The sequence below is a fragment of the Battus philenor genome, unplaced genomic scaffold (genome assembly GCF_028537555.1).
Source record: "Battus philenor isolate CCGP_79_NKW_IND1 unplaced genomic scaffold, ilBatPhil1.0.hap1 SCAF_5, whole genome shotgun sequence".
Lineage (NCBI taxonomy): Eukaryota > Metazoa > Arthropoda > Insecta > Lepidoptera > Papilionidae > Battus > Battus philenor.
In genome coordinates, this window is record NW_027181715.1 from 9,865,780 (window position 1) to 9,934,363 (window position 68,584).

General features: G+C 31.9%; 7 protein-coding genes across 8 annotated transcripts; 4 read left to right on the forward strand and 3 right to left on the reverse strand.

Moving 5' to 3' along the window:
* Nucleotides 1–694: 694 nt before the first annotated feature.
* On the forward strand, nucleotides 695–1,896 carry LOC137929886 (uncharacterized). The gene is made up of 3 exons (XM_068773015.1): nucleotides 695–994; nucleotides 1,058–1,325; nucleotides 1,589–1,896. The coding sequence occupies exons 1-3, from the start codon at nucleotides 695–697 to the stop codon at nucleotides 1,894–1,896; spliced, it is 876 nt and encodes a 291-aa protein (XP_068629116.1).
* A 3,236-nt stretch (nucleotides 1,897–5,132) lies between these two features.
* Nucleotides 5,133–11,792, forward strand: LOC137929720 (uncharacterized). The gene is made up of 3 exons (XM_068772788.1): nucleotides 5,133–5,680; nucleotides 10,625–10,793; nucleotides 11,233–11,792. The coding sequence occupies exons 1-3, from the start codon at nucleotides 5,177–5,179 to the stop codon at nucleotides 11,550–11,552; spliced, it is 993 nt and encodes a 330-aa protein (XP_068628889.1). The 5' UTR covers nucleotides 5,133–5,176; the 3' UTR covers nucleotides 11,553–11,792.
* Nucleotides 11,793–13,988: 2,196 nt separating this feature from the next.
* LOC137929887 (ommochrome-binding protein-like) lies at nucleotides 13,989–14,819 on the reverse strand. Its single transcript, XM_068773016.1, has one exon. The coding sequence runs from the start codon at nucleotides 14,817–14,819 to the stop codon at nucleotides 13,989–13,991; it is 831 nt and encodes a 276-aa protein (XP_068629117.1).
* Nucleotides 14,820–16,517: 1,698 nt separating this feature from the next.
* On the reverse strand, nucleotides 16,518–30,217 carry LOC137929518 (MFS-type transporter SLC18B1-like). Of its 2 annotated transcripts, none has more exons than XM_068772505.1 (12): nucleotides 29,782–30,217; nucleotides 28,290–28,530; nucleotides 26,210–26,283; nucleotides 24,778–24,994; nucleotides 24,183–24,273; nucleotides 23,700–23,934; nucleotides 22,114–22,212; nucleotides 21,065–21,160; nucleotides 20,785–20,956; nucleotides 20,122–20,314; nucleotides 17,969–18,519; nucleotides 16,518–16,708 (listed from the first exon to the last, which is right to left on the reverse strand). In XM_068772505.1, exons 1-12 carry the CDS (start codon nucleotides 30,075–30,077, stop codon nucleotides 16,628–16,630), a joined length of 2,346 nt encoding a protein of 781 aa, XP_068628606.1. In that variant the 5' UTR covers nucleotides 30,078–30,217; the 3' UTR covers nucleotides 16,518–16,627. The 2 variants fall into 2 exon arrangements, with proteins under 2 accessions (XP_068628606.1, XP_068628607.1); XM_068772506.1 differs by having other exon boundaries at nucleotides 28,290–28,514; nucleotides 29,782–29,843.
* A 2,297-nt stretch (nucleotides 30,218–32,514) lies between these two features.
* On the reverse strand, nucleotides 32,515–40,213 carry eIF2A (eukaryotic translation initiation factor 2A). The gene is made up of 12 exons (XM_068772254.1): nucleotides 40,087–40,213; nucleotides 39,874–40,015; nucleotides 39,586–39,721; nucleotides 38,821–38,900; nucleotides 38,354–38,532; nucleotides 38,113–38,267; nucleotides 37,619–37,703; nucleotides 37,371–37,544; nucleotides 35,878–36,055; nucleotides 35,114–35,367; nucleotides 33,920–34,104; nucleotides 32,515–33,530 (listed from the first exon to the last, which is right to left on the reverse strand). The coding sequence occupies exons 1-12, from the start codon at nucleotides 40,109–40,111 to the stop codon at nucleotides 33,405–33,407; spliced, it is 1,719 nt and encodes a 572-aa protein (XP_068628355.1). The 5' UTR covers nucleotides 40,112–40,213; the 3' UTR covers nucleotides 32,515–33,404.
* Nucleotides 40,214–40,493: 280 nt separating this feature from the next.
* LOC137929688 (armadillo repeat-containing protein 7) lies at nucleotides 40,494–42,005 on the forward strand. The gene is made up of 3 exons (XM_068772748.1): nucleotides 40,494–40,701; nucleotides 41,161–41,331; nucleotides 41,588–42,005. The coding sequence occupies exons 1-3, from the start codon at nucleotides 40,593–40,595 to the stop codon at nucleotides 41,836–41,838; spliced, it is 531 nt and encodes a 176-aa protein (XP_068628849.1). The 5' UTR covers nucleotides 40,494–40,592; the 3' UTR covers nucleotides 41,839–42,005.
* Nucleotides 42,006–49,958: 7,953 nt separating this feature from the next.
* On the forward strand, nucleotides 49,959–52,496 carry Fcp3C (Follicle cell protein 3C). The gene is made up of 3 exons (XM_068773017.1): nucleotides 49,959–50,099; nucleotides 51,399–51,575; nucleotides 52,273–52,496. The coding sequence occupies exons 1-3, from the start codon at nucleotides 49,959–49,961 to the stop codon at nucleotides 52,444–52,446; spliced, it is 492 nt and encodes a 163-aa protein (XP_068629118.1). The 3' UTR covers nucleotides 52,447–52,496.
* Nucleotides 52,497–68,584: the final 16,088 nt, after the last annotated feature.

A 68,584-nucleotide genomic window follows, 5' to 3' on the forward strand; every position in this document is an offset into this window, starting at 1 on the left:
AGTTGATAAACAATAATTGTATTGAATTTTTCAGCGCACGAGAAATGTTAGTTGATAACGAACACGATACATGATATCCTTTCAACCATGATAATGTATATACGGAATAAGGTACATGCATATATAGTTAGCCTATATAATAAAATTAACTTTAACATTTTCGCTTGCATCGGAAAAAAACTGTTTTAATTCATAAAAATTAAGGTAAAAAAAAACATATCCATAACAATAGAACGATGTTTATAATTTACGTATTTTCATTTTTATAGTGGGAGATCATAAGAGGGATAGTTCGATGACCTGATGGCTAGTGATACAATACCAAAAGGGCGGAATTAAAGAATCTTACAATATAATAATCTTCCAGTGTGTTTACGCTAGTCGTCTTGAGACACGAAATAGTACATCTTATTTACGTTCATATTTTCTGATGCATTTTCACACCAAAAACGGTGAAGTACTCGTATTTAGAGTAAATATTAAACAGTGGTATGAAATGTTTAATTCGAATTGTTTCTCATAGTCACCGGGTGGTATATACAAATAAAAGTAAAACAGGTAAAAGTTTTAACATATTACCTTTGTAAAGTTAAGATAAAACTCTTTAGTCTGACTTATTAAAGTGATATTATCATGTGAATCATCAGGACTCCATGCTTAAAAACAACATCCATTAATTTGCCAATTGAATCGGATGAATCAACACACGGACTCCCGTATTCTCTGCGCAGTTCTGAGCCTCATCATGTGCGCCGCGCTACTGTTTTCTATTATCACAACGCTAACAACGATTCGTTCTTCCCAGGGTCTATGTGGAGACAGTATTCGTTGGTCGCATCATTTTAACGTAGATGATGTGTTTGGATTATGGTACGGGGTCGGCTACGCGCAGCATACGCCTGACATGACTAATAAACCTAATGAAATAGGTTGCGTATCTCTCTACATTACTGATGTTACGCACGAGGTCCGCGATGATTGGCTTAACTGGCCTGTGAGTATGGATCTAGCAAATTATCACACCTTAGGGTCGCGGTTTATTCATCTGTTTTTTTAGGTCGTTCGGAAAAATTATACGAGTGAAAAGTGGAGATCTTACAAAAGCAATCCATGGGCAGGCGATTCTTTGTCGGGCTCGTGGCTAGATATACGCATAAAAAGAGACACAGGAAGGAATGTTGACGTTGAAAGACGTGTAAGAGTAATGTGGGATGAAGATGGACAAACCATGGAACAGACGTATCTTTACTCTTCAGGGGATCCAGGTCTTTGGGTCGCAGAAAAGCTCCGTCCTTGGGAAAGAGAAATGCGGGCCAGAGGTATAGGTAACTACTATCTTACTTCTGTAAAGTTAAATAAATATATGATTCATCGATGATTGCAATCAATGCCATTGCTTTATATAAGGTCATTGGTTATTGGTGTAAAAGCTTTAAAGGCATATAGCTCATTTAGTGTTAGTTAAGGTAGTTTATTATTTACATATCTCGGCAGTCTGGAGCACTAAAAATCTGTGGTAGTTTCGTAACAAATATTTTATATATCCACACATATTGCTTTATAATGTATTAATATATTTTTATTTCAGATGTATGGTATGCTGACGATCCACCTCGACATCCTGAAGTGATACGAGTGTTAAAAGCTAATGCGCACTCACTCTTAATCAACCACTGCTCTGAAATTGGCAATGGTGGCATCTTTACTTTAATACTAAGAAGATCTATTACAAATTTGCAGCGATGGGAGTGGTACAAATATCAACAAGAGTTTTACAAATACGATTTACCTAAATTATATCGATACGCCACTGTTTGTTCTGGTTGTTTACAACGCGCATCAATTGCATTTATATTTATATCTAATATTATATTGTACCTTGTAAATTCAACTTAATAATTATATTGAACGGATTCACATAATTTGTCTATTTATAATGAACGACATAATAACGTACTCAAGTAACTAAAATTTTTTAACATTAGAATAAAACATTTGTTAATTATTTTTGTAATAAATAACATTTACTTGAAATGAGTTTTAATTTAAGCCCGTCGTATTTTAATAAATATCATTTTTGATGAAGTCGAACTGAGTAAAAGTCTTAAAGAATTAAAATATTTCATAAAAAAATATTTTCTTAATGGGAATTGTTTGTAATATTTGATAATGTAAAACTTATTTATTTTGTATTAAAATATAACAATGTAGATAATATACAACGTATAATGTACAAACATTAGAAGTACCTTACGTACAACATTAGATTTTTAAAAAATCTCAAAAAAAGATTAAAAAATAGTATTTCTAGTTTGTTTTTTGTCTTTTAAACTTTTAACTTTTATGACGAGTTATTTCTGTTAACTATTTAAAATTCATGCTTAAGAAATGTAATTAATTGTGTTTCTTTAGTTTTACACACAGGATAAACAAACATTCTAAAAACTTCCGTTGTCTTCGTGTTTCATAGCTCACAAAAGAGCGCGTACGTTTGAAAAGTTTTAATATTAATAGTTAAGCTTGTGAAAATTTTGAAGATGTCTTATTAAACATGTCAAATAAAGTCTATATATGTATAGTACATTAATTAAATAAGATTATCTCGAGTCGTTTTGTGACACATCTGCATCCAGCACAATTTGGTGGGTAATTTGTATGTTAAAAAAAACCACTTTCGTATATAATATTCCTTTTTATTGTTTACCAATACGCTTAACTATTAGAACTAAGAAATTCATCGAAATATTGAATTTTTGTAATTAACGATAAGTTATGTTTTCCCACGACAGCAAAATAAAAGGACACGCAGGACAGACGCAATACGGTTTTCTACGTTTTAAATTAAATTGTTTTCGAGGATGTGGTTGACAAGTGGCCTCTGATCTCCGACCAACTGGTCGAGGGCGAGGTCGAGCATTATTACGATAAGCAGGAAGTCCTTTCTCAGGCAAATTACACCAATTATAAGACATAAAAGTAGACTAGAGTAGTTAACTAATTTAGTAAAGTACACGGTAATTTGCTATACAGTGATAATTATAGTAGGTTCTTCTCTATCAATCATTAATTAACTACGACAAGACTTACGGCATTCCTAATACCTCTTATACTAGGAATACAGAACATCAAGAAAACGTAAAAGTAGTAAAGCCAACATTTATGCTGTTACTAACATCGTAATACTTTGAGTTAGATTCTTACGTAATATACAAATCTTGTGAAATAAAGGCAATATAGGTACAACGGATATAGAACTTGACATCGCCGGGCTTAAAGAATTCTTTAAAAGCTTGATTATCTAGGTTCAAGCAGAGAAATAGTCATATATTTGTAAGTGGATTCCGCAACAGTACTTTACCTTTATTTAATTGTGGCAACCTTAAACTTTTTGGGCGAAATTTTATTTATTATATTATCAGCATAATTTTAACTGCAGGACGTCCTCTTCTGGACATAGATATCCAATAGGACTGGCTAAAAGAAGACTCATCCAGCGTTCCCCAACAGCCAAATGTCACATAGTGGCCATCAAAATTTTTGGCTATTTATCATTGCATAAGGCAATTTAATTTATAAATCTAAAATGATGAGCATAGGTTGCGGATTCGACTTCCATTCAATACACGTTCACTGTTTGACTTATTAGTGTTAAAAACACCATAGCTTATATACGACCAATAAACTCGCTGAAAGAAAACCGACATTTGGTCCCACACGAACCTGAAAGTAAAGTTTTTTTTTTTTTAAGTAAGTTAGTTAAGTTTATCTGATTTTGGGACAGAGTATTTATATTTTTTAAATAATTCTTTTCACCTACTTTTTATTACTTTGCTCTTCTTTTCTTCGTCATATGATTTAACTTTTCTCTTCTTTCATTCTATAATTCTCTAGCATTCTTCTATAGACTAATTTCATTTCATACATTGCGTCTCTTTCCTTACCTAACCCAATGCTATCCAGCAATTCTAAATTACCCTATGTGATAGCAGAATAGGTTTTTTGGGCAATAAACGGTGGGGAAACTCAATTAATGTAAACAATTTGATACATAATACACACTTCTAGAATAGTTTTCCGTACAAGGCACAAAGTAAATTAAAACATTTCACCCTTCGTATAGATTTCATATATCATTATAATAAATATATTGTATAACCAAATTATAGAGGTCCAGAGCCTTGAAGAGTACGAAATACTAAGTAACAAATAATAAATAATTTATTGTTTTTCGAAATATTCATCTTGACAACCTATGCATCGGTGCATTCTGTAAAACTATTCTCATAAACAGTGGGTACGTTCCTGTTTGGAGGTCTCTTCCTTTGTGTTTTCAAACTTTTTTCCATATCAGAAAATAGGAACATCACAACGATTAGTCCGTACTAAAACGTCCATGTTTGAATCGTTAAATTAGCTGTGAATAGTTGTACGAGATGAAGGTTCATCGCCAAATGTTCATCTCCTCATACTTATTGTGCCTTTTTTGCTGACTGAGATTGCTACGAAAATTTAAAAAAATCATACACATAACATAGATTTAAAAATGTTTACATGCTAAATTCATTACGACACAGAATCGTGATTTATAAAGCTGACGTCAATTAAAAAAATAAACGATCGAATGATGTACCGGTATATTTGGGTATATATATAATAGATCAGGACAGTACTACATTTAGGTTTAGTTATTTTAAAAACGTAAATTTTGCGATTGTAAAAATCTGTATAATAAGACTGAACCCCGTTCTTGCGAGGAAAGTAGTAACTCTTTATCTCCCTTTATTTGATTACTATCTAAATAAATGTAATTTGATATAATTAATTTATAGTAATAGGTAGATATACAGTAAATTTGCGACTTATAAATAAATAAAACGACATAATGCACTTACCATTCCCTTTAATAAATTACTGGTTATGTTAGGGTTATTTTAATTAGTCATAATATTGCAATAACTTCGAAATTTAAAACAGTGATACAACCAGATTTATCTGCATTTTAAAAGTTAAAACAAATGACTTATAGCCTTTGACACGGGGGCTTGCTTATTACAATTGGGACTAATTAGTTTACATCCCACTCTCATACACTCAGAAGCAGTTGCACATCACTAGCCGCTACGTAACTAACACGCAACAGCTCATTCATTCAGAAAATTTACGAAAATACGAAGAAATGTATGGAATAGCCGCCATTTTGTCTACAATCTTGACGCTCGCAAATTGTGCAAGTTATCAAAGATATGATGAAACTACTAGGTATTCCAGCTATACTACTGTAGCTAATTTATATAATCAATATCCATATAAAAGTGGTAGCTATGGGAGCGACATTGCGACGTTTCCCGATGCAACAAGATATCCTAATCCTTATAATTCGGGTTATACCACTTCTAGATACAATAGTTACAATACCGGATCAAACGTTTATATGCAACCAGGGTACACTACCCCGCAGTATGGAACTGGTTATGGACAAGGTTTTACGTCATATGAATCACCGTTCATGAAAAATATCAGAGATTATTGCGTGAACCGATCTCCGCAAACCGGCATCTGGGTGGACAGCCTGACTGGAATGTGGTACGGGGTGGAATTTATTCAACATTTAGCAGGGGATTCGAGAGTTGATTACGTCAGAACGTGCATTGTTATTCACATTTCGGAGCCGCATGATCGGGTAAGTTTTTTTTTTACACATGTGACTAGTGTGAGTTCCAATTTTTCTACTCACTCACCTTTCTGCGAAAAATATTAGTACATAAATTTATTACATGTAAGGCCTTTCAAAGGAGAAAAAAAAATGTTAAAGAATGATTTTATTATCAATTTCGTATAAAGCGAAAACTATGATTTTTCTTAGTTAGATTATTTTTCTTTTGATTGATATTATGTACTAGCGATGTGTAATTATCCCAAAAGAAAATAAGGAAATTAAAAAAGACATCTAGCTAATCGTAATTAGTTAGCAATTTTTTTTAACATTATTAGTTTTTCGTATATTTATAAGCTATGACATATTATAAACCAACAATTATTTTTTAAAATAACTCTTTGTAATTTAGAACATGTCTAAAAATAAATTTGGCCATTTTTATACTACTATGAGACCTAATGTTTGAAAATACCTAACCTAATGCTTTATTTAAGGAACGTCCTCTTAACTCATTTTTGGTGGAATTTGGCAAAACTCGTTCTTAGCTAACTTTTATTTAGTATAAGAAATATTTGTACCAAATTTTATTTCTCTTAACCGTATGGTTAAGGAAATATCGTGATGAGCGACTCTATGGATGGAAATCTCTTATAAATATAGATACATAGATATACATTAGGAATACATTGAAACTATTTTTTGTATAAGCCTACTTCAGACCAAGAACATAGCTTAAACTGAGTTTGATTTGAAATTGTCATTCAAATGTTTTGTTTATAATTATTTATTATACCCGTGTGTTAATACCGAAGCTCTTATGTTCAACATAATAAATAAATATGAATTAGAATGATTATACATAAAATAGTGTACCACTAACAAATCGATTGTTTTACGGCTTATTAGATTATTACGCAGTGTTTTACGCTGTCGTCATATAGTCATGAGATAAAAAACAAAAGTACATTTTGTGATAATTATATGACTAATATTTATTTTTAGGCATTTAAAATAACAAAACTAATTCTGGGTAAATGTGCGCGTATTTGTTATCAATATAAAGTTATGTTGCAAAAAAAAATTCCTTGAAAATTGTGATCATAATTTCTCAGGTTATAAAAAACATGTATGGTAAAATAATACATGGAATCCTAGTTCAACACTTATAAGAAATGAGAGAGCAGTTTAAAAAGAATGGTGTATCTAAAGTTCATACTGTAGTTCTCCACAGTTCTCGGCCTCCAGCAAACATGTTCTAACAATGACAATTAGTGATCTTCATTCACTACTTGATCATTGCGACAATACTCGACACAATTTCCATAGAGATACAAACATTTACAAGTGTCATATCATTCTTAGACTTAATTATTACGTGACATATTTATACACCGTTTATGTTAAAGGAGTCCATCGGTGCGTTTTTAAATAATTTATGTCGATTTTTTACTACTTCACACACATAGCTTTAAATTCGAAATCGTCGTATGAATCTTGTACAAACAATTATATTACATTCCCGCATGTAAACACCGAAGATCTTATATATAATGAACGTGAAAACTGAAAACTGTGAACGGATAAATAAATTTACTTTTTTAGGTCCAAAAATTATAAACTGTCTAACATATAAATATAAAAAGACGTTATGTTGTTGGTGGTAAATAATCAATATCATTTATATTTCTTAGTTTATCGTCCGTGTTATTGCTATTTACTTTCGACAAGAGGCCGGGAGGTTAATCTAAGTGGTTACCACGTCTGTATCTACGTCGTGATGTGCAATAATTATTATTGTATATATACAGAATGATTATAAATACTAAAAAAAACTTTTAAGACATATTTCCGAAAAATGAGCATTTATGAAAAAGGAAATTAATTAATATTATGTTATTCATTATTTTCGAAATGATGCGTATGAAATATTCATGATGAAGAATGATTAAAAATAAATAATACAATTTAAAAGTAGTGGAATATTTAGTTAAGACGTGATTATTCTAAATACTCATTACTTTTCCGGGTAATATCAATGAAAGTTAGCTTGTCTCATTTTTCCTTCGGTGGGAATTCTAAGCTTACCTATGACAAAGGTCAAATGTGATAACATCGCTCCTCGAGTGACTAAGGAACGCGCCGCATCCAATCGGTTGTCAGTCGGTAGCAATCGTTTACGCTCCTTGTTTTTGCACGCGCAACGTCCAAAAAATCGAATTGGTATTGAAATATTAAATTAAAATAGACTCGTTTGAAATAAGTGCAAAGTTACTCATGGTTTAAAAAGAAAATGGAAGTTTCAAAGTGGGCTGCTTTACATTTTACATGGTTTTTACTTTTGATTTTGGATGTAAACGCTATAGATGTTTCTAATTCCACAAACAATAATATAACAGTTTCATGCGAAAGAGTGCATGAATATGACGATTTGGATACAAGGACGGTTATGGGAAAATGGAAGGTGGCTGAGCTTTATATGCATTTGAGTAAAGAGGGAATTAATATATATAAAAGCTGTCCCGTGATAACAATATGGGAAACAGACGAGTTTCCAAGGTCTACTTTTGGGGTACGTTACTTATTTTTTTTAAAGTTACTTATTATTGTTATAAATTCTCTTCGACTATAAGTTCTTAGTGAAATAATATAATGACTTATTATTATTATCATTTTTAAACATTTACAAAATAACTAATTGCCATCTGCTCCGACCTTAACGTAAAAAATATTAAATGAATTTGCTGCGGGACAATTTGTGACGCAATTTAAATAGAAACATCGAGAATGTTGTGGGATTGCTTCAATTGGACAATGTAGATACAATGTTAAAATCACTATGTCACTGTAAACATAATATACAAAATAATGAATATAATAATGTAATATAATTGCGAAGCAACTATGAATGAAAGAACTAAAAAAAATTGTTTATTGAGCCAAACTACTCTCACTGCCTTTGTAAAATAAGTTTTACCCATTTATTTTTACGAGACAAAACATTATCTGATTTAAATTTATTATATTATTTATTTTTTATTTTATAAATAATTATCTATAAAATAAAAGGTTGTTTAATGCAATGTTACGGTCAACAGATATTGTTTTTCTTCAATAAAAGCCTTTTGTAAAAAGAGAATAGATACAACGATATCTTATAAAAAATTTATTACTTAATGTGATTATAGTACACATAAAACGAATGATTTCTTTATCATTGTTTACGCCTCGTAACTTAAAATATCCGAGTAATATGTTACCTCAATTTAATTTACAATATTGCGAGTACAGACCGTGGAAGTCGTTATCGAACTGGGATCCCCGATTATTGCATTATCCGGACCTAACATCCTTTCGCAAATCCCCGTTTCCTTTACATCGTGTGTTAATAGATGTACTCTATATTGAGGGCATTACCATTAACAAGTGTAGCAAAGCATGTAGATGACAATAATGATATAAATTTGTTTAAAATATGCTGTTTTCGTTGTGATCGGAACTTTGCAGTCACACAATCACTGTATGAAAAGTAGATATTTAGCAGATATTTTAAGTCTCCGACATTATTTAGAACATTGGCAAGTTGAAGTAACTGAGCAGACCCCATAGTGCGCAGACCAGATGGGCGCTGGGGCCCTAAGGTTTAGGATTGGAGAACGACTAGCGCAACGTAGAACGTCCATCTAATCGCTGAACAGGCGATTTTGTTATGGTCGTCGAAAGATGCTAGGTGGGGGCCGGTGCTAACCGGTACTATTCGACTGATGCTGGTGGGCTATGTTCAGCTGTAACCGTCCTTTGGTGATGATGATGAAGATTCACAATGCAAAACGTTATTTTGTAAAAAAACGACCAGCGATTATTAGTATACGGGCGTCATCTGATAGCTCATATAAATAGTCTTTCCTCACCTCCTAATTTCAAAACATGTCCCAATATAAAATATATTTCTCTTATATGGTAGCATTTTCGGTATAATTAATGTTATTGCAACTGTATACGGAAAAATGTGAAAAAAGATAATTTGTGATAATTACAACATTATAAAAACTTAAGATTTCTTTGCATGGACAGTAATTTCAGTTTATTTTTCAACACTCTTTTTGTAAATAGAAATATACACAAACTACCGTAGAAGTCCTCATTCGAGATCTACGAATTATTCACAAATCACTTAGAGAATTTTTTTTAGGTAATTAAAAAAATTTCAGCCTCTTAATCACCGACGTTAACCTTTACGGGTCAGCAGTCCTACCTACGTAACTTACAAGTTGAGTCATAGGTGATATTATAATAGTTAGGTCAATCTGCTTGACCCACTTAATCTAGATGGATTCTGTGCTGTCCCAAATGTACAGGGTCTTTAAATACTTTATATTTTAGTTACCATGGCTATTTTTCGTTATATTAATAACAAAAGACTGCCATGCCGAGTCCTTCTAATACAGTGTACACATGTGACCCATGTATGGGAAATGTTAACTAACTATTAAAAATCTTATCAGCAATTACAACATGATTGCTAAATAAATATTTAGCACGGCTAACACTGATTACTAATTAGCTGATATTACTGACTTACGTAAACGAATTATTGAAAATGTCAAATTACTTTTGCGTTTATATGCTTTTATGTTATCACAAAAGTATAACATTTATAACATATTCGTTGTTACAGTAACATGATTATACGATAAAAAATTCTGTTAGTTTTCTGCTTGATGTATGAAGTTCTTGGAAATATGTAACATAATTTTAAATTGTTTATCGTTTTTTTCTTGAAAACAGTGTGCTAGAAAAATATTAAATCGAAAAACGCAATTTATTACAAAATTGCATTTAGAAATATATTAATTTTAAAAGAAAAGTTATCCATTTTAATGTCGATTTAATAATTTTTTTTAGTAAGTACTGTCTGACAATTTTTTACAATGCTTATTTTGTCTCAAGTGAAAACTGTTTTGTTTCCAGCCGTCTACAGAGAACCAGTTGTTCCACGTACAACATATCAACGCCAAATTTCGCCAGGAGTTCAGGCACCTGCGCTTACTTTGGGACGAAGCCGGTCAGACCATCGAGTACGCGCTGTATTTTCGTAATGACTCTGCTGGTTATTGGCAGGTCTACTCTGGGCAAAATGGTACAGTTATTAGTCTTTATTATTAGCTTTTCGGACATTTAAAATTAAAAGTACTCTCTATCTTTTACCCTGTCGAAACGTCCTATTTCTCTAGAAGTTAGCCCTCCTAATTCTAAGTCTATTTTGATTATGCTTCCTTAGAATTAAGTAAATGCTATATAGGCTGATGTTTTGTGGCTGATTGCTAACTGAAACCAAACTCATTGCGGATGATTAGTAACCGTTGTACTACTTTATAAGGTGCATATCGTTCGCTAATATTCCAAGTACAGTCCCCAGCGAACTCTACTTCGAATAAGCCGAAGTAGTCTATCAAAAAACATCTCTTGCTATAGGCCGCCTTGAGACGCATTATATAAGACTATAACTGCCCCATGAAAAATAAAGTTCAAATTTATATCACATTATATATTTTTTTTTAATTTTACTAAATTTCTAGGTACAATACCGAGCCGTCCAACTTACCAGCAGTTCAGCGGTACCGTACAAGTATTAAAGGCCGTGAACGATCATTTGCTTTTAAATTTCTGTCAAGAAGGCACAAGTACGGTGCCGGCACAGCTGTACTCCGTGCTGTTTTCTCGCGATCCCGGCACCATGCCACGCTGGCAGATCGACTCTGTTCACACTTTATTGCAGAACAAAAAACTCTCGGTAGCTTCCCGAAGAATGGTGTGCGGTAATGGAGGCAATAGACCGTACAGCATGATGTTCTCAATCTTGTCGTGCATAGTTGCGTATTCTATCAGTTTCGCATAATTTCTTCAAAATCCTTATTCTAAACATAATAAGTTATAAAAAATTAAAAGTATTATAAATTCTATATTTCAGCCATAATTTGTATTAATTAAATACACCCTGAGACGCGTCCATCAAACATTAAAACTCTTTAAAATGTCTTTTTCTGAGCCTCACAAAAATTTCAAGGAATTAAATTCCATGTTAATCATAATTTTTAAATCGAAGCCTTCTTAATTATGCCAGAAATGCATTTGAAAATCCGTCCTTTAAATATGAAAAAAATTAGTTTCTTACATTTAAATGTTGTTTTATTTCCTATTGAATTATACTTAATGTGCAATATGGCTGTATAAAAATTCTTTTTATTTATTTCGATTTAAAATGTATTCAAGTTTAATAAGTATTTTAAATTACATAAATAATCATAAAATATTTTATTTAGTATAATTTAAAGATAAATTTCTTAATTTAAGTAATCTTTGTATTGAGTTTACAAAATAATGATGTAGTTACCAAAGAGTTCGTGTAAGATAAATATAAGAAATACTGTCTAAATACTCGAACTGTTTGTTTATATGTCAACGTACAGCAAAATTGTATTAATAAATGATAAAGCATAATCAGGTTTTTCTTTACATTTAAACTAAGTTCTTCAATAATACATTACTAATTTAATTTTCTTGAAACTTGTACATGGTTCACAGATGTAATTTATGCTTAATAATCATAAAGTTACAATTTTCAATTTTTCCGTGTTACTTTAATATAGGCTATAATTTAATAACTGAAAAATTAAAACAAAAAAAATCGGTTTTTCCATTCCCCAAAATAGCTTAGTTCACCCAAATGAGGAAACATAACCAAAAAACTGATGTATGTTGAAATTGCCTTACAAAAAATGGAAAAATGCCACTAAAGACTCGAAAAAAAATCTAGATGTTTATCAGATTAACGCAGTGTTAGAGAGAATGATACAAAATCGGTTTAAGCATTATATTTCCCGTCAAGAAATTTTAATGTTCCACTTAATCGACCAGAATTAGCTTGCATTCGGGTCGACCAGGTATGAATGAAGTCGTAGTAAACATAAGTAGTAGTTAAGAAATAGCTGAGGAGTTAGGGATTGACGATTATACGAGTTTTCATTTATTTGAGAAAGTTTGTTAAAACTTGTTTATGCATCTAAAGTTTAGTATTAGTGTGCCATCTGTAAATATCGTAATAAAAATGAAATGAATGAGTTATTTACGGTACTGTGTACGTTTGTAGTTCTGTATTGTTGTCTTGAAAAGTGAAACCGAATTTTTTTTAAAAAATTTATTAGGTAATGAAAAGTAGATTAAGTACATAAGTACGAATGAGAAAGATTTTGGTCAAAGGACAGTCAAGCTCCAGAGACTAGAGAAGCCTTAAATGTGTGTCCACCAACTCCACTAGAGTTAGAAGCTCTGAAACTATACTGCTTGCAATATATAAGTCTAGAGCAAGAAACAGAGAAAATTCGGCTGGAATTAATAAACTGAAATAAAAGAAAATTATCACCAGATCGTCTACGTCTTTAGTCACGAAGTAAATGTTGATAGAAATAGATTAGGACGACCGCCGAGTGGTCCTCGCTTCGCAGACTAGAGACACGGATATAGTCCATCTCGGTATCAACGGGTATTTCATTTTTTAGTTTGCGGACAACTCTGTTTCCGCGAACTCATTTCGATTAAGCTGTAACAGCCCGCGGTCCGATCCACAGATGAATCCCTGATGAAAAACTCCAAACTTAGCAAATATAAGACATATATATGTATACTACGGAAAAAAATCGTTACATTTATCTATTGCTTGCATACATTACTTACTATACTTAAAATTTAAAGAATTTACTTCAGCAAAATGTCCTAAATTTAAATTTAATTAATAATAATAATAAAAAAATATTTGATTTCAATTTTTTTTATTTATTTTATCTTTTATCTTACTTTTGAAAACCTTTGAACCCAGTTTTAAATTCCTTAATGTGCCTTAGACGTCATAGCGTTGTGGGATAGGACAACAAGTGCATAGCGTTGGAGACGTAGATTAGGCAAGGCTTCTTTATGCGTACTCATTGTTTTGCCTTCTAGCATTACATTTAGAATTTAACGTAAGTACACGCGTGCTATATTTATTACTTACCCTTTTTTATGTAGCAACATGGGTTTTGTTGTTCAACAAGGTTATAAAAGGAAATTACTTAGGTGCATTTTTCGTTGTTTTAAAATGTTATTCTTAAAGTAATCTTTACGTACTACGTAGTAGTCTTCGCAAATATGGTTACAATTATAATTATTTGTAAGTCTATATGATTTATGAGTACGTATTAAATACACTATTAAATGATATCAACAAGATTTATTTCATGATAATATTAGTTACCTTACAATCTAATTAAATACTTTTAATACCAATACATTATTTTTTTTAACAATTTTCGGGCAACACTTTAACAATTTCATGTGGAGTAGAAAAAATGATATTATTACCGTCGTCAAAGGTCAGTCCAAAAATGTTCTTTATTTCTGCGATCTTTTCGAGGGTATAATGTTCTTTATCAGCGATGTAAATGCCATGCTGTCCACAGAAAAAAGCAACTCCTTCATTATTAATTTCAATGCAACGGAAATTTTTGCTCCCTTTGAGTAGAATTCTATCCGTTGTACCGTTTTTTATCATATATAAACCAGTCTTGTTCGTAATGTAACTGTCTCCATCGCCGTCGATCGCGTGCTGGAATATCTTTTCGTGTATGTGCTTTTGTCGGACTGCTTTTAGCTCAGATTTTTCATGTTCACATTTATATAAACGTTGCTGAGGATAACTAATAAAATACAATTTTTCTTTGAAAAACATATCCCAAATATTGAAACCTTCAATTATTTTTTTCGTTTCATTACCTTCCTTCATTGATTCCTCATATATACCGAGACTACCTCCAAAGTACATTTTTTGGTTTTTGTTATCGATGGCTATTGCGAAACCATCTTCAATGTTTTCTTTAATTTTGTGTTCTGGTTGTCCTTTTTCAATATATGCTATGTTGAAGCGATCTTCTTCATCTTTCCCTACATTATAGCTGAAGTAAACTCTGTTTCTATGTTTGTCATAACACAGTTGATATGGGCGATCGATGTTTTTTGCAAGAATTTCTTTATTATATAATTTACCATTTATATGAATCCCTTCACATTTTTCACCATTACCTATGGTAAAGATACTGGCAACGATGGTATACAAAATAAAAATTCTACCCATTTTTGTGAGAAGTCAACTACACTACGTACAACGATCTTCTAATGTCAACGACTAACTGTTGTTTCTCGTAGCATGATTCATTTAATCTAGTTGTAATTAATAAGGATCGATTTTGTGGGCGTATCTCAGTATATATGCTATAATTGGTTGGGAAATTTATTTTGTCGTAATCCAAATCGCATTTCCTGTATAACTTGTTTCAAGTATTCCTTCAAAAACACAATTTAGACGCATATGAATAATAATACATCTTCCGTCGTTATTTAAAATTATACTATATAATTATCAGGCGGCTATTCACATTGTACATTATTTCAAGTAATTTAAAAAAATTAACAACATTAATTTTGCTTAAAAAACCTTAAATTGTTTATTATTTTATTGCAACTTTGTCGATTTGTAGTGTGTGTCGTGAGGTATTTATTGGCTGACTGTGAGGTTAAAATTTAACCCCGCATCAAGGCAAAATGTACCAGGATATCAGCAATCAGCAGTGATATGTTTCATAGGGAAGAAAAGGATAAATTCTGAATCTGTCTCGCTTTCGTGCAATGAGGTTCACCCTCCGCCTTACTTTACCCCATCCCTCTGATTTATGAAATACTCCCCACGCAACTGGACCGAACACTAGTGTATTAGAACGGGACAATGTGCTATGTACGTCATCGAAATGAAATATAAATCAATGTATCAGAATTCTATAATTTAGGATTGATTAGCCAGTCTTTTTGTTAAATATTTTTTTATGTAAATATCGACTGTTTTATTGTATATAATAAGGAATATGTGTATATACACACACAAACACAGATACACACACACACTTATATATGTATATATATATATATATATATGTCCTTTACAAGCAATATTACTAACGAGATATCTAAGTTGTTTTTTTAAACTGATGAAGTAAATAACAGACGTCCCTGTTATTCGTGACAATTTTCACCTATAATCATGGAGTTAAGTAAGAATTCGAAATTTTAGTGACGTTTTTATATGTATAATATGTTTAGTTTACTTTTTTCCTAAAGAGATGATTAGCTATATTTAATGTACTATATTCAGAACTAAATACAAAATTAATGTTAAACGTATTATAATTTAGAACTGCAAACATGTCTTTTTGATTCTAAATTTAGCATTTTTTAATTAATTTGAACAAGTTTTTAATAATTAATGAAAGAAGTTATCGCGAAGCAATTTGGTTGGGTTTTTCTATAATATTTATTTTTCATATATATATTTAACATCTTTTACTATGCGTAAATTTTTTTACATTATTTTTTTCCGTATATTACAATAAATCTTTACTTGCTCACTTAGCACCATAAATTCTTCCAAAAATTAAAACAAAACATATTATCATCATAATACCTCTCTCTGCACGTGGAGGAGAAGCAAAGTCGCGTATGATGTGTAACAATCACGGCAACAGAGGTCGATTATAACTAGGAAAGCATGGACCAAAGGAAATAGCCTGTAAGGAACATTACCATAGGTAGACGGGTAAATTAGAGCGAATAAGTGGGAGTCGGGTGTTTAGGATCCTTATTATTTTTGCGCCCCTAGTAATTTGTTCTAGACGTGAAATATTTTTGCTATTCTATTCGGCCAGGTTGCTGAAGAAATAAATAAATAATGCGCTTTTTTATTTAAGTAAAATTTTATTTAAAATTTGAGTACAACCATTATCGTTAATATCAAATATTAAAATTTAAATTATAAATTATTATTTCGAACTAGTTTAGAACTACATTACATAGATTAATTAAAAAAATGGCACGAGTACTTAGAAAAAAAAATTAAACTTCACAAGCGCCCGTCGACGACATTGTCACCGTGCCTCTTGCAAAAGTGACTCCTGCTTTACAGTCGCACGCATTCTGAAATTTGAAAATTTTTAATATTAGTGTCGGAGTTTGATAATAAGTTATTTTCAATCCTCGCAATATTCATTTTGTAAATTGCAAATTTATATTTTTCCTAAATATTTTTAAGGCTGGAACAAAAACTGAGCTTTGGCAAATATGTATAAATTAACCTGAAAATATATAGAATATAACTGGCCTTTATGAATAAAGTCTCGTCGTTATTTGAAATTACATTATACAATTACTAACTAGACAGTATGATTTGGGTATATTATAAGATAACATTTGAAAATAATTGTTGATTCTACAAAAAAATATCTTTGCCAATTCGTTATCAGGCGCAATAAATAATAGCAAATTCATGTTTTTGTATTGTATTAATATCACACATTCATATTTAATAATAGATGTTCATCCAATTACAGCGAAACCCGTCAAGTAACCGTGTTTTAACTACGCTTTACAGAGAAAATAACTCGGCCATGAGTACATTGATTTTTAGAACTCTACCGTTAATCAAACGAGGCTTTGTCAACGTTAATACTTGGAGAATTCAATACGAAATTTAAATAAGTTTTTTTCTTCAAACTTTACACACATTTTTATTACTTGGCGACTCTGCTATGATAGATTAATGCCGCTTCAGCAGTAGGACTTTCACAGCTGAACATAGACCTCCCCTATAAATTTTCAGTAGGACCAGTAGGACGCGGTGCAAAAGGTGCGTTTTTTGACGACCTTATTAAGATCATCTGTACTTGTGGTTGGACATCCTTAGCGGTGCTTGCCAGTCAGGGGATTTCACTCTCAGAATCATAAGGTCTCAGCGGCCACCTGTTCGGTGCGCTCTGCGGCTAGCCCACCGCCACTTCATCTACCAATCCTTTTAGTTGAGTCGGCTATTTTCGTTTGTCTATAGATTACCTCATTACTGATTCAATCTTTTGAGAAATCTGTCTTCATGTTAAGTCTATTTTGCTGAACGTAACTGTAACTAGTAAGCCAGCATCTCACCAACCACCAACGTACCCAAGATGATCTCAAAGTTTTATAGGTAATATAATTAATATACATATAATAATCAACAAAATTCAAACAAAAGCGCAATTATAAATCCCAAAAAATAGCGCAACTAAAACTATAGGTATATTGATCTTGTTATTTTTTCTTATTGATAATTAACGTGTTTATTTTTTTTAATTTCTTAACACATAAACTATATCATAAATAAAAATTAACGTAAATTCGATACACAAAGTAATAAATACTTACAAAAATATCTTCACGGGATGAACACGACGAATTTTGTTCGTAAAAATGTACTTTTTGCAAATTATGCTCTAATATCTCTTCAGTGGTTCTCCTGTCGATGTCTGTAGTTACGAGTTTCGCTACTAGACCTTTATGGTTCCTTTTAACTATCAAATTATCCGAATTGACATTTTCCATTACAGCTGGACTACCGAAGATGGCATTATCCAGATATTCACAATAACCATTCCTTGCGTCTGTGTCTCCACAAGTTCGGTGATGTGAGTTATTATTAACTTTCATATCAATATTGCTATTAACATTAACATCATTTCGTATGTTTGGAATATTTTCGGGAACTTCTAAATAGTTTTGGTACAGACCGTTATAGTGTTCTCTAAAATTGTTTTTTGTTTTATACATTCTTCGTATTTTAATGTAGATGTTTGTTAAATATTGAAATTTGAGAACATATGACATAATTTCTTTAGCGCTGGCCCAGCCGCTTTTTTTCTGTTTTATATGCTTCAGACAGGCAGGTTTCAGATGCGAAGCGCCACATGTGCTATAACCTAATTATTATTATAATTATTAAATATAATGAGTCAACTATTACAAAAATATTTTTATCGAAGATAGTATAAGTAGCTAGCAAAATTGTAATAATGTTGCTTTGAAATGTTAATAATTTCAATTTATTTTCAAATTTCAGATTAATAGTATTATACATTAGTAAGTTTAGTTAAGTAAATTTTTGCAAAATAGTGGATTTAAATACAGGGTGGCCCATAAGTCCTTTGAAAAGTAAAATTTGAATAAAACGAAAAGGGCGCGCGTGACCGGTGCAGGGAAAGGGGGGGAGTAACTTCGGTTTCTGGGAATTTAGTCAAGATGAAGCGTTTTACCGGAGCGGACCGTGAGTTTTGTGTGCGCGAGTTTTATAAAAACGACAATTCGGCAACCGTTGCGCGGCGTAAATTTCGAGAACACAGAGGTTTACACAACTTTGACGACACTCCAACTCTTCAAACGATTAAGAACTGGGTTGCTAAGTTCGAGGAGACCGGTTCGACGTTAGATAAACCGCGGTTGGGTCGCCCAAGGACGTTACGTACGGAACAAAACATAGACACAGTGACACAGTCTATTCGCGAAAATCCGACACAGTCAACTCGTAAGCGCGCCAGAGCATTAAACGTATCCAGGACATCGTTACAACGGATTTTGAAGAGAGATTTACATATGCATCCTTACAAAATTCAGTTGGTTCAAGAATTAAAGGAAAGTGACGGTATTCAAAGAAAAAATTATGCGAATGAAATGTTGAATCGGTTTACTTCCTTCAATAACATAATGTTCTCTGACGAGGCTCTTTTCCATCTTAACGGGCATGTTAGTAAACAAAATTGCCGCTATTGGAGCCCCATCAATTCAAAACTTAAGCATCAGAAGCCCTTACATAGTCCGAAAGTGACTGTTTGGGCCGCTATGTCAGCCCATGGTATCCTAGGGCCTTACTTCTTTGAGGATGGCAGAGGGCGCGCAGTTACTGTTACGTCGGAGCGATATGTGGCTATGATCGAAGAGTTTTTCATACCAGAATTGCAAAACTTTTCAGGCTTTAATGCCAGGACGTGGTTTCAACAGGATGGGGCCACTTCTCACACCTCTAACACTGCTATGCCCGTTATCCATCAACTTTTTCCTGGCAAAGTGATCTCTAAGAGAGGAGACATTTCCTGGCCTCCACGTAGTCCAGATCTGACCCCGATGGATTTTTTTTGTGGGGCTACCTTAAGGCTAAAGTATACGACACAAACCCGCGGTCAATTGAGGCCCTAAAAGAAAACATCCGCAGAGAAATGACAAGCATTACAGCAGTGACGTGCCGCGCAGTCATCGACAATTTTAGACGTCGTTTGCAAGAGTGCCGTGATCGCAAAGGATTACATTTAGAAGACGTTATTTTCAAAAAATATTTCCCGTTTTTTAAGCTTTTTTTGTAAATAAAAATTTAATTCATAATGTAATTAGTTTTATTTTAATAATTTTTTTTCATATCAAAGGACTTATGGGCCACCCTGTACATAAGCTGTAAAAGCTGTTTTTGAAAGTTCTAAAATGAATAAGGAAATTAGTTGAAGTTAAAAATGCGTGCCAAAAACAAATCGTACCATTTTTAATGCTACAAGAACACGATGCAAGAAGCGGAGAATATTCGACTAAGCGACTGACGGGTGCACTGTGGGTGCGGCAAAAGTTGCTGTTCCATGTGCTGTCTGTGGAGGGTATCGAATCTTCTAAAGATTCCGATTCTACCCATTTCGACGACTCCCTTAGCGAGAAGAACGTTAACGTTACAATGGCCTGTAATTATAATAGATAAATTATGTAATTGTAATAATATCAATAGCATCTTCGTAATTTTAAATACGCCAAAAACTTTCTGGACAAGATTTATACCTATATGAGCTATTTATTTATTCATTACTTTACATTTATTACCTTGTATTTACAGCGTTGAAAAGTCTATAATGTATATAATATAATAGGTGATATACATTTATAAAAATGTAACAATCTCTTACAGGCTAGTCGCACATTTATAGATGTTTTTTGCCTTCTCATATATTCCACAAAACTACACCCACGAGAGGATTTTGCGGGTGAAATTTTGCAAAATCAGTAAGCTTTCTTCAACTCGACATTAGCAATCATCCTAACAAATTCTGAGTTAACTGATAAATTTCTGTCTCTTGCTGTGTGTACTAAAAAAATACTACCATTTTACAAAATTTAAACGATAATTACAAATTTACTATAATAGATTAGAGGACCATTGTAAAACAAGCGGCAGCGCATAAAGTAGCGCACAGTGGGAAGCCGTAGCGTTCTGCGAGTGCCCCACCCAATGCTGGGCCCAGGACTTCCCCCAGCGAATAACAGCACGACCATACACCTGCCACCGCGCTATAAGTCGCCAACGCTTCTGGACAACCACCTTCAAATCTGTACAATGAATGTTGATTACAATTCGAAATAGAAATGGCATTCATTATTTTTAATAACTTAAATTTTGTTAAGTGGAAGAGAATTATTTTCGTTATATCTACATACATTGAACTGGTAAGGACTCCTTGAAATGTAGGCAGCAATGTAAGTGCAACTGATATTCCTAATATTGAAAGTGCAACGAGATCCAGCCATAGTTCTCTGAAACAAACAAAACAAAAACGGATCACCGTCAAAACTTTTCACCATGATTAAGAATTTAAAATTTGTTTTTCTTATTTTTATGGGATGGTCTAGGAATTTTATCATCATATGTGTATGTTTTATAATTTGATTTTGAATGCCATATTTATTTTGTTACATTTGTAATATAGTATTTGATAAACTGAGAATAAGAATTTTAACCCATTTAACCGACGAGAAGAAGCAACCAAAGAAGCGAATATTTTGTCTCGATACCTTTAGACAACGCGGAGACAGTTTATTTCATGTTGCATTTAGAAATTATTTATTTCAAGTTTTTGAATTCTATAAAGGTACGTGTACTATTCAAAATTTAGTTTAGTATAGTATAGTTTAGATGGCTTAGTTTTATTGAAATATTAACCATTTTATTGCCTAAATGTATAGTAATATTGCCGCGTTACTCATATCAAGATCGGGTAATTATAGCATGCGATAGAAACGACTAATGTGTGTTTCGAGTGATAACTTATGACAGTAAAACGTGGTCTCACACTACAGACCTTAGCAGTTAACTTGAAACGTATGTTTTCAACAAATATAAAGATCTTGTGTGACATAATCGTTTATAAATTATGGCTTTATTTATACTAAAGATCTCACAAAAACACTACGCGCTGTACGCGATTTATGTATTGCGTATTAGTTTTTTTTCTTGTAACATATAACTAAATATGTATTGTATTTAATTATTTGTATAGTCATAAGGTCTGTGCGTATTAAGATTTATTTTAAACGGTTAATATCTATCGGTAAGTATTCAATTTCAGAGCGCAGTGTTTTTGCAAGATGTTATAGTAATTGAAAGATACACAAATAAAGCAAATAATGGCAAAGAAAGGACACAGAGTCTATATTAAATTTTAATCGTAAAATCTTTAATTTAAAAATGTTGTGTAATGTTTCCTCACCGAGACAGACCGGGAATAAATGGACACGGACCAAGTAGTAGTAATCCAACTGTAGAGAGAAATAAACCCCACACCATCATGCACCAGTGGTTATGTACTCTGAAAAAGTATTTAATTCATTTATAATATTGTTTAATTACAGTTAGGTCACGTTGACGTTTTACTTATATCACAGTTTTAATGAAACATTCCATTGTTTCGTACTTCATGTTAAGTATGGTATTAAGTACTTAGGTAGTTATGCTTGATTATTTACTAAGTATAACATTAATTTTTCTCCAGTCTGTTGTTGTTATATAGAAGGCGATTCGTTATAGTAACTTTTAAAATGCACGCTTGTTAGTCAAATGAGGTATACATCATCAGTCATCCTGTATATGTGGGGACGAACCGTTGCGATTGATCTGTCGATAAACAGTGAAATATGTGACCACGAGGTCAAAATTTACGTGGCTGTCATTTTAGCATAATATTTGTTGAGCATAGTTTTTGTAGCAAAAACATAAACATCACGAGGCAGTTTATTCTGGACGGGCGTAACTCCTATTCTTATTTTTTAAAATATACGACTGTATAAAAAACTCGCATCCAATGTCCATCAGTACCTAAAGTCGCAGGCCTATGTTCAACGTGTGTTATCAGTATTCACTTTTGGCAACGAAACGTGTTCTCTTTCATCCGATCTCATCGATATGCTCATAATCGTTCACGAGTTCTACGAGATCTAATCAGGAATGACGTTAGGAGGAAATCCGTAGACGAACATAAGTTACTGATCCCAGCGAGTTACTAAGTCCAACGGATTAGTAAGTTGAATGTTAGTAGCAGCAGTTAGGGCAGACCACATAGCACAGAGAACAGATGGCTACTGGGTATCTAACGTGCTGGAGTGCAGCGTCGGAAGTCGCTTGAGACTCGCTCTTAGCCGGTATTTTTCGAAAATCTTTTGGAGAGGTCTATGCCCCGCAGTAGACGCCATACTGTTAAAAAAATGATGATGAGCGAAAAATTTTTTGACAATAAGTGGTATATGAAAGATATGTTTCACAAAGAGACGCCTGTTGTCGCTATGCAGGTCAACAGAGGATCCAATGCTTCCACCATAGTACACGGTATCATACTCATATGTCAGTATGATACACAAACCGTAGAATGGTAATTATTATTATATCATCTTAATGCCGAATGATAAATTACGCCATGATCAGATAATAACAACTGATCGAGATAGGGCTCTACCGTCCCGTGCACTGTCAAATCGGAATGCTACACGTGTTTGTGTTTAAGAGAGGTTAAAGGAGCGAGCTGTAGTTTTTGATAGAGTCATCGAGGTTATTACAGTGTAAGTTTTAGTATAAAAGCCTTTAGCACTCTGCAACCTAAATTCCAATGAAATCTTAAATACAAATAAACAAATTACAATTGTGTGTATGTAAATTTAAAAATAACAACGCGCTGTATTTTCAAGAAGTCATGGTAAGCATTCGCGATCATCTGGCCTGCATCACTTTAAGCAATAGTTTGTAATGAAGATAGCTTATATATTAAGCTATAACTTTTAAAATATACAAAAGACAAATGTTTACCTGTCTGCCACCCAACCCCATATCGGACTAAATATTCCATAGAGACTTGAGAAAAGTAAAAAGATTAGACCGATTTGATTGGTAGAAAGGCCAAACTGTCGCAAATGCGGTTCTAAGGTCGGATCCAAAAATGCCCAGGTGTTAGAGACGATCACAATGACCAGACCGGTTATAATGATGGACGGTATCTTGAACAAACGAAGAATGGACGCAGTTTTTGAACCGGATACATATTCTGTAAATTATAAGAGTAAATATGGGCAAATTATACGTAAAATTTTTAATTAAAACACATGTGTTATAAAACTTTTGCAACTAATTAATAAAAAATTTCAAATTAAATAAATAAATTTATTGAAATAAGGTTTTTATTAATTACGTTAATCACTTATTATTTTTTTGAATAAATATTATGTGTTTAGTAAAAGTTATAATATTATTCAGTGACGTTAAATTCTTCTAACAAAATATTTATTGTCTTACCGTCGCAATCAGACAAAAGGAAGAAGTTGATTGGTACAGTTAGGACCATCACTACACCCAGACTGTAAAATGGTACACAAAATCCCCCAATCTATCTGAAACACGTTTAAGAAATAAACACTTTTTACGCGATATACATAATATTTAGATAGTGCTTTCATAGCAATTTATGCCAAAAAATTTCCACGCACTTAAAAGTTACCGCCTTTAGTTTTTTTTTCCTCAAAAATTGAAGATGCTGTTGACTAATAGAATATGTAGGAACCCTTATTTTTATTTTTCAATATTCCTTAACTTTTAAATATTCCTCCTTAATTTATTGTTTATTTTGTTTCTATAAGTATTTGTATTAGAATAATAGAAAGAATCTTAAGTAAAACATCGTTTAAAATAGTGATTAGTATTTTTAAACACTACTTTACAATTACTCTCTTTCACTTATGTAAAAATTATATTTATAAAAAATGTCAGTTTGTATGTTTGTTGTGAATATGAATAAAAAATAGAGAATATTTATCTGAATCAATGAGGAAAGTAAACAATATACTAGACTAGTTACTAAAAACTTGAAAATTTATCTACAATTAGTTCATACCGAATATAAAAGACCTCCAATCGCCGGCCCCACGGACATGCCAAGTCCAACGAATGTCTCGAGGATGCCCAGTACGGTGCCAATTGTATCAGGAAAAGCGTTTACTACAAACACGTAACTGGCGGTCGAGTACGCGCTTGCCCCGAGGGCCTCCATCCCTCGCACCACAAAGCAGAGGATCGTAAACGTTAAAGAATCTTCCACTAGTACGAGTGTTCTGAAATCATAAATAAATTTTACAATGTTGATTATTTATCTGTCTGAAAACCTACCATTCAAACTACATATATTTATCCTAAGAGCCATGCTTACGATAAACGCTTATCATAAACACTGTATAGGTACGGGGAGTGTTTCGTTTTCTGTTTAAAAAGAATGAATTACGATTTTAATATTCATATTAATAAATTTTAAATTAGTTACATTTTTAAAACTAATAATTGTCAAATTTTATTGCTGCTTTTACTGGACTGCATTAAAGAAAAATATTATTTTAATATTATACCAAATGAAAATAAATTGATGTACAAAAGTACGAATTTAAAATCTATTTTTTTTATTTTTAATGCTTTTTCGATATTGATAGGTAACCAAGACCTTAAGCGCTTGAGAAAGGTTAAGGGTAGTTATGACCGTAGACGTAACACGATTACAAAGAAGACGATATCTAGGTGTCATAAGTAATAGAAAGAGGAAGGTGAATAGCATGCAGGTGTTGTAACGTAATCTACTTATGTTGCATATAGAGATTGAATTACGGCCACGCGATCCTAGTAACAACAGCTTAAATAGTCTACAACATGATTTTATTATGGCTAAGTATCGAATAAGATATCTCTAATAACCGAAGGATGTAACACTGTACATAAAATTAATCAATTTTTACCATCATTAATTCTTTATAGAAAAAGGTTGTAGAGCTATTTTAAATCTTACTGCATTCGTACACTATAATATTTTAGCGTAATTTAAGTATTATAAGTTTTATTATTTACAAATACTTAAAACCAAATCAAATTTATCATAAATGTGACATATTTCACTTATCGATTGTGTATAGCATAGCATTCTTTTGAAAACGTGAAATTCCATATTCGGAAAAAAAAGTCTTCGAATAAAAATAATATTAAATTATTATTAAAAATATTTTATACCCGACGACTATTTCCGCAGCTATTCAGATGTACTCTATAAGTTGTGTTTTATCTTCAAAGGCAGTTTATATAATAATCAGATTAAAGTCAAATTTCATTTCAATCAATCATTCATTTATGAAAATCAGTCAAATTTATTTGAATGTCTTTATGTGCTATCGAAATTGTTTTAAATAGGAATATTTTCTTATGTAAAAAGAAATAAATATTTATTAACAAAATGTACATAAATCAAAGAACGTTCATTTTCGTCACTGCAGTAAGTAAATAAAACTTACCCAAATAATACGTTGCAAACGCCAGCAACAAATATTCCCGCGATAAACATAAATTTTGCGCCCATCGCTGGTAGCTAAAAACCATTTGCATTAATGTTAAATATCACACATATCAAGTTGGAATATATTGATTTTATAAGCATAGTTATACTACGGCCGATTACAGCATACTACATACTTAATTACGATCAAAAAATTTGTAAAACCCATAAATGGTAATAAAAATACGATTGATAAATTTGTGCCGCCAATATAATTTGCGGAAAATCATGTGTTATACACATTAATATTATAATTAATTATATTTATAGATTAATGTACCCTGCAGTGATATTTTAAGGGTGAGTACCTATATACCTTTATAACTTCACAAAGCTACAGAATTTAAATACATATTTAATTTTTAGTATATAAATATATGAATATGTACAAAATGCTCTCATATTATCTGTGAGGTATGTTAAATATCCAAGAAACTCGTTTTTAACATATGTACATTTTTATATTAACACTAAACTAAATTTGTACATTGCTATTATATTATACAATTTGCAAACAGTTTTAATCTTTTTATTACAAAGTTAGAAGCGTAGTATATTGTACCATTGTCTGGCAACAATATTTCAGTCAGCTTTATTCTTCTCACGTTTAAATGTGAATCATTCTATATACAGTACAAAGGGTAAAGTTTATCAATAACCCCTTCGTGTTCATTGAATTGCGACGGAGTATTCCAAAAATACACATTCGCGAGAGTTTGTATTGTGCATCATATTGCGAATATAAACAGAAACACTATCTGTACCATTAACTGACGTTCACTTCTGTGTACTTCCAAGTATTATTATTTTATATATATCACATTCATTAACGTTGTTTTAATAACAGTAAACTGTATGTATAATGTTTATAATAAAGTACAGAAGATTTAAACAAAATAATGCAGACTTTTATTAAAAAACAGTTTTTTGTTATAGGTGTAAATATTTAAAGGATTGAATGTACAGCTCATTTGTCAGCAAAAATATTTAAACCTTTCATGCCCATTCCCAATCATCCTGTATAAAGTGATCAATTTAAATCACGTTCCATTAATGATTTTTTTTATTGGAATTTGACCAGCCAATATATTTTAGCAGTGCTTACAGTCTGCAAGGATAAATAGTAAACAATTATTAATTTAATATGCAGTACCCGAATATTAAGAACGCTTTTTAACCGTCTTATCATTTTTTCTATATATATTATTTATTATTGCTATTAGCTAAAACTATTGATTTTGGTAAATGTTGTACCACACACTAATTAAATCTACTTATATACAGGTTGATTGGTTAAAAGTGTATAGACTTTAAAATGCGAAAGTATTTGTGTTAAATGTTTTATGAAATCAGTCGTTTTGAATAATATTTGACAGCAAAAAACCTGAACATTTAAAGCTTTTACACCAATAATCACAATAATTTCCTTGTGTACTGTGGCAGTTAATGGTTTTATTGATAAAAAGTAATAGCTTTTTTAAAAATAATCTGTACATAACTATTTTAGTGTTGAAAGTAATTCGATCGTATTTAATATAATGCGTATCGGAATCTGATAATTAACTGTATAAAAGAGTGACTGGATTGTGTGGATATTAGGTTTCTATTAGCCTGCAGGAAATGGCTTCCCGGCAAAGAATACAATTGCAATATGCAAGGCATTTAATTATATCAAATAAGATTTTAAATTTATATATTTGACTGAACTTTGGCACCTGTAAATAAAAATATATCAAAATTATATCATTAAGTTAAATAATTGTTGTATTTTTTTAAATACTATAATAGTTATATAATGGTCACACTTTTAGAATTAAAGAGACGTTTGTTTTATATGTTTCAGCGTAATGTATTTCCTAAATGTTGGATCAATCTACGACGGAAAGAAAAGGCGACATCTAGTCATAAGAATTTCATTTATGCGAATTTCTATTCTATGTTTATAATTAGTGACAATGCATAAAAGTTTCTTTTCTTCTTTTTTTCTGAATTACCAGACGTCCATCTTATGATTTAATACAATATCGAAACATACTTACGAATTTTCCAAACAACGGTGAGGTGACAAACATTACAACGGCGTAAAAGCTGAAAACCATGCCGCACATAGTGTCTGAGAGTCCTTTTGCGTTAGCCTCTCTTGGGAAGAAAGGTGCCATAATGCTCATAGAGCAAAAACTCATAAAGTCCACAAGAGCCAGTGACGCCAGGGTGAGACGTTGTCGGCGGGACAGATGTCGTACAGCTCCCGGTCGTGGTCTAGTCTGTGTTCGAACTAATCTGTGCAATCAATTTATAACATATTTTAGGAGTGATATGTGTATAACGTCTTCGGACCAGTGATGTTGTAGACAGTATCATCTAACTTTTACTCCAGTAAAGTGCACTACTAGAGATAAATTGAATTTGATGGATCAAGTCTAATAAAAATCTATTATAACTAAAGGGTTAGTAATCACAGATTAAGTCTTTGTCATTGAATAAAACATATTTCTCTTTAAAGTTCGGTTTCATGAAGAAAAATAGACTAATGTGTAGCAATATACCTTCAACTCTCTTATTACACGGCAGATACGTCCCTTAGAAAAGCATGAAAAAAAATCATGTAAAAAAATACATATGGTGTATAGTTTTTGAGGACATGTTCCACAACTATAAAAGTCGTGCCAGATGAAAGAACTGTAATTCATTTTTATAACATAAAAGTATTCGATTCGATCCATAATTACCGAACTTAGAAATACAAAAAAATCAGTTTTGCAATTATTCATTGCTACTTGATAACAAGCGTACACGTATTTTTCGCACTGGACAAAAATTGGGAGTCATGGTAGTCGCCTTCTATTATATTTTTTTATGTATAGATAATTTACGGAACTTAAATAACAAAAAAATTAGGGGTTTATGCTAGATCAAAAAATCGTGTAAAAAGTATTTATTTTTATTGATGAACCACGTTATTTCAAAAAAAAAGTAAAAGAGACCTTGTAAAAAAAGAGTCCGGTGTAATCTTTTTTCTAGAACAAATGTTAGAAGTAAAGAAACTTGTACTTAATTTTAGTAGCAAATATATCGATTTCGTGCTGTAAATAGGTGACACATTGTTTTATTGGATTAACGAGTCGTTTCTTTCAGTGCAATTGTAGGAGCAAATGTTAAATACGTGAACAAGTCCGTTAATAGATATGTTAAAAAGGGTTTGTATTTATATTTACATTGCCACTCATAAATGTCTTAAGATACCGTTTTCTATACTTATCAATAGATAATTTTAACAATTTTAAGACGATTAAGTATTATTTGCAAATTTTGTTGCGAATCACATACTATAAAAATTGTCTGTTTCATAAAACTATACATAACAAATTCAATAAATTTTTAATGTGAAAAAAGGTGAAGATCTAATTCAAGTAGCCTAAATTTTATTTATTTTATATAAAAAAGAACGTATATTTGTTTCTAACAAGAGAAATTTAAAGTTAATGTACTGGATTTTCTTATTAAAATAACAGTGGTATAATTAAAACGTACCGTTCCCTTAAAATTCTAATTTCAGAAGTACCATCTTCCGGATGTCCTCCAGACCATGAATGTGCTCGGCGCATTCTACCTGAATCGGGAAGCGAACACCGTCCGCCCCACGTGGCCGCCAAGTCCTCCGCATGCGTCGAAGTTTTCATTAACTTACTATCAAAGACTATTGTCTCCACAGACGACATAGTATCAACTAAATTATTATAATTATTATCAATGTTAGTCCGCACACCACCAGAATTAGATCCTGGTATTAGATTCACGTTTTCATCCTGTTCATCACAATTGTCCATAATGTAAAATTTAGTAAATTTGCGAACGCTTAAAGTCTGTTGTGTGTGGTATAATACAAATCGGTTATTTTATTTCACTTTCTCGACAACAGCATTTATAATTGTAAATAGATCAGATTTATCGGCGTGTTTGTACGCCGGGTGGCAGACCCCGACTGTCCCGATTGTATACCGAACCACCTACCTCCCGTATCAATAATTATCTATATCTTATCGGGTGTAAATAAAAACTTCCGAAGTAATACCGCTTCTTATTTATTTAAAGAGTTCAATGTGATTGCAAATATTTCAATTTTGTAGGCGATTACATAAATATAATGCATTTTGTACAGTTTACTATAACATGAAAAATGTTAAATGTTTTTGTTTTCGTTGCCATATCGTTTGCTTACATTGACCCATTTAATCATGAGAATTGATTTTAATGTAATTATATTCTCAACACATAGAGGGTGATTGATTATAGTGTAAAAGCTTCAAAATAATTATGTATAGCTAGCTCACTCGCTGTCAATAAAGTATGGTACACCATATCAAAAATCAATGGTGGCCGACAATAAATAGCGTAATGATAACTTAGTGAGTGTGAGGCCTATGCCTTTCAGTAGGCGTCTATCGGATGGTACGATGAATATAGTAAGAAAAACCGCTTTCAAAATTATGATTACAATAAAATCAAATTCATTGTTGTTTACTCTTCATCCCTGCAGACCTGGTGTCTTGCTTCCAGCTAGCGTTCCTATAGTACAAATAAGTCTGGCCATAAATACTGGTATAATTAAAAATAAACAAAGTATTACTGTTGAATTAGGGATCTGTCATTTTGTATGATTGTTCATTGTGTTTTCTTATTTTCGCGTCAATATATATTGCAAAATATTTTGTGATATTAAAATGGTGTGGGTATAACACCACGTTCTCTCTAAAAGTAGGTATGGTGTCAAATTAAAAAAAAACGGCACAAGTGTATCATGATACCATACTTGAGAAAGTAATTAAGCTAACACCAGCCACATCCAATGTTCCGGACTTCATCAGCGCTAAAGATCGGTCATCATCTAGTCTTGATCTTAATCATTTGGATTATGATTTATAATCAGTTTTAGGGAGTAAGGCCTGCTATAAACGCTATGGCTATTTGGGGGTCCCTAAAACAATCCATACGATTGATAACTGGCCCCAACGTTTAAAGGGCTGTATTGTAGCCAATAAACTAGCTTTATATTAATGTATTACACTTGTGGGATGCTTCCTCGGGCCAGTGGGTCTTGAGATAGTGACAACATGAAATCCGAAGTAGAAGTTATCCAGTTATTCATTCGATCTTCGCCCGTATTTATACCGACGTAAATGAACAGTTTTATTTCTGTGGAGTTCCCCTTTTCGATGCGCCTCTGACAATGACGTAATGTTGCCCCTACAAACTGTTGTAGTAATAAATACTACGTACAATATAAAATGTTTTTCTTAGTAACAATATTTATGGTAAGAATAAATACACAGGTTAAATGGGAATAGGTGTAAAAGTTCTAAAGTTTTTTGCTGACAAATGAACTATGCTTTCACCGTTTCAAAGCTTTTACTACTGATAACACGCCTAAATTTTTACAATAACATTAAAATGTATCAATTCTTTTTGTATATAAGAACTATTTATATTTATAAAATATAATTTAATTTTAGAAACCAAAACGGTAATACGATCCGAAAAATTGATGACTGTTATTAGTTTATTTGTAAGGAAGTTTTACATCTATAGGTAGTTACTTTAATTATACATGTACAAAATAATAGTGTATTAAACTAGCAGCCAATCATAAGTCTCTACTTAATATATATCATACAAATAAAAAGTAATCTGTAGTCGTTGCCGAAGAAAAATACAATTAGATAGCTCACCGAATGGACGGTTGCCGTAAAAGAATCTATGTCGTGTTCCCTTCAAAGACAAAGTTATTGCACGCTCGCACAAAATATTGAATTTGCCAATAGTTAGTTTAAGTATGAGTGAACCTTGCCAGGTACTTTAAATTTATTTTAGATAAAATGTCGGTAAAACCTATCTCTCTCTTAATTATTTTGAAAAAATAATAAGAGATTGGTTTAATCTCCGATTTGCAACTGGCAACAAGTGAAGGTTTTACAATATAAATATTTTTGTTGAAAGCAGATATTTAATATTGACTTTTGAATTTATTCTTTTTCCTTTTCAAAGTCATAACTATAACTTACTAGATTAAGTCATCGATTATTCTAAGGTTTGGAATAAAGAACCTACGTAATACGTTTTATGTTTCATAGCATTGTATGGCAACGTGCAGTTACGAATAATGTTTTTGTCAACATATATTCATTTCGACTTATGACTTTAGAAAAAAAAGGAAACGAGGTAAAAAAGATGTATTCTTTAATTTTACATTTTCACTTTTACACTTACACATAATGATTATTTTAACAGTCATATATTGGTTTAAGATGTAACGATTTATTTAAAAATAAATGCAATGAATTTTGCAATTAGGATTTAATTCATACTATATTCTTTAAATATGATTTAAGTTATTTTTTTGATTTATGTCAATTTAGTAACAGTAGAAATGTCTTAAATGAAATCAATCATTTTTGAAGAGAATTTAAATTCAAATTTCGTACCAAAAATTAAAACGTACTTTACATGTAAACCGTGACCAATTCATACACATATTTTTTTTGAAGTTTTAAGCTTACTTTCTTATACAAGCCACATGTATTTCGCGAATAGGCGAGTAAAACGATTAAATAGTCACTTTGTTAATTTATTTATCATTGAAGCCACCTCCGTAACCTCTTTAAGGCCTCTTTAACGCATCCGGTTATCTGGTCTCTACTTTTGGTACAGTAGCCTTTGCGTTAATGTAAAGAATAACTTCTATGAAAAAAAATCTTAATGCAAAAATACCTAAAGTACACCATGGCTGTGTATGAAAAACGTGAAAATGTTTTTTATTATAGGAAATAAATAAAAATTACAGTGTGATTTTCCAAAAAAAACTAATGGTTATTTAAAACAAATAAACAATAAAAAATATAGATTACATACCAGGTAACAACAAATATTTTGCCCAAGCAAGGGATGAAACTAACTACAAAAGTGTAAAACAATGTATGACAGTTTTCTTATTAGTAGTTGTATTTTAAACAAATGACATAAAACAAGCAATTTTTTTCGATATTCCTACAAAATAATTTCCACTTTGTTCTGCAGGATTACCGATTTGTGTTAATAAAAATAGCAATATTTATATGTTAGACATTCATATAACAGTCTTTTATAAGTCATTTAAGTTATCATAATCTAAGTTGCGCTAATTCCTGTAGTAGAGCTGGTTCGTTGTCTATTTTAGCGAGTTGGTTCAGCTCAAGTGGTTTTCCAGCTGCTTTCTGCTGTTTTAACTTTTCAATGTTGCTTAATTTCTGCAAGTGAAAATTAATAAAAGATTACTAGAATGACCACCATAATTTCAGCCATTTGATATCCACTGTTGGACATTGGCCTCCTTCACAAAAGCATCATGCATCCAGCATTTTCCGACGATCTCTACAAGATCATCTGTCCACCATGTGGGACCCCATACTGAGCTTGCCAGTCCACAGCCTTCTCACACCTGTACCCTTGGGTCCCACAGCCACCTGTTTTGTGTGTTGGTCTATGTCGATTACTTTCGATTGTCCACGATTCTCATATTCGATTCGATCTTGTAGAGATATCCCTAGCATAGCACTCTCTATGGCTCTCGTCAATGGTGAAGTAAGAGAAATGCTAATTAGAATGTGTAATCGTAATATTTATGCTTGCTGCTTACCTTGTTCACGTTTTTGATTTTTTTATCTTTCTCTGGGTCACCAGTTGATACAAAAGGTGCTCGTGGTGTTGCTGGTATCGCAGGGGATACAGGTGAACTATCTCCAGTGGCACGCTCTTCAGCTTTACGTGCTTTCCTTGCCTCGCGTTTTTCTTTCTGTTTGATCGCTTGTTTTGAAGGCGCCGCTGTGAAGTAGTATTCACTTTATAGTACAAATAGCTTTCCCTCACTCTCTTTGCTATCTTAATGAACGATCTCTTTCTTTGTTGGCATATACAAATTTATATCCTAGAGCTAAAGTAATTTACCCTATCCCTCTGTATTGTAAATAAGTACAAGGGCTTTTACGGAACCTTGGGCTCCGGTCGATAGTTTAGGTAATCCACCTGGTTAGGAGACTGCCGAAGTTAGATAAACAAGTCTGTCCAACTATACTGAGTAGTCTTGCTATAATTCTGCCGAAACCGTTGTACCGAACCGTAATAAAAAGGGCGGCTTGGTGGGGGTCTAAAAACAGAGCATAAGCGCCGCCGCGAGTGTTGCCGGCGGAACAAGGGAACGCATCATAGTCTTCCATAGTAAATTCCATAAGCCAAAAATACCACTTTAGGTAAATATGACATTATACAGTTAGCATTAAATTCACTAGTCTGAGCTAAAAACCTTCATATTTTTTTGAACAGTTCAGCATTCATAAAATGGATATTGTAGTGTTTTTATTAAGTCACAGCAGGCATACCTAAATCTAATGTATTTACAATGCTCCATAAAAAACTATAAGTACCAAAATTTCGACTTCAGAAAATCTCTTATTCATTTTTAATAAAGGTGATTAGACTTTTTAATAGAACTTAACATCATTAAATTACCATTAAATAAATTATTCAATAAAGTAATATTTAAATGACAGAAATCCAGGGCAATGATGTCATTTAAATATTTTATTTTCATTTATGTTTATAAAAAAATGTATGTTCGTAAAGCTATATTGTTAAAATGTTGTCTAAAAGATGAGACAACAATATAACCTTACGAAGTAGGGTAGAGTCAAAATTAACGATTAATAAGAGTTTTGTTAGTAGTTCGAATATAGAAAAACCTGATGTTTTAAAATACAAACATTTTGCGTAGGATCGCCTTTGGTCTAGCCAGATTTAATTTTATTTATATAGATAATCTGATTCAGCTGAATACCATTAACATTTTGTCCGGGACGATGAGGTTTTTCATGTTCATGTAGCGTGAACGTAGAGGGTTTGTTCCTGGCCCCGGGCGGTCGGTAGGCAGCCACCGGTTTTGCAGAGGCAACTTCTATGCCCTTGGGGGCAGTCTTCGCCAAGTCGCTTTTGGGAAATGATCCCGTTTGCCATGTCATTGATAGAAGGTATTCTTTCTCTTCGCAAACGCGTTTGTGCATTAGGGCGCCGGTGTAATGCCATAACTTATATCTGGGAAAAAGAAATCAAAATGTCATTATGTCTATTGTTATTCGCTACTCTTATATTATAAATATTTATGTTACCTCATAGAATAACATATAACGATTTATCAATGTATTTATTACACTGTTTTTTTTAAATCAACAAATTTTACAATTCGTAGTATAAATGTTAAACCCAAAAAGTTTTTAAAATATGTAATAAAATATTGACCAAGTGTGTAGTTAAGCGAAACACTTTAGAACGGGCTGACAACTTCGGTTATTTTTTATGTATTTTACTCAAGAAACGAGAAAGGTTCTTATGATAAGGAAAAATACGCGGGGTAGATAGCAAAGGCATGACTTTTCTTTTGCCATTCAATCCACAAAGTAAATTAAAACATTAATCCCTATTTATCGAACATTTATAGCCAATTAAAACTAAAAAAGCCATGTAATTAAACGAAAAATATCACATACCATTAAGCTCTATGTTTTGTTATTATTATTTTTGGGATTCGTTATTTTTAAAACATACCCGTTTCCAACCGTAAGACGCGGGTAAGTGGTGGCCGTGATGAAAGTCTCCCCGCGCGGATCCCACTGTAAAGTCGTGGTGTCTGGGGCCGAGCATGCACCCAATTTCTTGTAACCACGTACATCCCAAACTTCTATATGACCAGTTGCTATATTACCAAATCCGCCTAAAATAACTAGTGCTATGGAATTAAGGAATTTTCCGTCAAAAAAATTATTTTCTTACAGTAAACTATTGTTTATTATCAGAGAATGATATTGGTATTGGCTTTTAATGGAAATGCTCTTTTGAAAATGTTCACCCACAGGATGCAGACAACCTAGCGAGAGTCAGCGGAAGACCATACATGTAAGCCCGAAACAACCGGTCGTACTGGAGATCTTTAAAGGAAGGCCTATGTTTGAACAAAGAGTAGACGTTCTGCGGCTGAAATGATCACTTTTGAAAGCATTTGGGAAATAACGGAATGAGATAGAAATATAAATATTTGTGGGAGTGAGATGACAAACTATAAATAGTTGTGCTCAGTAGAGCCTGTAAAATTCTCTATGCCCATTCCTTCCAGTCATCATATCAGTGTTCATCGTGATCACCTAGCCAAAAGTTATACATAAAATGTATGTAATCATTTAATCTATTTAATATCGTCCACCATTTCTGAAGTACTGCAGAGAAACAATAAAGGGTTGGGTACGACCAATGGAATGTAAAAATATTTAAGAATAGATAAAAAAGTACTAAAGGTAAATAATAATAAATTAGTCGTAGAATATAATAAAATATCAGATACGAGAGTCAAAACATAAAACTAGGACACAATAATGTGATAAATAATCTGTGATGCTTCTATTGGAAATGTCTTTATGAATAATAAGTTTTTATAGAGAGTATTTATTCCATCTCTCGCCTATGTTTAGTTTTATTTTTATTTGTCTTCCTGAAATAATTAACTTACACAAACTATGAAAGTAAAACAGGAACTAAGTTATGCTGAGATTATTTGAAAATCAGACTTTGAGTCTGACCGTGTTAATTTAAGATATTTTAACATTAAAAACATCTACTTCAATATTCCTCTTATTTTCAGCCGATAGATCCTCCCCAAAAGATCGTTACGATGACAGCTCTTACGTTGCCCGCATCTAGCAACTTCCTTCTACTATAACTATGCCGTCGGTCAACCTAGGGTTTGCCCTAGCGGCTTGTGGTCGTCACTCTATAACCTTTCGGTCCTGCGGCCACCGATCGCGAAGGACGTGCCCGCGCACTGCCACTTCAGACGAGAAATCCTTCAAGCTACGTCATCAGGACTTACTAGTGTTATAAACGTATTGAAAACCCAGTGAAAAACTATGTTTTACATGGTGATTAGTTATTAGTGCGTCGGTGATCTTGGTTCTTTTACAGATCTTCTCATTTCTGATTTAACCTCGATCTGATTCCTAGTCACTATTGGCAGATTTTTGTTTTGCATGGTTATTTTAAAAGGATATTGTTCCCTTCTGGCGGGAAATAAACCGCATTCCAAGCTCCAGTGCCAAATTCAAAGAGCGGTTCACATTTGGCATTGAAGAGCGTCGCTTTTGCTGGTGCATGACCATATACTGCCACCCACTCATTCCAGTTACCCGGGTTCCAAGCGATGGCATGGATAGGTCCTTCCTTACCTGAAAATATATTTCATTGAGAATTGAGAAAATGTCAATCAATCTCCATCATTTATTAAGTCAAATTAACTTACTGAATGTAACATTCCCCGCACTGCCTCTTACATCACCATAAGACAGTGTTTGCTTGCCATAGTAAGAACCTCCAGTTTTATCAACCTAAAAATAAAATATTCAATCTCTTCAAATTAAAATACAATGGATATTATAAGTGAAAAAATTTACATAATATGCTCTTATAATAGACAGCAAAACTATCAAATGCCCTGTAATTTAAAAAAAATAATAATCTATAACAGGTAATTGGCGTCGACTTATGTAGATGTATAGAAAGACTTTATTTGGTATATAAAGTGAACCAGGTCTCAGGTTAAACAACTTGTTGGTTAAACAATAAGTATAAAAATGGACAAAGTAATAAGATCACAGACCCAAAAACAAGTGCAACAGCATTCTAATTCATATATTACACTAATATTATTTTAAATTAAATCTATATAGAGAATATTTTAATGAGCTTGAGACAATTTAAATCCAAATCCGACCTAATATTCTAAGTCAATCTTACATCTGTTTGTGTCATAGTGAACACATTGGTTCCCCGTCTGTTCCAGTGGAAGGTGGCCTTGTCAGCTTGAAATGATGACCGACTTAACACAGCCTGGCTAATCTCAAATTGAGGGTATTTGAACACTCGCCAAAATGACGGCTGTCCGGCTTTTCCTGAAATACAAATAAAACCACAGTACCAATCATCTCTTAACAATTCATTATAAATAAAAGTTACATATGAATATGAAAATATTAACCTAATGTAAAAATAGACAGATAATAAGCCGGTGCTGTGCTTGGGGACATGCTAAAACACTTAAGTTTTTCTGCTTGAATTTGTTGTGTGTATCTCTCAAAATTACCATCTTCATATAACAAAACTTTACCAACAATTTGTATAGCAAACAATTTCTCATCCGATGACCATTGCGGTTCCCTGAATATAAAATATAAATTAATTGTTACCTTTTATAAACCAAGTGAAACAACATAAATCAAAACAAACAAAGAAAAAAATTAAACTATATATTACAATAAAATTATATTTCTGCATCCTCAAAAAATATAATAATTTCATTATTTAAAATTGTATCATCTTTTCATTATTCATAATTACTGAAATATTAATAAAATTGTGCTTATTTAATAGTGTTTCTTACCAGACATAAACTAAAAAAAATATTTAACTAATAGCAACAGACATTTACAGTTTACTTATACTAACCAACCAGCCTGATGCTTCTGTACAAAGCTTCCAACTTTTTCACCATTAGCTGATTTATATATGTGCAAGTTTGGTTTACCCTGAAACCGAAAATTTTTACTCTTTACACATCTAAGATAAAGAACTTTATGTTTACAAATTTACAACTAAATTTCTTGGTAGTAATATTTGCATTTGGCTGGTTTTAATGACATTGAATTTAAATAATAATAGTAATGTTTTGCAAACAATTTTTATAGTTTTTCTGCCTACTATAACAAGTGAATCTACTTAAGGTATTAGATACTTTTGAAGATACTTGTAGTGTATTTTATATATATATATATAAGAACTGCATAGTTTGATCTGGTAGATGATGGTACCTTTTAAAAAGTAAAGCAAGTCTTGTAAATAACTTAACTGAAGAGCTGTATTTTAAACGATTTTTAAAAGTTTAGATGTAATTTTTCTACATACCATAAGTCACATAGGCTAAATGCATGAAGTACTTAGTCAATCTTTTAAAAAGTAATAACTTTAAAAAATAACTGTTATAAATATGACATATTTATGTATAAGAATCATAGTGAAGCATATGACATTTTTTTTATTACAATCAGTAGACAGTTTTATAGCAAATAATAATTATTTGTATCTGTATCGGTGTGACTAAAAAGGAAAAACTATCCTTTTTTTATTCATTGAGATAGAAATATACATTTTGTAACTTTCAATTACTACTGTTCTGCCTTAGTCTTAATTAAATAAAATGATAAATGATCAAACCTGAGGATCATCTTTGGTAGTCATGAACATCTCCCAAACTGCGAAGTAATTGTCCAAGGGAGAGAAGAACATGTCTTTAATATTGCCATTAACTGTTGCAGCCACTGACCAATCTGCACATTTAATTATTTCTGCTCTGAAATTATATATTCTTTTAATAATATCGTCTAATATCCCATGTGCAAATTAAACAAACCCAACAATGATTCGTTATGTAAATATTAAGAAAATATTTTAGACAATAAAAAACCAAACATATTTTATTTTACTAAGTTATATATTACTAACTTTTTATCTGTTCTATATGCAAGATAATTGCCTTTAGAGCTATAAATTAAACTACGAATATTCGGAGTGCTTTCATCTCTTATAACTTTCTCAGCGTATGGTTCTGTACATTCGACTAAGAATAGACCTCTGTTGGTTAATCCTGAAAAAAAATTATACTTTAACTTGTGTTTCTAATGTTGTGAAATGAAATCCGTCCAATTCAGAATGTACCGGTAATATATGGTGTGACACTCATTTTTAAAGTAAATAAAATTTCTTTTAAGTGAAAGTACAATTATTTTTTTAAACACATGCCAAGGTTTATACACAATCCATGTGTTTCAATTCTTGCTCTTTGAGGTTCTTTAGCTGTCAAGGTGGCATCTATCAAAATTATAATTACGTTGTATCTAATAAAAGCAAAGAGAAAATAGGAAATTTTAATGATTGATATAATTTAAGATATAAATGTAAATTTAACAAGGGACATAATAATTTTTTATTTAATATCCAAATATATCAAAAACTGTAATAAACTTATCACCAGTCCCGCGTGCCCTCGTGTATATATAGTTATTCTAGCACAATTATATTATCTGTGGATTATTGTACAAAATGGCGTAATAGATAGATTTATTTTGTTTTTGTAATTTTACCTGCTTAAGCGGCGATGTTTGTAGAAAACAAGTATTCATTTTTTAGTACAAAACCATAACAGTTAACTGTTAAATATATCAATGTTTAGTACAAGAATCCAACTTCAAAAGCGAACTCCTGAAAATGGAATTGATCGGGAAAACTATTTATCGCTGTTAGTTGATGAATATTTAAATTCATCTTCGTTTGGTATGTACTTCGTTGGCTATTATGAAAAACCAAAAAAAATATTTCATTTATAATCGATTTAAAAAGAAACTGAATATTGACTTAACACATTGTCAGTGTTACTAATTTATATGTATTTACCGCCGTAGAGAATATAAGATTGTTTAAAGTGTAAATTAAAAGTATTTAAGATCAGGCGACGCAAATGATATTTATGTTGCTGGCGTCTATAGGCTACATTATTACTACCAAGCTAGCTCTACTCGTATGCCATTGTATTCTTTACAATAATATTACGATGCGCATTTAATGACTGATTATGACGAGAAAAAACAATAAGAAAACGAAGATTTGCCTTATTTCTAATATAAGATGCTTGAAATCTACAGATATCTATGATTTTGAAGTAACAATTCATTTTAACATTAGGACATTCTTACTTTTTAAGACTATTTAATAATAAAATATTATCATTTTCAGATGCAAAATGCCAAGTCTTAGCTAATTTGGCAAATTTTTCTTATGATCCTGTAAATTATGGATATATACGAGATGTAGGCGTTCTGGATATTTTTCTATATGTTTTAAAAAATGAATCGAACTATAAATTACTTCATTTTGCATGTGCTGGTGTCTGTAACCTATGTCTAGGTAAGCTGTTACATGAAAATTTTTATATATCATTATCTCATGTAACATTGATATGTTTTTTTATTACTACTAATTTGATGCTGTACAGTATTTAAAACATATTAAGCCTACTGTTTACACTCTCAATCTTTAGTCAAGATTGGACATTCATTAACCTCATAATTTATAATCAGTGTATTGCAATATGAACTAGATTGCAAGAATACAAATATTGTGAATAAAGTGCAAAACATTGCTAACATTTTGATTGTTTCAGATCCATTGAATACTGATTATATATTGAACTATGGGATATTGAGTCTTATGCCCCGTGTTTTGAGGAGTGAAAATGATGATATAATTACTTCCTCTCTAACTATTCTTATTCAACTTAACAACATATTAAATAGTTTCCAAAAATTTAATGCTGAATTAATTGAACAAGTAAGGAAACTAAAAAGTAATGGGAACAAAGTAATTGTAAACCTAGCAACAATATTTGTGGAAGATGTCTCTCATACAAAATAAATATTGGCAACACATCTAGCACAGAAAACAAAATCAAGAACTGTAGCAAAATGTTATCAAATAGGTTTCCATATATTGCAATGAACAATAAAAATTATCAAAAAATATGCAAATTACATACATCAACTTTTAACAGTGTGTCATTTAAAGCGGGCGATAAAATCCGAATTCAAAAAACTCTTACACAGAAAGACCTGGACACTTTTTCAAATCTCACCAGTGACCATAACTATCTTCACAAAAATAATGGTAATAAAAGACCAATAGTGCATGGTGCATTATTGAATGGTTTAGTTGCTGGACTTATAGGTACTCATCTGCCTGGACCTGGAACAGTGTTAGTGTCACAAACTATGAAGTTTCCCAATAAATGTTTTGTTGGGGAAAAATTAACTATAAGTGTTGAATTAGTTGATGTGAGGAAAATTTTGAAAGTCAAGTTCTTTTGTATTGTTGAAGAGGAAAAGAAGATTGTGTTTGAAGGAGAGGCTAAGTTGATATTAGCCAAAGACTGTTAGTTGTAACTATAAGCTAAAAGTTCTGTAATTTATTACAATTTTTAACCAACTTTCATACCTTCTAACTGTAAATATTTAAATTTAATTATTACTTTAGTGTTATTTAATACATAAAATTTTCATAAATATATATAGGACAGTGATAGAAATTTATACCTATTAATTTGTGTGCATGTGAATTATTATCATAAATAAAATTGCATATAAATTGTAACATGATATACAATACTGGAAATATCAAAAAGTTTTATTTTTGTACAATATGCACTTTCCAATTAAGTCTGTTGTTCTCATGTAAAATTGTATATGAATAATATATAAAGTATGAAATTTTAAGTTAATAATCTAAGACTGATAGCCACATTATTTATGGGATGCCTATGTGTACATGTTTAATCCCAAATTTCTTGCCACCTTTTTAAAATAAATATTAAAATAAATGCTTATGATTGCAACTGGAAACATGCATGTGAACTACATACTTATTTTTGTAACAATCATAATAAATATGTTTAAAATTGAAGTTATTTGCAGTGAAATAGATTAGACTGCAATAAAATTAAAAATTTATGATAACTGTGTACAAAAAAAACAATTTGTCAGGTATGACAGATTGCATATTTAAATTTAGGGAATGGTTTAAGAGTACAACTCAACTCCATTTACTGTTGTAATGAGTATTTTAAGCACATAATTATCATAATAATACTTTTGTTATATTTGTTTTTGAACAGTATTAATGGTTTTTATACAAATTGTGTTTTGTCATAATTTTAAAAAAATGTTACTTTGTCAATATGCTCTTTGTTCATAATGAAATAATTAAACATCATTTATATTATCCTTAGAAAAAAGGTTGTATTTTTGTTTTAAATGTTTCTTATTTTTTTATGTTGTATTTCTAATTGTGATTTATTAAATATGATACATACAAGTAAACTTTTATTTCTATTTTTACAACTTCACCACAAATTGATGATTCGGATTATGGTACTATTTTTTAATTATTTTTGATTAAAGAACATTATGCTTTAAAATTTGATCGATTATTTAATAGCGGACTAAAAGTACTTTACATTATATGAAAGTCTTGAATGCAACAAAAAATCCTGAAACTTCATTTTTATTCATCATTTCAGCCTTTGTTTCCCACTGCTGGATATAGACCTTCCTCACAGTTTTCCAATAAGGAAGAAGCAGCTTTCAGCCAGCGTCTGGCGATGACCCTAAACATCAAATGTCATAAATTTAAACTTCTGTTGATACAGTAACGAGAAGAGAAGTGCTGATAACGATTATTATTGATAATCGTGTTTAAAAAATATAACTGTTGGGATTATTCTTCATGGGAAAATAGCATAGAAATAAATTTCAAAAATATAAATATAAATTACAAACATTAGTTTACAACCATTAGTCATTCAGTGATATTGCTAATACCATTTATTATTTTTAATATTGGCGTTATTTGTTACATTTCATGTTACAAGATGTAACATATGTAATGACAATTTACTGACGAATATTCAAATTTATATGTTGACCTAAATAACACATTCACATCACGAAATCTATGCCTGTGCTTAAAGTTAGTTTCATACAGTCAGTTGCAATTTATGATTTTTAGGTTTAGTTTTATCGAATACTTACAATTGGAAATAAATATTTGAATTCTTAAAACCCGATGTCCAAATAAGATGACGGTTGTGACAATATTACTCTTATTTGATGATTTTTTAATCGTTGTGTACGATGAGAAATGCACAGTTATCAAATATAATCTAATGGAAATTTGTGAAAAATCAATAAAATAGAGATATTAATATATCTCTATTTTAAGATAAGACCGGTCACATTTGTACTCGTATATACGAATAAATAATAGCTTGGCCATTTTTATTTTCAAAGTAGAGTTTGTAACATAGAAATAATTTAACATTAAATTTTTTTTGTTGGCTTTTATGAAGCTTTACTTCTTGATTAGAGGACTTGTTTGTCCCGATACTGCAATGCGGGTGCAGTGGTTGCAGTGATTGGCGGACATTATTCTTGGCTAGGCAAATCTGTGGAATATAGATTTTCAAGGTATCATTCGAATTGATTATTGATTACAGGGCGAATATATTGAACAATTTATTTAAAAAAACGCATATGTTAAATAAACTACAGATATTATATTTGACTCTTAATTGAAGTTTGAATGGATTAACTATTACGTGTTTTAAAATATCTTTGAGTTATAAATAGTTCATAGATTAAAGAGCGGAATGTAGACCGTTGTACATAAGATATACTAATTCTTGCAGTTTTATCGGCTTAAAACTCAATAAATAAAGTTAACTTCAAAAGAATGTTTACTTCTCTGATATTAAATGACATTTGGGAACCATAGAAAACGATATTCACGATCAGAAAATCAAATGTACGTCTTGAATAAAAAGTGAGTTATCCACGTAGGTACTAAGTAAATTAAACTTAAATGTAAATCTTGTTTTTTTACAAAACGCTCAGACAGATTAGTGCAATAGCCTGCAAATATAAAAAAAATCTGTAATATAATGAAAATGTATTCAAATAGGTACTTTGTTTTGTATTAATATTTACTGTTACTTCAACTATTTGCAAGTAATTTCAGCTGTTTAATACAAAAACACAAAAGTTTTCATCATATCATTGAAACGGTTAGAAATGATATCGAAATACTGAAAGGCAAAATATGAACAAAACACGAGCGCAAGACGTGTCGATAAATAAAGGATAAAGGGTGGCCAAGGCTAGACGGGCTTGATTGAATCAATCGAGCAACTACAATCTACGTAATAAGCGTCCATGTAACCACCGTCTACGTTCGATCCATTTGTATGAAATAGTCTGCATGTGATATCTGTCATCGCAATCTGTTATCACACATGAATATTGTGAGAGTTTAATAGAATAACGCAATTTATTAACATTATATTTTTGAGAATAACTGTATATCGACCATCTTCTGTATATTAAAATGATATAATAAATCAAAAACACGTCACCCATATTTTTTTCTGTAGCTGGTTTTTGAGCCAAAAATAGAAGCGGTGTAAACAGTATTCTTATGTCTGTCCTGGCAAAAATGTAATCTAATACTATAGAAACAGAGATTGATATATATTTTTAACAAATGCACATTAGTTTTCTTTACGTTTTGAATCAGCGTATTAAACTTATTTTGGAAGGTTATATAGAAGGCAATATTTTATTGAGTAATGTATTTATTTAAAAAGCACAAATTTATTTCGGAGCAATATTGATTTTCTGTGATACGACTTGTCTTTTACCTTGAAAAAGAAACCTAAAAAACTAGCTTTTAGCATAGGTTCTGTTTAGGCTCGCCGCCAAGTTTCAGCGTTCATAATAGAGAGTAACGTGACTTGGCAACATTCTACAGGAATCTACTTTTAAGCCTCCCTGATTTTCTGGAGCAGCTTACGAGGAAATGAATAAAATGTAAAAATGGTGTAATATTGCGTAACGCGTCCAACTTACTTGAATTCAGAAAACTTAAAAAAAAACTTATTACAGTTATTTATAACACCTACATTTATCGTTCAAATGCGCGATTCCAAAAAGGGTCTTGATTGTCAATAATCGGTGATATAACACCTTCTTGTGTCTTGAGAAATTCATCTTTCATTTAAAACGATTTTTTAAATGTATGTAAAAATTATCTATGACACTGGATTTTATTTAGTCCTATTATTTTCAATTCGTAGCTCTTCGTTGGATTGTGAACAGGCATTTGTTATGCTGTTATTTTTTAATAAATGGAAATGTATCTTAATATAAAAGTAACTACACTTTTATATTAAGTTTCTTATATATTAGAAGTTTATATATATATATATATATATATATATATATATATATATATATATATATATATATATATATATTTATATATATAAATGTATATATATATTATAGGATGTAATACCATAGGGAGATGAGACGGCCCTTAACAATGTAGTGCAGATTTACAACAGGCTACACCTCATCGACATTCATGACCTTAAAACATGAGATATTACATTGTTTATTAAATCATTAAACCAGATACAATATTTTTCTAACAAGAGCACAGTAATGTGGTATTAGTACTGTTTATTTAGCAGGATATATGTGCAGTCTGTAAAACATGTTTCTAGTTTTAGTTAAAATTAAAAATTTATATCAGATCAAAGAAATATATTTCAATGTGTTTATTTCTATTAACTTTAATAATATTATGTCAACATAAGTAAAAAATAAAATAAAATAATTTTAAGTCATAAAAAGTTATAAGCATGTGAAAACAGATGTTAACGTAGTACAACTTTCATATATTTCATAAAGTTTACTATATCAAAGTTCCCGTGAGCGTTTTGTTGATTCCCAGTTAAAGTTTCCACGGCTTTTATTAAGGAAGCTTATCATACAGTTTGAAAGCAAAGCTATCTTCTTCGTATGCCTCTTTATTTATTGAAGGTTATCTTTCAACTGTATACTTAATGTTTTCAGCAATATGAAATAATTTGGCAGTACTCTGAAACCTAATTAATTTTCTGATCCTATATAGCTTGGACTTTTTCTTACAACCTGGTCTTTATCAGCAAACAATTAGCAAAGTTCCTCGCATGCAAATTTTCCCTTTTTGATAGTCATGAAGCATGCGTTTCTTGATGTTCTGTCGTGGATATAACTCATTATTTATTTTCAAAAACCAGAATAAAGCGCTTTTAGTCTTCCTTAAGAGTTAATAGTTTAGGCTTCTGATAAGAATATAAGTATGTGTAGGATGTGAGAATGGAAAACCGTATCCTAATTATAAAGCTTAAAGGCTTCTGTTGTAAAGGAATGAAATTTTTCTCAAAGCTTCGCGGGCAATAACGTTATGCGTTAAAAACACGCATAGTTGGAAAATTAAGTTAATATCAATTCTTGAATAAATAAAATATTGTAAATGATTGTCATTTTTGTTTTGGTGGTTTCATTTGGTTGTTTTGGTTATTTCGTGACATAAATTTGATAGCGCAATCTCCGAGTTCCCATAGCTCAGAATCGTTAGATGCCGTGAAAAGTATTAGTCATGTGTGAAATTACTGATGAGACTTCAATTCATCATAAAACCATTGCTTAGAGATTCTGGAGCATCCGTAATAAATGTTGAAAAGTAGTAGATATTAAAAAAAGCATCACTAATATGAAAATTATGAGTATGGTATGATAAATGGTAATAGATATAATGCACAGATTTGGAAAAAATAATTAATTTCAACTAAACATGGTACTTTATTAGTTCTTTATGTAATTTATACATAGATGTAACATGCGCAGTATTTTATATTGGTTTTCGGAGATGTCACTATACGCGCCCGGTTCTCCCGATTGATGTATAGAGTGATTGCTTATAGATGTGAAAGATTTAAAGTGGTGGTGGATCTATAGCACCATATTAAAAAAATAAATGATAAAGATAAAGATAAAATTCGTTTATTCAACATAGGAAATCTTACCAGAACGCTATTGATAGTCAACTTGTTATTTTTTTTTATTCTATTTTATTTTTGACCCTACTCTGGTTCGCAAGGTATTACAGCTATGGGGAAGAATCAGAAAGAAACTCCACAACAATATATCTTTTAATAAAAATTTAGTACAGATTTATACACATATATTTTATCGGATATAGCCTAAATGAAATCAAAATGATCATGCGACATCATTGCCAAGGATTTTGTCATTTAAATGTTCGTTTACTGCATAATATACTTTTTAGATCAATTTATTTTTAATAAGCCATTTACAAAAGGTAGTCCAATAAGGTTTTGCGGCAATTTATTAAAAATCTGCTTTTATTTATTAAAAATGAATTAGAGACTTTTTGTAGTTGAAAGTTTTATACAGCCAGTTTTTTAGGGTGCCTTGTAAATACATTATGGACGTCTTCTATTTTTGGGATATATTTTAAATATTATAAACGTACAAAGTTAATATTTTATACACAAAATATTATTGAAAATTCATATGTACATCGTAAGGTCATAAATTGTAAGTCATAGTTATATTCTTACATGCTGATCTCTTAAAGCCAATCTCTCAAGGAGATTCATTAATAATAAATTTAAATAACGCAATGATAATACAGTAAGAAAAAGTTTTTTCAAAATATGGATTACTACACATTCAAATTATTGAATATCTGCCCTAGCAAATTTTGGCTGAAGTTATTGGCTTGTAGCATTCCAATAGAGAAAATGATCACTTAATACAGGGTTATTGGAAATAGGTGTTATGTTGTAAAACTTTTTTCTCACAAATGAGCTATACGTTTACACCTTTAAAGCTTTTATACCTATAACTACTCAACCTCTATATAACAACATACACAAACTACAACAAAAACGTTCTAAAAAGCATAACATCCGTGGAACCAATAATACGTGATCAAATGTTAGTATGTACTCCTATCTGATAAAAGAAAATTGTTTATGACTAATTTAGCCGAGAAGAACACGATTTATAAGATAGATAACAAAAATAAAATGTTAAATATTCGCTTATTTAAATATTGGCGATAAATTGCCAGTAAATGTTCACCTGCAATCACGTACAAATATTCTGAGCGTGATTGAATGAACTCACGTCCTATCAAACAAATTTGTTGAGTTAGCATTTTTCAGTGACAGAAATAAACACTCACTGCCTTATATATTGTTATTCGAAAATTTGATGCATCATTAGGTGATAAGGGTCTTTACTGACGTGAATACTTTTGCGTAAACATACTTGAGTTGCCTTCACAAGTAAAGTAAGTGAAAGCTCGTTTTATATTTAAAGATAATTATTATTTATTTAGTTAATATTTTCAAAGTTGATCATGTTTATTCTCGGGAAGATGCGCATGTCGTTTTTTGTAATTGCAATTGTAGGATTTATTATTGAATATTAATTTTTAAACAAAATGGTTTTAGCAAGGATGTTCTGGTTCCTCATGCGCTAAGTTTAAGAGGATTTAAATATGTTTAAAGACATCAGCACTTATTTTAATTCATTATTTTTTTTAATGAAAATTTTATTAATTTCTTTGTAACATTTATTACTTACGTTTTGCTGTGATAATCAAATCTAATAAATATTGATGTTTTGAGGAACAATGTTAGGCGTGACAGCACGGACTTATTTGTTTATTACTCTATTTGCATTATTAGTTAAACGCCTGCTATGTTCGTTGAAATGTTGACGCTGTTAGATTTCTGACTACCAAAGCATTTTTCCAACTCAGGGGTAGCCCTGTATGAAAAATTACATGCGTTTGTAATTTACAATATTTTTTTTTAATTTGTTTAACTTTGGGTTTTGAAGAGAAAAATTAAAAATTAGAATGAAAATATCTCAACTTGTAAGATACTGAAAATACACTAACAGTTTCTGCGCAAAATACGAGAGATATGTAACCTTGAGTAGGCAGATAATATTATATTTTATTGATCAAAAAATCTATTTATATATACAAATTTTTCATATTTTTATGGGTGTGTTATTCAAGTAGAAATATAATTTTTACAGTTTCGAGTGACAGCTTTGAACATGATTAAGCTTCATAACTGGATACTTTTGATTGTTTGCCTATCCTTAGCAGTTTCAAGTAAGGCTTGGCGGAAACTGAAGCGTGATCAGGAAGAGAGCCTAAAGACGATGGAAGATCAGTACTATGATGATCTTAGTGAGGTAACTAATAATTCAATATTTGTCTTAGTGTAAATTCGTTTTCATTAATTTCACGACTGTTACTACAATAGGTCTAAAGTCCGCATTAGACCAAATAAATATTTAACTTACGTTAATTTTCATTTGACGACTAATTCGGTTTTGTTAATTATAATTTATGTAGTATATGTTTAGGGATGTGTATATGTTAAACAAAGTTTTGGATGTGTAAGAATAAGCTAGTTTCCTTTCGATGTATTCTTTTTATGGCCAGCGGTACGCTCATTGTACTTTACATTATGAGAGAGACACAACTATTGTTCTATGACCACGCAACTCGGAGAATCCACCACTAGGCCACCACTGCTTTTATTGATATTGATGTTTTATGAATGACTATTAATAGACTGTAAATAGAACTGGCTTGTTCCTATAGGACATATTGTTTGATATTTAAAGTATAATTATTCACAACAGCTTTATATTACACCAGATCACGGGAACCGCTCGCGTTTAGGACACAGGCCAGGTTTAGTATAGACGCAAGTGGTAATTTTTAATATCTAGTTATGTATTATTATATCTGACATAATTTTCTCATAACAAAGTGCGAATAACAAATAAAGTATTTACATCTAGTTATTCAGTTTAGCATTACACAAAGTATCATGGTACTGTTAGTGTGAAAAACTATGGAGATATCTTTTACTTGTAAATTTTATACATTCATGCCAAGAAGTTGTTAACAGACATCGTCTTAAGTATAAGTGTACTTTTGAAAAATTATACGTAGAAGGGTACTGAGGTTTATTGTAAAGAAATGTGTATTGCAGGCAAAGTCGGCTAAGAGCTATCTCATTACAGTCAATGTAATAATATTTGTAAAATTTTACGCCATTCGAAACTATTCTAGGATTTTATATAATCGCCATCCTCATAAAAGCCGATAGATGCCTACTGCAAGGCATAGGTCATTGCTTACGCCGGCCACATCTAGCGACGTCCCCCAACTACGTCCGTCCACCTAGTACGTCATGTCCTACCTACGCCACGTCAAACGAATCGTGACCGCCCCTACAGAACGTTTCGTCTTCCACTGTTGTCGGTAATAAAAACGATGTACCCCGCTCACTGCCACTTCGGACGAGCTATTCGAGCTACGTTGATAACTTTGGGCCTTCTGCGGATCTCCTTATTTCTTATTAGATCTTACGGTGAAGCTCCGAGCATAGCAGCCTCCATTGCTCTCTGTGTTACTTTGAGCCATTTTTTAAGGCCTGTCGTTAACGACCAATTTTACGTAGTTTGTATAAATTTCAGATTGAGCCTTGTCAATGCGGCGTGTTCATGTCGCAGCAGGTGGGCATCAGGGAGGGGCGGCGCGGACGGCCACGCGGCCCTCCCCAGGGTGAGCCTGTAGTGACGTACGACACCGACTCGCCCAGCCTACCTTGCAGCACTGGCTTCAAACATTGTATTAGCAAATGCCTTGATGTGGTAAGAATTAAACCAAGCGAAATACGCTTGGTTACTGTAAAACTATGGCTCACTTTTGGTAGTGATTAGTCAAGTCACATTTAAATCACCATTTCAGTCATAGAAAGTCCCTGCTAGAGCCTGCCCATAGATTTTAAATAAGACCGATTTAGCAAAGTCATCTGTCCACTTTGAGGGTAAACGTCCTATGCATCACTTGTAGGTTCATCGTCTCAACTTTAAAACCGAAGGCTAGCTGTTTTGCATGGTATATGGCCTGCACACTGACACTTCAATTTGCCAATCCGTAGGGCTACATCGGTTATTTTGATTTTTATTCGTGATTCGATCTCTTACAGAAAATCCGATTATACCTATCTCCATGGCTAGTCGAGAGGCTATGAGTTTGCTTATTTACGTTTAGATGGTAATAATAATAATATATAATTTAAAACGCTGCTGTAATTTTTAGACGTAGCCTGGTAATGAAGAAGATAGTGATACTGACTCAACAGATTTTTCACGCATTATTCCGTCGCAGTATATTACCAAAATTTTCAATACGCGACCATTATAACGAAAACAGTTTTTTTATTTTTTGTTTTGTTTTTCTTTTTTTTATATAATATATGTGATAATTTAAAATATTTATGTTGAAAAAATTTTAAGGATTTATTTTTCATTTTTAATGTAGATTAATTAGTTGTCATTCTTACAGATATTAAAATATCTACCAAAAGCCGGGCCGGTGATTTGCGGAGCTGTTGAACGTGACGTTCACAGAGAGAAGGCATTTCTCTTCATCAAAAATTGCGGCGGTGAATGGTCTCCCACAAATTTTTCAGCGGGAAAGGAATTCTGTTGTAAAGATGGCCAGCATCAAAAGTGCTAAAAAAGTGTAAGAAAAACGAAAGTATTTAGTACAGTTACGTACCTTTTGAATGTCCCAGGAGAAGATGTATCAATTTCATGAAATTGAAACAATTAATTTAATTATTTAATTAATTTAAATAATTTAGCACAAACCGCTCTTTATTATGACAATTTATTTTAAAAACGCAATGAGAATTTAGTTGTCATTGTCATGCTTCAATGGACCATAGTTCTATAATATTGGATATTTTATTTACTTTAAACACAATATTTCAAATATGAAGACATCGTCGAGAATAATTGCGTCTTGTTTTTCAGTAATTATTTCAACATGCTATGTGTGAATATTGTACGTAAACCAAATGTATCCAAGAAACTATTGGGCCACTTTTAAAAAGTAACATTTTAAAAGTGGTTATGTGCACAAATTCACAGTAAATTTTTATTATAGTCATTTATTATGGAACGTTAAAATTTTTTTGACAAATGTTGTAATAATTAGACATTAGGCTACTTGACATCACATTAATACAAAAAATAACATTTTAATTACCATGTAAATTGGCGTTAAGTTATTAGTAATAATTATATAGTGGTAATGTAGTCGTAGTAATTAGTTATTATTTCATGTAAATGATTAAAGGGATAGATACATAATGTCGTTTCACAAGATACATTAAATAGTCGTTAAAATTATTGAATTTTAATAAACAATTATAATTATTATTTAATATTATGTTTTAATTTTAAAACGTTATTTTCCCAAGTTAAATCAGCAGATTTTGTATTAAAATATGGTTAAATATATTTCAGATAAAAAGCAATATATAAGAACCATTCACTGTCGCCAAGACGTGCGCACAAACGGCATTGTCACTCTTTATAATTTCTACTATCCTTAATAGATGTCGCTAGTTAAGGTACTAAATGTTATCTGAAGACGTAAGGAGTCGAATTCAGTGGTTGCACAGTTTGCTAATTTAAAACCCAGAAATAGACGAGATATTGTAATGAAAACGTAACAGTTATCAGTAGTTTGGTAGTGACACAGATTATTTTATATGCTTTTATTTATATTGCAATTTATTTATATAACATGCTCATTTCATTTAACACATTTGGAAGATTTATAGAAAAATTAGTTAGATAAAATTTTAAGCCAGTAATTTAAGAAAAAAAGGTGGTTAAAGAAGTTACTCTACGTATACAATTAGTATTTTTATTTTGTTTTAGCTATATTCGTTTAAAGAAAAACTAATTAATATCCTACAGATATTTAAAACTGCTTGAATAATTTTTAAAAAGTTTTGAGAAAAGTTGTTATTTTAATTTGTCAAAAATCAATAATTCTTCAAAATTGGAATGATATTAAAAGATTATTTAAAAAAAATACAAGCCTATGTCTGTATTAAGCATAATAATTTTACATGTTATTAAAGTCAATGCGGTAATGTGCGTACGACAAAATTTCTCTTCTCATTGGTAGTAGTAAGAATAAACACATTACTTAATATTATGAAGATTTAGATAGAGGGAGAAAAGGGACAAAGAAATTTATCCTGATCTTTCATTAATTACTGAGGGTGTTAACAGTGAGAAGAAATACATGTTTTTTCATAAGAAGTTTTTACTTTTCAAATCTCAAAAATAGATAGTACGCATCCATTTTAACATGCCAATGTTGCTTTAAATGAAATAGATCAGAAGATGTCCTAAATAACAGTGTCATTTCATTTTATCTCTTTGATATACTCTATCAGTTAGCTTTAGTTAGTCTGTCTTTGTACAGGTTGTTTGATTATAGGTATAGAAATAGAGTATTACTTCTGGCAGTACACAAAGTCTGCAGGGACAGATAGTAAATAATAACTCATTTTCATGTTCGAATTTGAAAACGTTTTTTCTAGCTGTATTATCATTTGTTATTTCTATAAACATTGATTTTAGGATACGATGTACAATATTTTAATTGACAGCAAATTAGCTATATATTCACCCTTTAAAGCGTTTATATCTATAACCCATCACCCTGTATATCCCGCCCGTGTACTGTACTTGAATGCGATTCACACACACAGTTCACTTTTAAAGTGCGACTCCACAGTTCTGAATTGCAACATCAAGTTCTGACTAAAACGGTTTATCAACATTTTGTCAGCGTTTACTTTTTATTATTATTTCACACTGCTCGCCTTTTGGGCAGTGTAATGATATATTTTTTTAAGTCTGTTGACATATCTCTTGTGTAAATATTCAAATGAAGATGTAATAAAAAAATTATGTCTGCTTTTCTTTTAAGAATTTGGTTATTATTACGTGAATCTCGTCAACATTGTCACAATAGTTTGATTTATATAAGATTGTATCCGATATCGAAAATCGAACTCGCCACGTACGATTGCAAGTGTCAGCTCTCTACCGCTGCTTTTTACTTCATGTTACCTTGTTAACAGTATAAGTAATAATAAAGCATTGTTTTTCTAGGGTCTTAGTTAACAATATTTTGTATTCCAATAATACTATTAAAAATTCGGGGATTTTTCTGGAATTCTGGGAACTTTGGCCCCATAGAAAACGCAACCAGAAAGTCTCGAGAAGCTGGTAGTAGGAAAGTTAGGCGGACTCTGTGGTGACGGCCCTCGCAATAACAGAAGCGCTCAGAAAAGCAGGTCATAGAGACCTGTGCACAGAACTCGGCTAATCTTCGACCAAGGCTTTGCAGGAAGGGCGCGACCCTCAGCAATGATAAACGATCAAGAAGAGTACTTTTACAATATTCGGCCATCTAAGTAGAAAGACCGAGATTCCATTTGTAATTGTGAAGCAACTAAACTTATTTGTGATCTCTAGATTCCGATATCTTATTGGTATCGGAATAGTTAATTCAAGCTAGTGTTACACTATATGCTCTTTAGTGACAAAACGAGTCGCTTACGCTGTAATGGTTAAAAAATACGTGTTATTTACAACAACGTAGTTATGGAAAATTTTTATATTCGAAACCAGACACACAAAAAATGGGATAAAGGAATATCTCATTGACATAATACACACCACTTTTATTTGTTAATATTAACAGTGCTTGGCGGGAAAAGTAATTATATATTCAACCTTAGTTTTATTGAAAATTAAAAAATCTTTGTTTTTTGTTAAGCAAGAGAAAAGTTCTTTAGTGAAGAAAAATAATTTAAAAATTAAAAAGAAAACAGTGAACACCAATCTTTTCCCCATATAAACCGCATAGTAAATTAAACATAAAAACTTAAAAAATTAAAACAGGTTGCCATAGTTGTCAAAGATTCGACGTCGATCAAATCCAAAAAAAACCTAGATGAAGATTATAATAGGGAAGATATTGTCTTCTGTAATACACTAGAAAGTAGTTCAGAAGCAACGAGCTCACATATTTTGCATTAATGTTGTTAGTTTGTAAAAATGTAATAAATCATGTACTAATTGTATGAAAAATATTATTTATTTTTTAAATAATCATTTGCTATTATTAAATCAGTAAATAAGGTGGTTAATCTAAAATAAGGTTAACAAGTAAAAACACTGGTCATTTTGACAATAAGAAGTCTTTCAGCCTAGTTAGTTAAAGAATTAAAGGGTTGATACACCGATAACGAATGAGTAATTGGTATTGTTATTAGTGTTGCGTATGGTAATAACTGTAATGTATTGTATTTCAAATTGAAATAGACGAACACGATCTTGTTCGATTTACGAAATTACAAACGCGGGAAAAAAGAGATATCCATTTTAGTATAACTAATTTTAGAGCGCACAGTAAGTTGTCCTATATTCAGTGGCGCGACAAGGAGTGCCTTATCCGTCGACCCGGTTTCACTCGATTATGGTGTCAATGGAGTTTCCTTATCAAGGACTAGTGTTATACGCACATGAAGTAAGTTGCTGGATGCCGGCGGGGGACCGGCGGGTGTGCGGGGAGCGGCGACTGACCCGGATCGCGTAGGGTGAACAACCCCGACACGTGCCACTTTCTAAAAAGAAACGCGCGTCGCCCGCGCATCCTTGCGTGGACGACTGGATCACTGACATCTCTACTTGGTATAACGAGACAACTTTTCGACACGATGGATAGAAAACTGCATGTATCTACATGTACTTTCACAGTTCTGTTTTTCCACGTAAAAACTATATATTTATGTAAACTTTTACCTACAATGTATAACGGCAAGTATGTCGATGGCATTTTCTACCAGTTAACCATTTGTGCGATGCAGTGATAAATTAATGACGTAAAATAAGTAATTATGATAAAAATGGAAAAAATCGAAATCAACCGAATAAAGTAAGATTAAAAACACCTAATATAATAAAACTAATGACTACTACTAACTATAAATTATAATTTTTATTAAAATCTTTTTGACTGTTTTTATGGTGTGACCCTACATTCAACAGCAGACGTCTTACGGCCTTACGGCTGAAATTAATAAATAATTTATTTGTGCTACTATAGTTAATTCTTGAAAAGACGAGGAACTATTTAAGTTAGGTGGTTACTAATAAATAAATCGATGACATCACACCCGGTGAACTTATAAAAGCACCTCAGGCGTGGGAAATTCTATTTATAGAGGCAAAACATTTTGCTTGCGTCCCTCAAATCATATAAGCAATTCGAACATGAATATTGAAGCATAGTGAATTTTATTATAGTAATTGGCACTGATTTATATGCATATTATCAACAAGATAACATAAATAATATCATTATCATAATCACTTATTCATATCAAAATAAAAATATAAAAATGGTTAACTTTTAAATGCCCGTTTAAATATAAAGATTGAACCGCTAAAGTATGTATTTAAAATTCGGTATGTATTTAAAGAACAAAAGATAATAGTCTACACTAGAACTAGTAAACGAAGTCTTTTAGGTTAGTTAGATATCAATTGAATGTAATAATTATTTACAGTTATATTTCAAATTTCAAAAAAACAAATACGGTAAATATACGCTTGCAGAGCCAGCGAGGAACAAAGCTGTTGACAATTAACAGGGTGTTACATTGTTATAATCTATGACCACGCAGAATTTTAAATTAAGAACACGGTTGCAGTCTCGTGAACCCCTGCTCGACGGTCTAATCATCGATGTGACAATCTGACAATGGGTGTGTTAAGTCACCGTTCCCCGAAACGGAGCGAGGCAGGGCGCGGGCCGGGCACATGACCCCTGCGCGGGCGCACGTAATGTCGCGTTATTGTAATGCGTTGCGCAACACTAACGCCCTCCCCCCGCCGCTACTCTGCGCCCCGCGACCCGCGCGCCCTCAGCGAACAGCGCAGCCTCGCAGTCTAACACTAAATCGGCCGGTTGCTGTTCCAATCGTCCGAGTTCAAAGGACCTGTCGCTGCGATCTTTATAAATGTACATCCTTATCGCACTGTGTCAAAAAGGAAATACTACTTTTAGTAATTCAAGAATATTCTAACTATTCAGAATAATCTGACTAATACATAAACTACAGCAATTAAAAAAACGAATAAACTGGAAGGTTATAAGTTGACTATATAAAGAATAATGGTGACTTTATAATTTATATTAGGTGATCATACGGTTTAATTTCATCTCTGTTTAATTTGCTAAGAAATAGTACACAAAATGTTATCTGATAAAAAATGATTCTTTTAAACCTTAATAGTTTTCGCACGGTTAAATGCCTATATTTAATAATAGCTTTAAATTTTAGGTAAATAATTATTTATGAACAAATTTTGTTTATTTTGAATAGATTTGTATACAGCACAAAGTAAAAGTTATTATTATACTATTTTATTGAGAAAAGCAAACAAACGACCAAACAAGTTTAAACTATCTAGTAATGATAAAAAAATCCGGATACGTTGAGGTCTACGACCTTTTGAATGTGTGATACCTAAAAACTAACTACATACTAAAAATCTATTTAGAAATGTCTGAGATGTAAAAAAAATATTAAAGTCGTATTAGAATAAGTAAAAATATTATCACGTGAATAGAAAATCAAATCACGTTTTCCCTTTTGTAAGATATAATGTAATAAAGGACGCAACGTCCACGGACCGTAAGAAACCAAGAAGGCCGTAAGGTTTATGATTTAGTCATCGAACATAGAGTTCATTGAAACCTTTAAGGGTTAAGTGGTACTAGCACCGTGGTACAGCTACTCTATAGCGTTGTATGGGATAATATTTTCGGTTACAAACTAAATAACATTAAAAATATAATTTATATTTGAATTGAGAAATTGTTCATTAACCTTAATTAAAGAGAAGTAGGTTTAGCGTGTATCTCTGTTCAAGTTAAATTTTTTCCCGCTTCTACATAACTTCTAATCATTACCAAATGGGCTAAAAGTTTCGAATCTAGTCTGAATGAATAATGATTATTAAAAAAAAACTTTAATTATAACTTCTTAACTATGTTAGAGTATATATTAATGTTGATTATTGATTGTAACGGAGAGATCGATCAGCACGTACTGATGTAAAATCTAAAGCACCTTGGTTGCATTGCGCCAAAGTTTTACAGCAATCTACATTTTAGATTTTATATTACTTGTGGTCGTTTTGAATATAATCTCATAACAGCTTAATAAATAAACAAACAATATCAAAATATTCGTTTATTAACCTAATTACTTATTTTTAAACTGTGTCGTTCTTATTATCTTTCATCGCTTGAAAAATCAAATACACAACGTAAAGTGTAATTACATCAATATTATAATTTATTTCACCTTCGAGTACAAACACCTACGTACGGAGGTCTCGGTTCTACGGAAAACTATAAAATGCATACATGGACGTTTTCCTACATCGCGCGGGTAGGTCGCAGCGGGGCCGACGGGGAGAGAGGGGGCAGTCGACACACTTTCTGAAGGGCTCTAAAACTCCGTCTTTTGTGGGCACCTTTATGAGCCATCTATTCGTGGACCTTTGATTTATCTCAACAGTTAAGACCAGTCTTTTTTAGTTCTAACCTGTCTTGTTAATGCACTCGTATAATGAATAAAATAAGCGTTATACGCTTGGCAGTTTCCGTTTATGTGGTTAATATATGAGTGTATTTTTCACGAATGCATTTTTTTTAACATAAATCGAGAAATCTTTAATGTATGCACCGCCATGGCGAAGCCGTTAGTTTTGTCGGGAATGTGTGTATGTAAGCTTGTATTTAGCTAGTCAATAAATTATTTTGGATATGGTAATTTTAATGAATTGAGAAGGGCTACGTTATTTTAACAAATTTTATTTACCTTAGTACCTTAAGTACTGGTGATCTAATTAACAGTTGTTATTATGGGTGTTTTTCTATTGTATACAAGAAGGTGACGATTACCTGTCTTTTAGATTAAGTATGCATTGTAACTGTTAGTCTTCTGTTGAGAGACAACAATGTAGAGAAATATATGTGGAATGACTTAGCAATCGCCTGAATGACTGTGATCATCACTCTCTATATAAAAATAGAATAGAGTGTATATGCATATATGCATATATCCACATGGCAACAAACATAACACCGTCATACAATACTTATTTCGGCATAAAAATATTTAGATATAGTTCTATATATATCGCTATAGTTATCACTGAAGTTATTTAAATGATTTTTTGTTACTATACTATACTATACAATACAATAATAATAAAGAGAATACATAATATAATAATACAAATAAAACGAAATTCTTTAATAAATAAGGTTAATATTAATTCACATATAGGCATTAAGTATTGCTAACAGTGAACTAACTGATGTACGTACTTTTTTTATAGTAAAATAAAGATTCTGTTAGTTTAGTTTGTTATAATATGGAAGTGTTATATGATGTTTGTATGGAATTAGTTTTACGCTGTTTTGTCAAAATGTTGCTAACACCTAGTTAAAATACCTTATGTTTTTGTGGTCGTAGTTAATATAGTGGGCCCCCTATCACCTTTACACTGTGGCTAGCTTTGCGTTTCGACTTAAAGTTTCTAATCCGCACAGCCCCACTGTGAAGTGATTTCCCAGGTTCAGAGAGAATTGGATCCTCCTGAGTCTGAGTGCTTCATACTTGCCCACATAGTCGCTTTCCATCAGGCGAGTTGGTTGGCCACCAACTTAAGCGGACAAGAATGCGTTGAAAAAAAAATACTGGTTAAGATTTCGTAGCTTTTAAAGGGTATTCGATTACTCAAATTCAAATAGTTTAAACCAATTATGTAACATTGGTACTCATGACGTGTTTCATATCTGCTAAGGGGAAAGTTATAATTATATACAACAACCTAAACATAAATAAAAAATCTCTCAATTAAAAAAATCACGTGATATTTTAACCTTTACACAATATAATCCCTCTAATTTATTTCATTCTGAATATTTAACAGCTTGTGTTAACTCAGTGATATTTGAATGTAGTATTCCTTACGTTGTAATATCATTGTAGTGACGTGTTCTCGATAATAACCTTGAGTAGTTGTCAAGGGAGTACGTATCGACGTATTACAAAGAGCCAGGAAATCTTCCATGGATGTTGTAAACGTGTTATATGGTATTTCATTTTCTTAACGAGATTATTAATTATATGTAATATTGATACGAGGTTTCAAATTTCTCAGAACGCATAGGATAGCACACGTGCGTTAATTTTAGATTTATAATTATATACATAAAAATAAATTTATCGAATCTTTTGTCGCCTGCACCATGCATCTTACGATGACTTTACAAGGACGGGTAAATGATTTTGCAGGTGGACGTCCTATGCTGCGCTTGTTGGCCCGTGGTCTTCACTCGACTTCTTAAGGTCCCAGATAAGTTCAGACAACAGTTAAGATGAGATAAGATTTAAAGTAAATATTTACATGTGTAATAGTGGAGTCAAAATATATTATTATGTTGCGCGTGCGTTACTTTAATTTCAATTTTTTTATTGCTCTTGTTATTCACATTACTGCGGTATGTATAGAGGGAGGAAACAGAATAACAGTTAGTGCCAACGCACTGTGTAGTTGGAGGCGCACAAGAACCTTTTAATATCTCTAACCGTTCCCCGTCTGCACCAACAATGTGTCATTATTACCAAACCACTCGCCTAGAGCCACGCTCCCCCCTGCATTTGTTTAAAAAAAAGGCAACAAAGGTGCATCGTGATACGGCGTGATATATCATTTTACATTGGCCGGTGTCATTGATAGTCGATATCTCCGTCCCGCCCGTTGCTCTAGCGTTCACAACTTTTTGCGATTGCAAATGGAAACTGCGGAGACAGTAGGGTAAATCGAGGCCAATACACAGTCGCTACACCTGGATATTACGCTTGGAAATGAGTGATGTGCGAACAGTTTACATACTCGGTCTCATCTGAACATTAATTGATTTACAAAATTATGCATCACTACCTTCGTCGAGTAATTTAGTAATACGATTATATGACATAGACATCTTTTTTTGTTCTCATCTTTATGTCAATGTTACTTATAAAATAAAACTATTTTTTTAAGGAATTTACCGCAGCATTTTTTTACTTTTTAGTTCCTAATATTTCGCGTGCTCCAAACTTTATAAATCCTTGGAAAAGAACATCTATTTTTTCTAAGGATATTTTGCAAGACTATCAAAATTAAAAACATCCAAATTTCCACGTGGACGATGGCTTTGTCCACTTGGTAGCCCATAGTTAATATATTTAAATCAATCAAAAAAACATTCCTGAGGCTTAAGATACGGTGAGCTCATTTTGAGTGCCAATCGGACCAACAAAAATAATTATTAAGAATATCTCAGAATAACTGGGAATGGACTAATATCTCCGTTCTACGCGTCACAAAGTGCTAAAGCGCTTCAAACTCCTGAAGAATAAAGATAAACCAAGACGGAAATTATTTTATTTGATCAAAAACTTCCGTAAATATGCTAATACCAAAGATCAAGATAAATTCAAAAGTAGTGTTTGTTCACGATTCTATTATAGTAGAACCCCCAATCAGTTAAATATTGAACTTGACTTTAATCGTTTAAATAATAGGTGAAACAAGTTGTAAGTCTTCAAACGCCGCAGGCTTGTAGTTGCACTAGGCGTCCGAGGGGACTGCCCGTGATCACGGAATGCAAGAGCTTGCGCAATCGTCCGGGCCACGGTGTTGCGCGAGGGACGTAAAAAGTAATATTTTATTGCCGCCAGGTACCACAGAATGCACGGGCTGAGATAAGCTCTGTGTAGGTGATAGAGTTATTTATATTGTATAAGTTTTGAAAGGACTTACATTAAGCAGGCGGTTGTAATATCTGAAATCCCTTACGGCTTAAAGATAACAATAAAATCTAACAAGAAACCCTCTTACACGGATTTACAGTACTTTTTATGGCGTCTACAAACACGTGATAGGCAAGAGGTGTTGTAGACGGCAAAAAAATGTAATAAAGTCCCTATTGTCGAATATTTTCGCGATTTCTACAATCATGAATTCAATGTCCATGTACATTCCGTGTATATTGTTAGATTTTGTCAATTTCTAACGTTTTAAACATGTTGCTATGCTCCTGATTACAATACAATCAAGCATTGAATACAAATTATTTACGTGATAATATAAAAACAATTTAAAACGGGCCAATCAAAAAGACCTGGTTGCCCGCAGACCATAGATTGAGGATAGTTGATTTTCAGTAACAAAATTTATTTAGTTAAAACTCATTAAAAATAGTAAACGTTGCAACTGTTTCAAAATAATAGTATTCATTTTTAGGACAAAAATATTGCCTCTCTTATCTCATGAAACAAAGACAGAGATTCCTTTGGCATCTTGATTTTAATTTCGAATACGTGATTTAGCTTGCCGCTATAATATGTGTAAAAAGATTTGTAATGCGTTTTTTCTCGTGTATCACTATGTTCTTATCATAATTATTGCATTAGTGGTATATGTAAAGTGAATTAGCTAAAAGTTTCCAAGTTGTAGTGAATCCGTCAATCATAGCAGAATTAGTATAGAACCTAGTTCTTATCTATTGTTCTGAATCCATACCCCTATTGCGCAGATATGTTATTTAACATAAAAAACAAGTGAAAGAAACTAATGATTGGGTGTCAGTTATTGTAAAGTAAATTAAAGAAAATGTTACAAGTAAAAGTCTCATTAATCTAATATTCAGGGGTTATATTCAGGGTTTTTGATGCGAACGATAAAACTTTCAGTTGCTTTTACGATCACTGTAACATATTTCAAATCAGCTTTGATAGAAATCAATCCGAAAATACGTGAAATAATGTGGCCAACAGAAACAATAAAAAGAGAATCCGCAACTGACCAAACGACAGATGTATAGTAACGTTTTGCACACATGTAATGCACCCGTAGCGCGTTATTAATAGCCAACGAGAATTGTTGTGCTTTTTCTGAAATAATATTCTCAAATACAGTATACCGTGAAGAAACACCAATCAAGGTTTTTATTTAAGAGTCTTAACATAAGGTGGCAGTTTTAAAAAAAGTTACTAAAGTTCGTCACGGGTAATATCGATAGCATCAAAACAATACGCAATTCAGTACTTCTACAAGACGCTATTCTTCTAATGTAACAAGAATATGGTAACATCTTAACGGATGAATTTGTAAGTACTTACTAAATAGCACGAGCTATAAACTTACTGAAAATTATCATTTCTGTTGATATACCGTTTGAAGATACGACACCTAGGGAGTGTTTGTTACCAAACGGCTTCTATGTAGTGATGTGCATGTTTGACATAAATACTAATATTACTTTAATCCACGTGCAAACGTTTACTTTGACGGCCATATTATCCAGGGTATCGGTGGACTGTGAATGCAGGCGAGAGTTCAATCTATGAGTCCCATTTTGTAGGAATAAATTGTTTTATAAAAGCCTGCCTCCAGCTTAGAATAAAACATCAATCAGTCGTAGTTGCTTTTGATAATATTTAACATAGACTTGATTATTCGATAGAAATTAAAGGCGTAAATAGATTAAAAGTATCATCTCTTTAAAGCAAGTTCAGATTTAGAAGAACAAAATATTTAAAGAAGGTCCGTTTCTTACTGTATCTCTAGTATATTTTGGTATAGGTAGTCAACCAATTTCATATCCTGCGTTTTTTCTGTTTGTCATTTTGGTCTTTTGAATTACATAGATTTTCCTCCAACACTTTCAAAAATATCTTCCTTTATTATTTGGGTTAAGTATCCAATGTACCATTTCGATTGACGCGAGGTTGAAAGAGTTGGAAGATTTAGAGACCTTCCGGCGTAGGAACGGACCCCTAAATCTTAGTTCAGTTTTACATCAAATTATTAATTCATTTGTTAAAAGAAAACTTGGAAAGCGGTGCTGTCATAATAGTAAAATAATCATTTATGGTCAATCAAAAATTTCCCTACACAACGGGGCTCGTAATGGCGTATTGGCGAGGAGCAGAGCTATAATTTCGATCTTTATATATTTATTATAATTATCAACGATAACTTATTTAGATTTTTTTTCTATTTTACCGTAGATATAATAAAATAGTATTCATTTTGGGATATAAATATACAAGTCAATGTTTAAAATTAAATAATTAAATTTATAAAACGATTTTCTTTGTAAACATTCCTATTGTTGTTTATAAAAATAATAGACTAAAGATAATATCTCTTTTGTTCCTGTTTTAATGTATGTTTTATTTCTTGTTACGACCGATTTCATACTGTCAAACGGTATTGGCCTGTCGCAGTGTAGCAGAAAAGATAATTAATTTACCGTATTTCACAGTATGTTTTTAATCGATTGATTGTTTTAAATAGACAACGATTATTCGCAAAATAAATTTTCTATTTCATACATTACGTGACTTCAAAAATAAAGTAAATTTCCATTTGCTTTCTTTTACGTTATGATTAGTACAGCACGCCTTTTTTGGTTTTGATCGAAGTGAAATATTTGACAGAAATCGACATGTTTTAATTTGCTCCATGATTTTGATTACAAAAAAGTTTTTTCTACTTTCCTCGTTTTATTTAATTATTTTTCCCCATACAAATATTCCTTGTGCCTTAAGAAAATATAAAAAAATTACTCAATAGTTCGTTCACAGATCGTGCCGCCTTCGAGTTATGCGCTTAGCAACACATTTGGTGATTTCATTCTATTTATTTATTTATTTCGGGAATTAATAGCATTTGAAACCGCTTACGTTCAGTTCACTAAAGAGCGTGTCGCTTTTTGGATGTTAAAAATAAGCAAAGATTTATATTTTAGTTTAATAATAGCAATCGATAAATAAACAATATACAAGAGACGTGTACGTGCCTATTTGCGGCTAGCAGGACCTGCGAAGGGCGAGACCCGCCCACATCGTAATTCACATTGACGCACCGCTCGCTACTAGGTCTAAGTACTTATGGATGCCTGAGGATGGGAATATTGCGTGCCGCTGTTCTGACTGTTTGCTTTTACTATTCATATGACTGAAGCGGTAATAAACAAAAACATGTGATGTATACAGCTAACGGAGTTACATCATTCTGTTTTGCTAACAAAAGTAAGGATCAAAGAGAAACGTTAGTGTACAGGATGTTAGTATTGCGTCATAGCATATAAATCGTTATCATCATCATTTTTTCCATCAGGGTATATGATTATTATTATTTTCTAAAACATTGAGACGTATTTCCCTTAGATTTCCAATAGGACTGGCTGGAGGAGGTAGTCTATCCATCTTGTGGATGGACGTCAGAACTTTCAGACCCCACCGGCCGCCTTTTTTATTGTAAAACCTTCGGTTTAAGAGAAAATGTTTCGTAAACTTCTGAACTCTGTCCAGTCGAGTTGGATTCGACGATTCACCTATTTCAATAAAGGGTAACAGCGACATGTTTTTTTTAATAACATCATGCTGGATATGATTTTAGGAGTAGGTCTAAGCCCAGAAAATTATAATAGTTTCGCCTCTCGAATATTGGGACACGGTAATTTTTACGCTTTACCATATATCGGCTTGCATTGAAAGCACTAAGCTTGAACTTGATACATATTAAAATGAGATCTATCAGAAGGTACTTCTAATCAGTGGATCGTGTTATCGAATATCGATTAAAATATACATCGAATGTAGTAAAAATTTTTTAAATGTAATAAAAATAAATTTAGTTAGAATAGCGAATAGGCTATTATTCTTTAGTTGCTGGATAAAGTGTAGCATGGCGGTCATTCAACCGCACCTTTGTAAGGAAATGAAAGATAGCGATGAAATAAGATGGCTTTAACAATTGTAAAGAAATATCAAGATACGTTTACATGCGGTGGGTCTAATTAACAATATAAGTGTTTATTTTTATTATTTTGGAATCACCTGCTTCTCGGTTGACGAAAATTGTAATTCCAGTTTCTTAATTGTTAAATTTACTAATTTACTTTCCCTCACTGCGCGAATAACACGTCAAGCGATTGACTGTTATTAATGGGAGAACACGTCAAATCACAAGTTAAATAAAAATGACAAACACGTCAAGTCTTAAACAGTAAACAGGAACAATCAACACACGAGCAAGAGAACACGTTCGCACTGAGCAAATGACAGATATGGACCTATGTTTTATCTGTGTATAAACGCATCCTTACAATACATTACTGACCAATGAGTATTTTACGTTACTGACTACACGGCGAATACATTAAAGACGTGCAATATGTATTTTATCAGCGAATATTAGATCACAAAAAAATATCAGACACGGTCTTAATAAACTGCTACTTTGTCATATTTATCTAAATAGAGATTACTATTAAATACAGTATTTTTGAATAAGCGCTAGTCTTTAGAACAGATCTTATTAAACTCGTCGGAAGTACCCTTATTTTCTTTTCTCGTCTACAATATACCGACTGTCACTGCAGGCTATTTTCTGAGAACAGCTTTATGTTAAAACGATGTAGTGAAAGCAGGCTGTGGTCATTTGAAAGCGATGCTTTATGTATTTCTGTAATGAATATAAAAGAAATTCTTTACAGAAGTGTTTTATATTAAGAGGAAATGGGGAAGGCTTTATTGATTGTATAATGATTTAGAGTTTTAGAGATGTAACTTTTTAGCCTTACATGAATTCATCGTGAGGGGTTTCGTCTATCGCACTGAAGGGAGAGGGACTTGGTACTCGGAGTTGAGTACCAGCGTAGTAAATAATGTTAAAGAGGCCTTTTGCAATGCAGTAGCGTTCGCTTTTACCAATCAGTCTCCTCTCTCTAGCTAAATTTTACATCATCTAACCAATATTGCTTCAAAAATTCGTTCTACAAATGAGGTATTTAATGTTCAATTTTGACAGACCAAAATCGAGAGTTCGGTTATAGGAAAGTTTCGCTGTTTTACTTCTAGCTCCTACCTTTACCGTTTGCAAATGCACTATGAATTTATTCCCACTTATTTATAGTAATGATCACCGTGATTTCAGACCCGGGACGTCCACTGCTGGACACAGGCTTCGTCTGCATCCACCGCCTTCTGTAGACCTTAAACTGACTAGCTCGTGAGTGGACATCCCATATTGCACTTGGTTGTTCGTGGTCTCCCCCTAGAATGTTGGCTTGCCCACTGATATCCTCAACCCTGATTCGAGCTTGTTAAGAAATAGACCTCTTCATGATTTTTCGAGCAACTGTAAGCTTACTGATAAGGCAGGGATTAACATCACTTTTCAATGGCATACATTATCACTGGTAACACTGGTTACTAGTAATATTGTAATAGAGTCTTCGAAAAGTCTAAAATAAATTACATATGACAAAATAAGATATGCATAATTAAACAAACATTGCTAATAGGTAAATATATAAAATAATGTAATTTTTCTTAGTCTTGGCTGTTGCTATCTACGTCTTTTTTGATTAGGATTATGTCGATTAAGTCGTGTAAATGCTTTAAAAGGGTTAGCTTCACAAACTGTCAACAAAAAAAAACTTTTACACTTGTTTCTAATAAAGTTGTGTTAAGTGATAATTCTGAAATATGTTACATTGACTGATTTGTCTATAAAAATGCTGCGAGCCAATAACTTCTCGTAGTTCAAAGTCTGTAGCGATAGATTATAAACAATAATTAACTATAATACGTGTAAATAGTAAGAAGAATTTATAAAACGCTTTGTCTATC

Excerpts from the sequence above, each read along its gene's own strand:
- LOC137929518 (XM_068772505.1), bottom strand. The coding sequence starts at position 30,077 with ATGGACAATTGTGATGAACAGGATGAAAACGTGAATCTAATACCAGGA. Across the intron at positions 24,995-26,209 it reads GTTTGCAACGTATTATTTGG|AACACTCGTACTAGTGGAAG; the intron begins GTAAGTTTTATT and ends TTATGATTTCAG. Across the intron at positions 20,957-21,064 it reads GGAGTCCTTACCAGTTCAAT|ATTTGAAGGTGGTTGTCCAG; the intron begins GTATGTAGATAT and ends TTCATTGTACAG.
- LOC137929720 (XM_068772788.1), top strand. The coding sequence starts at position 5,177 with ATGTATGGAATAGCCGCCATTTTGTCTACAATCTTGACGCTCGCAAAT. Across the intron at positions 5,681-10,624 it reads TTTCGGAGCCGCATGATCGG|CCGTCTACAGAGAACCAGTT; the intron begins GTAAGTTTTTTT and ends TTTTGTTTCCAG. Across the intron at positions 10,794-11,232 it reads GGTCTACTCTGGGCAAAATG|GTACAATACCGAGCCGTCCA; the intron begins GTACAGTTATTA and ends CTAAATTTCTAG.
- LOC137929887 (XM_068773016.1), bottom strand. The coding sequence starts at position 14,819 with ATGGGTAGAATTTTTATTTTGTATACCATCGTTGCCAGTATCTTTACC.
- LOC137929688 (XM_068772748.1), top strand. The coding sequence starts at position 40,593 with ATGTTTAGTACAAGAATCCAACTTCAAAAGCGAACTCCTGAAAATGGA. Across the intron at positions 40,702-41,160 it reads TTTAAATTCATCTTCGTTTG|ATGCAAAATGCCAAGTCTTA; the intron begins GTATGTACTTCG and ends TATCATTTTCAG. Across the intron at positions 41,332-41,587 it reads TGTCTGTAACCTATGTCTAG|ATCCATTGAATACTGATTAT; the intron begins GTAAGCTGTTAC and ends TGATTGTTTCAG.
- LOC137929886 (XM_068773015.1), top strand. The coding sequence starts at position 695 with ATGAATCAACACACGGACTCCCGTATTCTCTGCGCAGTTCTGAGCCTC. Across the intron at positions 995-1,057 it reads ATGATTGGCTTAACTGGCCT|GTCGTTCGGAAAAATTATAC; the intron begins GTGAGTATGGAT and ends CTGTTTTTTTAG. Across the intron at positions 1,326-1,588 it reads AATGCGGGCCAGAGGTATAG|ATGTATGGTATGCTGACGAT; the intron begins GTAACTACTATC and ends TTTTTATTTCAG.
- eIF2A (XM_068772254.1), bottom strand. The coding sequence starts at position 40,111 with ATGAGTGTCACACCATATATTACCG. Across the intron at positions 38,901-39,585 it reads CTACCAAAGATGATCCTCAG|GGTAAACCAAACTTGCACAT; the intron begins GTTTGATCATTT and ends TTTCGGTTTCAG. Across the intron at positions 38,268-38,353 it reads TCTGTCTATTTTTACATTAG|GAAAAGCCGGACAGCCGTCA; the intron begins GTTAATATTTTC and ends TTTGTATTTCAG.
- Fcp3C (XM_068773017.1), top strand. The coding sequence starts at position 49,959 with ATGATTAAGCTTCATAACTGGATACTTTTGATTGTTTGCCTATCCTTA. Across the intron at positions 50,100-51,398 it reads ACTATGATGATCTTAGTGAG|ATTGAGCCTTGTCAATGCGG; the intron begins GTAACTAATAAT and ends TATAAATTTCAG. Across the intron at positions 51,576-52,272 it reads TTAGCAAATGCCTTGATGTG|ATATTAAAATATCTACCAAA; the intron begins GTAAGAATTAAA and ends TCATTCTTACAG.